Genomic DNA, 71198 nt, shown 5'->3' with positions numbered 1-71198 from the left:
GGAGTCATCCGTGGTCTCACCCATCTGTCAGCTTTGAGCTCTAATACCAGCCCACCAGGCAAGGTAAGGTGTGCCTATTTGTGTAATGGTGGCAAGACTGTGTGTGGGGTGGCCAAGTGCGCTCTTGGACTTGTATGAGGATAGTGTTATTGTTACCACAGCTGAGTATTTGAAATTTTGGGTGGTTTCTGAGTGTGACAGAATGGAAGGTAAAGACCAGTAGCTTAGCACGGTTTTTGAGTGTGGCACTAAGATTGTGTAGCCTTCGAGCCTTGGCAGTTAGGTATTCTCAGAAGCAGCACCAGAATGAGAACACTTGGCTCGGGCCTCCACTCTATGACTCCGCCTTAACTTACTCCGCCTCAGCTACATCGCTTGTGGGAGTGCAGGATCTCCTTCCTTACCAGGCTAATGTGAGAAACAGGGCTTGTCAGCAGGTCTAACGCTGCACTTAATGCCTCAGAGAAATTTCAGCGTTCTTTTCTTTTTACTCTGCTTTGTTCCTTTTAAAAATAGAATTTCTTTTAACCGTGTGCACGCGTGCTTGTCTGGGTGTGGACGTGTGGACGTAGTGCAGGTGCCCCTGGAGGCTGGAGCCAGTGGATCCTCCTGGAGCAGGACTCACAAGTGGTTGTGAGCCGCCCCACGTGGGTGCTGAGAATCAAACCCGGGCTCTCCACAAGAGCAGTATGTGCTCTTGACCACTGAGCAATCTTTCCAGCCCCTTGAAAATAATTGTTTAATTTAACCCACAAAGTAATGGGTCTCGTTATAGCATTTTTCATAGATATGTCATGCACACAGGTCATTATATCTCATCGTTATTTGTCTCCTGCTGGTCTCCCGTACTCGACACCTTTTTCTTGATGGGGTCTTAATGAATCATCTTGCATGTAGAAATACAGAAGCCTTGGATGACCGAGTTCATGCTAATGGTGTTAGACCCCCGAGATCATCGAAGTCTACAAACGTGGGACCATATTTTGTAGGTGCAAAGATGGCTAAACAATGTCAGTTATTTTCCTTACATCTCACGTGACCCTCTAGGCCAGCGTTTCTCAACCTTCCTCGTGCTGCGACCCTTTAACACAGTTCCACATTTGTGGTGATGCCCCCCCAAATCATAACATTATTCTTGTTGCTATTTCAAAACTAATTTTGATACTGCCGTGAATCACACTGTAAATATGTGTCTTCTGATGGTCTTGGGTGACCCCTGCGAATGGGTCGTTTGACCTCCCATAGGTGAAATACCATGACCAAGGGGAAGGGGTTAAAGGCTTATCTTTCCATCTCTGTCGTCCATCACTGAAGGAAGCCAAGCCAAGAACTCAAACAGCAGGAACCTGGAGGCAGGAGCTGATGCAGAGGAGTGCTGCTTAGTGACTTGCTCAGATTGATATAAAATAAAAATTATATATATATAATTTTATAATTATATATAATACAAAGTATCTATAATGAAAGCATTTACAATAAAATTATGTATAATAAAAGTATATACATATACACGTACACATCAACATCATATACATATACATATACAAGTTTTCGAGGCAAGGTCTCACTATATAGCTCTGGGTGTCCTGGAACTCACCATGTAGGTCGTGCTGGCCTCAAACTCACAGAGATCCTCCTGCCTCTGCCTGCCAAGTCCTGGGATTAAAGGTGTGTACAACTATGCTCAGCTCTAGCCTGACTTCTTAAAGAACTCAAGACTGTCAGCTCAGAGATAGCCCCACCCACAATGAGCTGGATGTGCCCTCATCAATTGCGAATTAAGAAAGTGCCCTACAGCTGAATCTTACCGAGGCATTTTCTCAATTGGGCTTCCTTCCTTTCAGATGACTCTAGCTTGTGTCGAGTTGACAGAAAACTAGCCCGGCACTAGGACTCATAACTGGTCACGGTGTTTCGAATAAGTAACTGTTAAGTGTTTGGCTCTATCACCCACTTCGAGGCTCAGAGAACAACCGGAAGAGGAAGTAGAAGAGACAGTGAGGTGGGAGGATGGACCCAGTGCTGGCTTCTAGTCAGGGTGTGGCTGCTGCACTCATCCAATCAGCAGCAGCTGGATTCCCTGCGGAAGTGCTGCACAAGGTGGATGGGGCAGGAGCTCCTGGGCCCTCCTCTCCTTGAAGAACCCTTGCCTTTCCTCAGTGGTGTAGCCGCTGGTAACTTGCTTCATGAGCTCCAGTAAACATCCCCAACCAGGGTTCATACAAGCAACCCTGATTGATTTCCGTGGGTCGCGGAAAACTAAAGAAGCAAAGCAAACAAGCAAGCAAGCAAGAGACACAAAAAATAGGAAAGGAAACCTTCTGGGAAGAAGAAAGAATATAGATGAGTTGAAAGAGGTTCGGGTGTGTGTGCGTGCGTGTGTGTGCGTGCGTGTGCGTGCGCGCGCGCGCGCGTGTGTGTGTGTGTATGAAGTTATCAAAATACACTCTATGAAAATGGTCAGAGGATTTTTTAAACACGTGACTTGTTTAAAAGGCGCTTCATACCCTCACCCAGTTTCACACTAGTTCGTGTTCTTCTAAAACTATGTGGCGATATCCTATGATCGGGAATCTTCCAGGCAAGCAGAGTATGTTTTGTTGTTGATAGATATTTCCGTACAGTATTAAGAAGGTCCTATTTGAGCTATGATTCTACATAGACACTTACTAGCCATGTGATTTAGAGCTTTTTCAAAACAGTTCCATGAGGGTTTTTTACATTTTTTTTTATTTTATATGCGTCCATGTGTGTCTGGGTACTGTATGCAGTACCTTTCCCACAGAAATGGAAGAGAGTGTCAGATCGCCCGAGACTAAAGTTCTGGGCAGTTGTGAGCTGACATGAGGATTCTGGAAACCAAACCTAAGTCCTCTGCATGAGCTGCAAGTGCTCTTGACCACTGGGCCAGCCCTCCAGCTCACGTTTCCAAAAGATGCCTTTGCCTCCTTACTTATCCCTGTGAGATGAGAGGCTCTCTCTGCACCGTACAAAGAGGAAACAAGAGTTAGAGCAAAGGAATTGGGAATGCATTTACAGTGCAGGTTTTTATCTTATTTCTACCCCGCCCCTGAGTTTTGCCATCTCACTCTGATATTTCTCAAATCCTCTATAGCACAAGAGCCCTGCTGCTGCTCAGCCTGATTCTTAGATCCGCCGAGGCCAGTTGGTTCCACTAGTTACTTCATTAACAGAGCAAACTACGGCGTGCACGGCAATCCGACCTGTGCATGCGTGATTAGCTTCCAGTAAACAGGTAAAGATAGCAGAGAAGATTTAGACATCTTTGCACCAGGACGAGGATATGAAGACAGCTTTAAAGCAGATGTCTTACATTTCCAACCACCACTGGAAGAGCATGCGCGCGGGGACAGAAGAGGACAGCCCCGAAGCCTACTCTGAGCAGCGAGATGCTCAGAAACATGTGGGGAGTTGGAAACAACGGATTGCTTACAGTCCAAACTTCTTTCCTCATACTTCAAGCGACATCGAATCACATAGAAAATAACAACAGCCTGTCAAGAAGAAGCTGGGCCATGCATGGGCATGTCACTCGAAAGACCTCGGGCTGGTTGCTGGGGCTCTGTGGGGGAAAGGTGGGAGTGCCTGTGTGTAATTGCAGCCATATTGATAGCACTGGCAACAAAGCTCAAATACGAGAGCGTCCCTGAGCCCTCTAGGGAGAAATCAGAGCCCGAAGGGCAATCTCTCTTGCCAGCACGAGCTCTGCCAGGCTCACTCAGATCATTTGGCATGGAGCCCTTTCTATCCTCTGCCAAGAGGGGACTTGGCTTTCTGGTCCAGCTCTAGAGCTGGGATGGCGCTGAAGGACAAGCAACAGGTAAATGAGGTGATAATTTGCCTAGCTGTTAGACCTCCCCTGCTCCTGACAAATCTTTGATCTGGTATGCTCATGCCTAAATACCTTCCTGCCATTTTAAATAGGACTGCCCTTCTGTTACCTGTTCACGCCTTCTCTCTTACTTAAGCACTGAGTGCCTGCGGTTATGGCCCACCGGAAAAATCAAGGGGACAGGGATGGGCAAAGTAGCTACCCACTCTTACACCAAGCCTAACGCCTAATGGCATCCCAGGAGGGCTTCAGGGCCCTCCAAGAGTTAGTGCTGGGGTTGGGGATTTAGCTCAGTGGTAGAGCACTTGCCTAGAAAGCGCAAGGCCCTGGGTTCAGTCCCCAGCTCTGGGGGGGGGGGGGGGAGAGGGGAGTCAGTGCCAAGGCCTTTGGCCTTCAGTTTTTGTCCTTGAGGCTTAGGCTCAGGACCAGGACTACTGCTGTTCTGCTGGTGAGTACTGGGCAGCACCAGATCCCAGATCCGTCTCCAGGGACAGTGACCCCTCTTTGTAGTGAACTAAAATCAGTTGCTTCTCTGGGGATTTCCTAGCGGTCACAGCTACTGCAAAATTCAAAGTGACCCCAAGCATGCGGTGGACGGAGGGACTTCTGGTTCCTTCTGAGTAACTGCAGGCCTCACGGAACTGGAGTGGAAATAGCTTTTCAGAGGGATGCTTCTGGAACTGTCTGCACTTCGGCCTCCCCTAGAATTAGAACATGGCCGTCATTTCCTCCGCAGCCTTACACTACGCCCCGCCCATCCTTGTTTATTTAACTTACTTCTTAATGCTTAGCTTCCTTGCCCATCTGGCCCAGTTGCAAAGTCCTCGTATTTATGTGAATCAATGGGGACCAACGTGAGGACCCCAATGTCATTTTCTGTTAAAAATCTGGTGAAGAAAAAAATTTATAAAATACTAATGCAATTAATTATCTTTCAGTTGATAAAAACTGTGTTTTAACATATGATGGGTTGGAGAGATGGCTCAGCGGTTAAGAGCACTGACTGCTCTTCCAGAGGTCCTGAGTTCAAATCCCAGCAACCACATGGTGGCTCACAACCATCTGTAATGAGATCTGATGCCCTCTTCTGGTGTGTCTGAGGACAGCGATGGTGTACTCACATACATTAAATAAACCTTTAAAAAAAAATAAGCAGCAAACAACAAAGTAAACTATGTTCTATGGCCCTACATAGATTAATTTTTAAAAAGCGTTACCCCCAAATCAGATCATGTCTGGGTTGTGACATCCTCTTTGGTAGTGAGGTTACACGTGGTTGTTTCCAGATGTTTGTTTTACTGCTATTTGGTGTTTGGGATGAGGCCTCACTAGACAGTACAGATGGATCTCAAGCTCATGATTCTCCTGCCTCTGCCTCTCAAGGGGCTGGGCTTGTGTGCATGCAGCCCTGGTCAGATGGACTTTTTACATTAGTTAACTTGTTTGCTTGTTCTGGTCAGAGGTCGATGTCAGAACGACTTTCCTTATTTGCTTCTCCACATCATTTTTTGAGACAGGGCCTCTCACTGAACCCAAAGCAGTGTGTTGACTATAGACTGGCTACTCCTCAGGGCCCTCCCGTGTCTGCCCCTCAGTACTGCCTCAGGCTGCTATGCCAGCTTTTATGTAGGTGCTGGGAGTCTGAATTCAAGTCCTCCCTCCTACCTACACAGTAACCGATTTATCCACAGAGCCATCTCTCCAGCCCCTCTGTTCTCAGCTTTATTTCTTCATATTTTCCAAATTTTCTAAGAACAAATGATTTCATAGTACGGGGAAGTGTTTGATTGATAATGATGACAGTAGAAAAACTAATCTTTGTGGAGATTTTTTTTTCTCTCTGTGGTGCTAGGGATCGAACCTCAGGTCTTGTGAACACTAAACAGGGTTTTACCATGGAGTCACCCCTCTGAGGCAGTTCCTAGGTGCTTGGTTTTGTAGCAGACACACAGGAGACATTATCTCCCAACCAAGGCTACGAGGTAGGGCTTTATTACTTTACTTCTGCTGTGCAAATAAAGGAGCAAGCTCTTGGGCAGCTGAGACAGGAGGATCAGGAATTTGGCTACACAGGGAGACTCTGTGTTATAAAACAAACAGAAGAACCAAAGCCCAATGTTAGATACAGAAATCAAATCAGGCAGTCCTGCTGCAGGGTTTACTAATTTAAAGACCATTATTGATAAAGCAGAAATGTTCCCGGTAATTAATAACTAATTTTTCATGCTGAGAAAGAAAATTAGTACTAAAATGGTAGCTAGTGGCTGTGTTTGGGGATGGAATTGGAGGTTGTTTGTTTTTTTTTTTTAATTTCTCCAATAACCATAGATTACCAGAATAATAAAAGAAAATAATCAAACGGGCAGTGATGTTTTGGATTAATTAAGAAAGCTAACAATCACATAAAATATTTTCGTTCTCAAAAAAATAAGGGCTAGAGATGGCTCAGTAGTAGGCCAGTTGGGAGGTCCTGGGTTCAATCTCCCCCCTTCCCCCCCCCCACGGGAATAGTAGGAGAAGGACACGGGAACTGAACACTACAAGCCTTCCTATACAGGCTGGCGGTGCCATTTTTGTTGTGTTAGGACTGGCTGTGGTGGCACACACCTTTAGTTCCAACACTTGGGAACCAGAGGCAGGCAGATCTCTAAGTTTCAGGCCAGCCATGGCTACACAGTGAGATCACGTATGTATGTATGTATGTATGTATGTATGTATGTATGTATGTAGTATGAAGCAGTGTAATGCACTTTTTCAGCACCACTGAAGGCTTCTGTATACACACAACAAGATCCCAGCACGCTTTTGAAAGCAGTGTTGTCTCCATAGATTCTGAGTGATGAAGGTGGCCTTGCCAAAGCGATGCTCTGCAAAGTTGGCTTCTCCCTCTCCTTCGTGTGTTTAAAGGAGAGGCAAGATGGCACTCTGTGAGGGTGAATGGCCCTCAGATCCTCGCTGAATCTCACTCAAACCTGCAGCAGTAATGCACATCCATCACAATCCAGATAGTTCGAGACGAATGCACGAAGAAATGCGCCGCTATCTTTTACCCTTAGAAAGTTAGATACACCCTTGGAGGGGCACCTCTCCCAGGACTATTCACTGAGTTATTCTCCTTTAAAATCTTACCCTACGCTTACGGCCACTCTCAGCTGCCCTAGTTGTACCTCAGTCTCGAGGCTCAGGGACCAACTTCCAGATAAAGGGAAGCTGCACGGGTTCTCATTTGGCTGCTAGAGTGGACGACGCATCAAGTGCCCTACGTCTGGAGCCTGCCATCTTGCCTGGGAGCCTGCACGGCAGGTTTGATTCGCAGAAAAATACTGCCATCTAGTGGTAGAAAGCAGAACTTCGACTACGTCTATTCTTGAGGTTGATCTCTCTCTGAATTACATTTGCGCTTTAATCTTCTTTCTATTTCAAAGGCTGCACTTCAACGAACCTAAGGAACTGTAACTGGATACTAATCTCATATGAGAATTTAAAAAACCTAAGTTATGAGAGAAGCCTGTCTCCTTTTGATTGCCTTAGGACCAAGACGTAGAACTCTTGGCTCCTTCAGCACCATGTCTGCCTACACAGTGCCATGATTCCTGCCATGAGGATGATGGACTGAACCTCTGAACCTGTAAGTCAGCCCGAATTAAGCGTTGTCCTTATGAGGGTTGCCTTGGTCATGGTGTCTGTTCACAGCAGTAAAACCATAACTAAGGCAGAAGTTGGTACCAGGGAGTGGGGTACTGCTGTGATAGACCTGGCCACGCTTCTGTTTGGAGAAACGTGGATTCGGAGACTTTGGAAAGCAGTGAAATGCTGTAAGTGTGTCTCTTAGGATTTTACTGCTGTGAACAGACACCATGACCAAGGCAACCCTCATAAGGACAACATTTATTGGAGCTGACTTACAGGTTCAGAGGTTCAGTCCAGTATCATCAAGGCAGGAGCATGGCAGCATCCAGGCAGGCATGGTGCAGGAGGAGCTGAGAGGTCTACATCTTGTTCCAAAGGCAAACAGGAGAAGACTGACTTCCACATAACTAGGAGGAGGGTCTCAAAGCCCACCCCCACACACTTCCTTCAACAAGGCCACACCTCCTAATAGTGCCACCCCCTGGGCCAAGCATAATGAAACCACCCATTCCACTCCATGGCCCCCACAGAATTGTTCAAATACAGGAGTCTGTGGGGGCCGCACCCGAACATAGCATAATGGAAAACAATACGTTTAGTCCAACCTCAAAAGTCTCCGTAACCTATAGAGAGCTCACAGTGTTAAAAGTCCGAAGTTCAAAGTCTGTTCTGAGGTTCAATCACTTAACTGTAATCCCCTATAAAGTCAAATCCAAAAGGCAACTCACATATTCCAACATCATTCAGGATATACGTTGCCATTCCAAAACATTATAGCGAGAAAATTCTGGACCAAACAGACAGAAAAAAAAAAAACCAAAGAGTCTGGCCAACTCCAACTCTGCACCCCCATGTCTGATTTCAAGGAAGTCCTCAGGTCTCCACCTCCTTTCATCTGTTAACTGCAACTAACTTCTTTCCTCTGGGCTGGTTCCACTACCTGTTAGCAGGTGTGTCGTGACTCTGGCATCTCAAACATCTTGGGGTCTCCAAGACAACTTCAATGTTACAGATTCTTATTCCAATGTCTGGAATCCACACATGATCTGCTGGGCTCCTCCAACGGGCTGGCGTCACTTCCCCAGCTCTGCCCTCTGCAATGCTCTGAGCTCAGGTTGATCCACTCTGCTGCTGCTGCTGTTCTTGGTGGTCATCCCATGGTACTGGCATCTCCAATACACTGGGGACTTCCACTTAACTAGGCTTCACCAATAGCCTCTCACGGACTCTCTTCACGGTGCCAAGCTTCAACATCTTCGCATGGCCCCTTCAGTCCTGGGCCATCAACTACAACTGAGGCTGCACCTTCACCAAGGGCCTTCCATGGCCTCTCACAGTGCCCAGCCTCAGCTGCTCTCCATGACCCCTTCATGCCTTCAAAACCAGTACCACCTGGGTGATGCTTACACATTACCAAGTACAGCTGCAGTGTGAGGTACAAGCTTGGTTATCTCTAGAACACAGTTTCTCTGTACTCTTCGAACAGGCTTTCCAGAAGATTTCACCTCAGTGATCTCTTCTTAATCACTGCTAACTTCTTAGCTCCAGCTGACCAACATCAATTGTCCTCGTAGTCCCTTCTATTCTTTAATCTAAAGCCAGAGTTATGTGGCTGAAGCTGCCGAGCTCTGCCGCTTGCTGGAGCTGGAACATGGCCCCCTTGTCCTATTACATTATCACCAGCTTTCTGGATTGTAGTTCATTCCAGATTAAAAATCCAAACTACTCCTTGTTCAACTGCAAACAGGAACACTAAGCTTAGCTGGGTGGGATCTTGCCCTGAGATCACTACTCCCTTAATCTCTTTATCTCCTTGAACACGGGATTCAGCTCTGTTTCACTTCCGTGCCCCTTTACTATTACTTGAACAATACATTTTATATTTTTTTTCTTTCTAAGCTTGCTATGCTCAGTCAGAATGCTCTTCATGAGACTAAACCAGAGAACTAAGTCTCTGATGTGCTTCTTTGAGACTTCCTTCGTCAATGCAGTTAATATAAATCTCTTTATCTTAGCCTCAGACAGACTCTTCAGACAGGGGCAAAAAGCAGTCACATTCTTCACCAAAATACCATGAGAACAGTCTCTAGGCCACATACTGAAATTCTTCTCCTCTGAAATCTCTTGGGCCAGCTCTACACAGCACACCTAAATCGTAATTAATAACAAATAGATTAAAACTCAAACATGAAAACTCAAACTCTGAGACTTTGGAGGAAAATGTGAAAACCACCCATCCAACTTCACAGAATGGAAGGGCACTGTGGCTGCACAGCCTAGGTCCAACCTCAGCTCCATGGCTCGCCTCACGAATTTGAACAAATTATAATCAGTTCTATGGCTTCCATGGCTGGAAATTAAAAATCATAGTCGTATAGGAGTCATGGCTAGTTTCCACCAACTTGGCACAAGCTAGGGTTGTCTTCAAAGGAGGAAACTTCAATTGAGGAAATGCCTCCATAAGATCCGGCTGGAGGACATTATCTTAATTAATGATGGGGGAGGGCCCGGACCATTGTGGTCATGGGTTGGTGGTCCTGGGTTCTATAAGAAAGCAGGCTGGGCAAGCCATGTGGAGCAAGCCAGTAAGCAGCACTCCTCCAGGTTCCTGCCCTGTGTGAGTTCCTGTCCTGACTTCCTTTGCTGATGAACAGCAATTTGGAAGTGTAAGCTGAATAAACTCTTCCCTCCTCAGCTTGATAACTAGTACCAGACTCTTAGCAAGTCCTGTAGGGTTCTGTCATTTCCTTGGTATGAGCAGTTGATCTGCGATAACAAATCCACCTGGCTACAGTGAGCAGAGGCCCTTGGGGTGGTGGACATCGTCTAAAACATTCAACAATTCTATGAACCAAGGGGAGAAAACAATGTCCAATGTTAGAGGATGCAGAGAAGAAAAACATCAGAAAAAATATGAATGACAAATTAAGAGTCCACGTTTTGGGGTTGGGGATTTAGCTCAGTGGTAGAGCGTTTGCCTAGCAAGCGCAAGGCCCTGGGTTCGGTCCCCAGCTCCGAAAAAAAAAAAGAAAAAAGAAAAGGAAAAAAAAAAGAGTCCACATGTCCTCCTATCAAAACTCAAGAGTGGCTGGGCATGGTGGCGTGTACCCTAACTCCGGCACTCAGGGTGCAGAGGCAGGGCAGTCAGATCTCTATGTATTTGAGGCCAACTGAGATTACACAGAGAGACTCTATCTCAAAAACAGATGTAAAAATCACCCATCTGTAACTAAGTTGAATGACTTTTTAGTTCAATCATTTTATCTATGTATGCATATTCTACTAACCCCTAAATCTCCAATAACTATACTAAGTATACTAAGTATACTAAGTATACTAACTATACTAACTCCTAAGTGTATAGGACTCTGCTCTTGTCTCTGCTTTCCAAAGCTGAAATGTTGTTTCGTGGGTGACCAGAAAACACCAATGGATCAGGGAGAAGGCAGGGTCTCATGGTATACATCTGGCTGACTTAGAACTCACTATGTAGACCAGGGCGGCCTTGAACTCACTGAGATCCACATGCCGGTGCCTTGTGAGTGCTGAGATTAAAGGTATGAGCCCACACACCAGGCCCACACTTGACTTTTTACACAGGCACGGGGTGTCAAACTCAGATTCTCCTGCATGTATGATAACTCTCTACCACCAGAGCTGCCTCCCTGGCCTCTAGGCTCCTTGCCTGTTCATTCATCTTTTATGAGTTTTCATGGACATTGTAGTTTTTAAAATTTAGTGCTTTACGTCCATAGTACCTTGTCTTTGTGTTTTCCTCTGAGTAACAGCAGCATGTGGGAGTGTTATTCATCTTCCATAACATATGACGCTTCTGCAGATGCATCGTGTTTTTACAAGGAGGATGTGGTTTCCTCAGCAGCAAATAGCGCTATTTCCTCTCCTTCACCTCTTGACTTTATCAGCCAGCTTCACACAGTTGCACCAGCTCCTGCTTTTGCAACTGCCATTTTGCATGCGGAAGGGTCAGGGTGTTTGGATTCAGTGGATGTTGACCCTGGATTCTACCTCCAGTGAGTCACTGAGCAAAGGTGCTGAGCTCTTTCAGCCACCTAAAGCCAGAAGGCTTGCCTGCACTTGTACAATTGCTACCTTGGACAAGTTGTAAAAATGACAGATGCATGAAATGTCCAGGGTTTGCTACTTTCTTTCTCAGACAACAAAACCTTTTTAAATTGTTACATATTGCTTATACACAGTAATGATATTCGTTATTATACTTCTGTGCATATGCATAATGTATTTTTATCTCTCCATTATATATACATGCATGTAAGTAATATATGTTGATATATGTAATACAATACATGATAATAAGTATAACAAGTTTTAGTCTCTCTGTTATACATACATGCATATAGATTACATATGTGTGCTTTGATCTCTCCCTCTTACCTCCCTCACCCCTTCCCATTCCTTTTAATCCTAATCCCCTTCCTCTTCCCAACTATGTTCCTTCTTTGTACTTTTGTGTCTGGTGTGTGTATATGTGCATATGTGTGTGTGTCTGTGTGTATATGTATGTGTATGTATATGTATGGGTGTATGTTTATGTATGTATGTGTTGTGTGTGTGTATATCTGCCCTGATGAGTAGATCTGCTTACAAGAACATAGATGTAGATTTGTTTACAAAAAATGGGCTACACTACTGAAGAAAATGTCTCTCCATCCCCCATCACCTGTTACCTGTGTATAAATCCACAGAGTAGGGCCCATGAGCCTGTGCCCTATTCCTGACAAGAGTTTTGACAATCTGGATCCTGTGGAGATCGAGTGCAGAGGGTCACACTACTCCCCTCCCTCCCTGCAGCTCTTACATTTATTCCAGCTCTTACTCTCCATACTCCCTGAGCTGCAGAGGGGGGTAGCACAGATGTCCCAGTAAGGGATGGTTTTAAAGAGTGATTCATCCTCAATACTTTGGCCAGTTATGGGGCTCCGCAATCACAGCTGACAGATGCCAAAGCTTCTCTGAGAAAAGCTGAGAGCAGTATCAACCTCTTGGCACAAACGCGGTTATTTGAAAGGCAACTGGACAGGCACATCATGTCCACTTAGTAGAACAGCAGCAGCAGCAGCTTCCACACCAGGGCCTGTGACCTCCCCAGCAACAAGTAGCCCTTTTCCCCGACAGGCCCATTTTGACTACAGCATAGTTGCCTACAGCACGCATACCTGAGGAAAACTTACATGACAATTTTTAGCAGCCTGAACGGTACACGCCGGCATCATGAAACTTAGCCACCATGGAGGGTATGTGCTATTCTTTTTTTTTAAAGATCTGTTACATTTTTATATATACATAGGTATGCGCATGTGTATGTGTATGTATACATGCATGTATGGGTGCCCTTGGAGGCAACCAATGGCAGCCGCCATTGCCTGTATTAGAAAACCAAACCTCTGACTTGAAGGCAGCTTCTCAGGAGAGATTGGGTCAGTTGGCTCTTTTCTGCCACACTTCTGCATGGCAGATGCCACTCACTAAGACAAGAAGCCGAGCCTTGTGTCTGGTTATATCACATCGGAATTCCACTTATGGCAAAAAAACTTCCAGTGTTTTGTGGATAGCACCTGTCACAAGATTCAGCATTTCTGCTAACACTTGAGAATGTCCAGTAGCATAGGCTACAAGTGCGTGGACATCCACATCACAGCAAGGAAGCAAGCAAGGCCATCAAGCTATTGGGCACCAGGGTTTGTCTGATGGAGAGAATCAAGTATCACCAGTAGGTGGCAGACTTGGTCAGACATTCACAGTCCCTCTGGGGCTGGGACCTTGGCGTGTGATTTGAGACACACACACACACACACACACACACACACACACACACACACACACACACACACACACTGAGGTTTGAAGCAGAATCTGAGAATCTGAGGGGATGGTCATGGGCCAGGTAGTTTGGTACATATCAGGGTGTGTATATTTAACTAGGTGAGACGTAAAGATAACTGAAAATGGGAGACTTTAAGTGAGGGGCACAGCCCCCACACACAAGGCTATAGTTTCTCTCTTGGGAGATGGAGTTTCATTATGACACTTTCACAGTTGTACACATTTTGATCTTCTCATTAACTGAGTTCTTGCTGTTCACCTTTGTGGTCACCTGGGCCAGGAGTTTTGTCACTCAGCAGGCTGAGGCCCCCAGAACACACCACACTTGGCTGAACTACAATCTGATGAATTTTCAGGAACTGAGTTCAGTGGCCTGCCCTGTTGTTGGCCTTCCGTAGATGAATCTGTCTATCCTGTTACACTGGTTGATGAAAGCCTGAGCAGTTTGTCTCTCAAGTCTCCTACTGCCCCCTCTTGGACAAATATTTACAAACTGAGGCTTCTGCACAGAAGGGGTTCATGAGCTAACAGCTAGCTGGCAAAGGGGTACAGGTTAGTGTTCTTTACAGGTTGGGGCATCATTAGACTCATAGTACTGTAAGAAATACCTGAGATTGGGGCTGGGGATTTAGCTCAGTGGTAGAGCTCTTACCTAGGAAGCGCAAGGCCCTGGGTTCGGTCCCCAGCTCCGGAAAAAAAGAACCAAAAAAAAAAAAAAAAAAAAAAAAAAGAAATACCTGAGATAATCAATGTGTAAAAGGGAAAGTCGGCTTTTTATTCAGTGTTGGAGGTGTTTCGTTTATAGTTGTTGGCCCTTAAGGTTTGAGGTCTGGGATAAACAATGTATCATAGTGATGTCTGGGAGAAACGATGTATCATAGTGAGGTCTGTAATGAACAATGTATCATAGTGAGGTCTGTAATGAACAATGTACCACTGTAGGGAATCTGTGGCAAAGCTAAGTGGTTCACAGCATGCGGCGAGGAACAGTGTGGGGGAGGGGAGAGACACCCATTTAGAGACCTCCACTCAGGTGAAGGTGACCTTGGCCACACCATGGGAAAGAATTTCAGGATGAGTCAGCGTGAAGCAGGACTTGGTTTGTAGAGACCTGAGAGTCAGATTTAAACCTGAATGTTCAGAAAGGCATCTTTAGGCGTCCTCCCAAAAGCTACGTATGGATTCTGTGGTTTTGAAGCTTCATTGATCTGAACAAAGTTGACAATAATTCCTATACTCAGGAGGCAGAGACAGACAGATCTCTGTGAGTTCAAGACCAGGCAGGGCTATATAGTGAGATCCTGTCTCAAAAGAAGAAAGTTGGGCCAGCAAGAAGACTTAGTGGGTAAAGGTACTTGGCGCTCTTAGCTCAATACCTAAATCCTACATGGAAGACGCAGAGAACTGACTCCACCACCCAAAAGGTGCTCTTTGCCCTCCAAGCAAGTACTGTGGCACACACACACACACACACACACACACACACGGGGGGGGGGAGATATTAACATTTAAATAAAACATATGAAATGTGATCTTTCTTCTTTGCCAACCTGGATTCAAAATCACAATGGAATCGCCTCTGAGTAGGAGTAGGTGTCAATAAAAAGACAACGAAGGAGGAAAAAGGGAGGGAGAACCATTCTGGCTAGATGAGGTCTCAGCCTCATGAATAATAGAGAAGAAAGGAGAAAGGGGAAAAAACAGCTGAGCATGTCTGCTTCTTGCCTGCAGATTCAGTGTAAGAGCTGGCTCCCACTCCAGCCACCATGACTCCCACTCCCACCATCATGGCTTCCCGATACTGGGAGTCAGAAGGAGCGAATGAAGTTTTCAAACCTGTCTAAAACGGTGATGCTCTACTATGCTTGTAGAACAGTGTGTGTTTGCTTAGCTGAGATTTGTGTGACAGACTCCATGGTAAGATAAACTTTACCCCTGACTACTTACTCCAGAAAGAGAACCCACAACAGACCAAAGTAACAAGTACACTGGTATCCAAATGTTGAACCTGAATTTTCATCAGGGTTACTGACAGGAATAGAAGTGAGGGCTACTTATAAGGCACAGGGGTGACACAAAAGGGCCTGCATCACAGAAAAGCCCAGAGCAGCACAGTGGATGTGAAAGCTGCAACCTAGGTTCTCCATAACCCACAGCAGCTCACGGTCTGGCCAGTTGCTTCCCAGTGGTTGTTCACTGCTTTTATACTGCGCGGAGGTGCCCTGGAGCATCCTCCAAGTTCCTGTTCTTCCAGATGCATGGCCTTCCCTTTACCTCCCAAGTCTCCCCTCCCTCCTGGGGCTGGTGTTGCTGTAAGGAGGAAACTACTTTCAACGGGATTATAAATCAAGAGTAAACGAGTCAGGTCTCTTTGTCTTAACTGTGATTCGCTGGTTTTCAGAGCCACTCACTAGGCTCAGAAACTCAGAGAGACTCTGCTGTCTCTGAACCTTTGTTCTAGCCGTCTGCTTAGTTGTTTGAGTTCCTAGATCCCCTGGGATACAGGACTGAGTCAGGAGAAGAAGAAGAAAGAAGAAGAAGAAGAAGAAGAAGAAGAAGAAGAAGAAGAAGAAGAAGAAGAAGAAGAAGAAGAAGAAGAAGAAGAGGAGGAGGAGGAGGAGGAGGAGGAGGAAGAGGAGGAGGAGGAGGAGGAAGAGGAGGAGGAGGAGGAGGAGGAGACAATGCTTGTCATGTGAGTCTGAGCCTGAGTAGTTCAATTCCCCGGAGCACACTTAGAGCCAGCTGTGGTGTTCATACACCTGTCATGTCAGTGCTCCTACAGAAGGATGAGGCAAAACCACAGGTGTACACAGGAGGAGGAAGGGAGGGAGGGAGGGAGGGAGGGAGGGAGGGAGGGAGGGAGGGAGGGAGGGAAGCTCAATGTAGAAGGTAAAAACCAACACCTGAGGCTGTCTGCTGACCTCCACATAGGTGCCACAGCCCCCATAAGGATTTGTTTATCCCCATTCATACACCACTCAATAAGGTGTCATTGTCCTGTTTTCCTGTGTCTGACTCACTCCACTCCTGGCCATCTTTTATGTACCCTGGCCAAAATGCTACCACTCAGAAACCTTCAGTATCCCTGGCGAAAGGTGGCCCCATCATCTCTAAGACAGGCATCTATTATTGTTGTTCCTTCCTTTACACAATCACTCCTGTTTACCTTTGTCCATCAAACCTCCTGGCACAGCATTCCTGTGGTAAGGACCTGTGGGTGGATGGGTGGGTGGATGGGTGGGTGATGGGTGGGTGGGTGATGGGTGGGTGGATGGGTGGGTGGATGGGTGGGTGAGTGGGTGATGGATGGGGTGGATGGGTGGATGGATGGGTGGATGGGTGGGTGGATGGGTGGATGGATATCCAGAGTAAGGTGCTATTTCTGTGGAATAGTGTTACCCCATATCCAAGTGATCATACATCCATTTCTCTGGTTCCACAATGTTTCACATCAGTGAGACCCTACTCCACCCACCAGATTCCTCCTATATTTAGTAAGCATCTATTAGTCACTGAAGACTGGGTGTTAGGTCACAAGATTGGAACCTTCACAAACGAAATTAGTAGCCATAGAAAGGGCTATGATGGCATGCCTAGCAGGGGATGGAGCCAGGAAGTGCCCCTCCTCATCCAGCACTTGAATAGAAGACACTTAGATTTCCCTGTCTCCAGAAGACTAAGAAATACATATGTTGTTTTAAGCCACCTAGTTTAGGACATTTTATAGCCAAATAGACTAAGCCACCACTTAATTGGCACAGGGTTTTTTGGGGTGTTGTTGTTGTTTTCATGTTTATTTATTTTCTGGCTTCTAGCATTTAAAAATGAGTTTATGAGAGAGGAGAAACTGGGACTACATCTCAGAAAGTGAAATGAATTCATGTTCTCTTTGGAACAATCACAGTCGAATGGGGTTTTTGTTCTTTTTCTTTTCACCATCTGAGGCCCTTACCATAAGTAACAATTCATCAGGCCAAAAAGAGAGGGGAAAAAATCATGGATGTAAAAGTGTTGACGAGGCGTCTCCCTATCCACAGTCAATCCATCCAGTCTCCTACTGCAGTAGAATCTCTTCCACTTGCGTCTCTGTCTCTCCTTTGCGGTCAGTCGGTCAGTCTACGGCAGCAGTATGCTTGGTTACTTCTGGAAATTTCCCGGCTTACAGCCCCATAGACACAGGTTCTCTCTTACTGGTTAATAAAACCGGTAGGCCAGCCAGCTTCCTTCTGGTTGCTAAGGAAACCACCAGGCCACTGGCCCTCTGGAAACGGAAAAGAAAAGCAAGTGAGAGACCAGGAGACCATGCATTCCACCCGGCTTGCAGATTAAAGCAGCTGTCAGGCCAGGGGGAAGGCACGGTGGCCAGGGAAGAGCCCCGAGGTCTACAGATTGGGCAGACAGGCCCTGCCGTGGGGCCGCAAGATGTAAGTAGCGACTCTGCTCTGTTTAAAACCGCCCGTCAGCTCAACGGACGGACGTTCTGCTGTATGACTAGAGCGTTCCGGGATGACTGGAGGGGCTCCATCAGGGTAACTTCCGGGAACTGCCACATCTCCTGAATATGTGACTGAAGGATGGTGATTGCCACCAAACACCCTTTGGGCTTCTAAGCAACTGGGTAGCTTTCTCTGCCTTGAAAAGGAAACACTTCTCAGGGCACTAAGCTAAGAGTGGAGTGGTCTTTTCATTTAGACCCTAAAGAGATAGGCATCTGAACTTGTTCCTATTTTTAGTCTCTCCTGCTAGTCTTTAATACCAATCAGATCCAGGTCCTGTCTCTTTCTGTAGTGAATCGCAAAGAGACTCGAGGACTCTGAAGTACATTGCCTACGATGTACTGGGGCCTTCCTTTTATCCTTCAGTGGCGTCTACAGCCCACCTACATGCCAGGGGTCAGAGTGTTTACTCCGCAGAGAACTGGAAATGAAAAACAAGCAGTAAACTTCTTAAATAAGCATTAAAAGGCAGATTGGGTTTTAAAAACGTCGATGTTTTCATGTGGGGGGGGGGATAAATAATGAACAAGATGCATGTTTTAATACAAGTCCAGTCATCCGTATGCACTCTTACATCAATTTTATTGTTTTATAAACAATGAAAAAATAAAAAAGATTTTAGCAAAAAATATGTTGGTATACATGGTGGCAGGAGGAGTGTTTCAAAAATCATTGTATGTAATATTTATGGGGAAAAGGGTCCTTATAAAATACTGAAAAGCCAGACTTCAATAATTTGCAAACTGCTTTTGTGTGTGTGTGTGTGTGTGTGTGTGTGTGTGTGTATGAAAAGAGTGAGTCTTAAGTTTTTAACCTTTTTTTTTAGAATGAACAATGAGAGGACACTTTTTTCATTAATTTTATTTTATGATATAAATAGGGCACTTTTGGAAACTGACAGCTTCTGTAAAGTGTTTATGGAAATTGGTGCTTTTCAACAACTAACTCGTACTTTCCAACTTCCTTTTCCACACCAGTTTTTCATTGCTTAAAACTGGCGGACGATCGGCGTTAAGAATCTGGTGCCCAGGGGTGGCTGTCTGTGCCTTTAAGAGACAAGAGGAGAGGAGTCAGTATGACTTGGGGAGGACACTGTCTAGCTGGCAGCCAGGCAAAACCATGGGTCAAATATTAGTGAGTAAATCATCTCAGTAGATTCCAGGTTGCTCCAGGCAGAAACTTGAAGGTTTTGCTCACTGCCAGGTTCTCCATGTCCAGAGGAATGAGAGGTACTGCACAGTTTACTTAGGGATTCCTGGGGCTCTCTCTGATGAGTTTCCCATCAGGTTCCACACCTATATTAACTGAAGCAGCACTCGGTTTCCATTAACTTCTCTTCTAACGATGAACTCGTTAACTAAGCTATACCTGTTTCTTTTTCAAAGACTGTTTCTGAAGAGTTTATGTATAACAGAAGCCACTTGATTTATCTCCTTAAGCATAAGATTTCCATAGATGGCTCGCTTAGAGCTCGCTTAGTAGTCTATCTAGCAATGGTTATAAGGTGTGGGACCTCAATGGAGTCTGCATTTCCCCTGGGTCCTCTTTTTTTTTTTTTTTTTTTTGTTCTTTTTTTTTTTTTTTTTCCGGAGCTGGGGACCGAACCCAGGGCCTTGCGCTTCCTAGGTAAGCGCTCTACCACTGAGCTAAATCCCCAGCCCCCCTCCCTGGGTCCTCTTATGGTGTGCTGGGCTGTCTGATTTAAAGTCTGAGCCATTCCTAACTAGATCTGGGATCTTTGACAGATGACTTTATGTTTCCATTTTGTTTAATATGATGGTGAGAGTGCTTTTAGGGTTATTACAAGTAGTCAATGGCCTAAAACATTCATTATCTGGAACAGTATCTGGCACAAAGATGTACCTATTCCATGTAAATGTTACTAGGTAAGGCCGGGTGTGTACCTGCAATGCCAGCCGCTCCTGTGGAAGGATCCCTTGAGCTCAGGAGCTCAAGCCCAGCCAGAGCAGCATAGTGAGACTTATTCTAAGACAAAAACCAACAATTTCATGAATAGAATACATGGAGAATTCCTGGCCTGATTTCAGTCACCATTAGCATGGCAGAGGCTTTCCCTTGGTTAAGGACACTACCCTCTACTGATGCCCCTTTTCTTCTTTGTACCCATTGGTGTTTGTTCTTCTTGTTGTGTTCGTTATCTCTGAGAATTTCTTATAATATGTTTGATCATATTAACCCTCCTCCCGGAGTTCCTCCAGATCCACCTCCTTCCCTACCCACCCAACGTTGTACCCTTTAAAAAAGGTGCGGCCCATGTATAGTACAATGTGTGTCTTCTACTGGAGTATGGTTGGCTGACCAGGAGCTAAACTGACTCTCCCCCCCTCCCCCTCCCCCCTCCCTCCCTCTCCCAGCAGTTTGCAATTGCCAAGAGCTCCTCAGCTAAGGACTTGCTGCCTACCCTCCCCCTCTCCCCGTGCTGGGATTAAGTCTGGCTTGAGCTTGCAAAGATCTTGTGCATAGAGTCACCACACTTGTGAGTCATATGTGTGACAGCCCTGATGTATCTGAGAAGCATTGTTCCTTTGCAGTCATCTGTTGCCTCTAACTCTTAGAATCTTCCTGGCCCCTCCTCTGCAACGATCTCTGAGCCTTGGGAAGAAGGTGCGTGTGATACAGGTGTGACACCAATGTTTCATTTAGGGCTGAGCCACACTCCACAGTCTTATTTTCTACAGTTTGACCAATTGTAGGTCTCTGTGTCAACTGCTATCTAATGGTATCTAACTGCTTCTCTGATGATGAAGCTTGGCAATGCCCTAATCCATGTGTGTAAGAAATCATTAGGGGTCTGTTTGGCCAATAGGCTCAAGCACTCTGTTTTCTCTATGAGACTCAGGGAGGCAGGTCTTACGCTGAAGTGTTTTACCCACCGTGAGTTGGGTTTTGTTGCAGAGCGAGAGACAAGGATCCAATTTTGTTCTTCATGGAGCTGCCCAATTCAACCATCAGCATTTATTGGAGATGCTGTCTCCTCCCTGTTGTGATTTGTTGATCTCTTGTTAAAAAACCAGTTATCTATGGGGGTGTGGACCTACCCGGGGGCCTCAGTTTCGTTCCATGGACCGAGGTGTCTGTCTGTGTGCCAGTACCATGTGGTTTCTAATTACGATAACGCTGTAGTATGACTGTAAATCCAGGCCAGTGATATCTCCAGGAATTTCTCTTCATTGCTCAGGATTGGGTATCCTAGGCCTTTTGTATTTCCATATAAAATAAAAACTTTCTCAGTTACATACTTTTTGATTTCTGTGAGGAACTTTTGTTTTGGCAGGGATCCCTACCTCTGTACACACTAAATTACTCAAGGTAAAGTTAGGAAAAATAAATGCTGTATGGTATCTGTACTTTCACAATTCCGTTAGCCATTCCACACACAGCTGCTCCCGTAGATGTGGGAACTGGACAATGAACCCATCCATTCCCAGGTTAGCTCCCTGACCATGTCAGAACTCCCCACTGCCACAATTGGTTGTAAAGCTGACTTGACTTGTTACAGGGAACTATCAAAGAGGGGAGCTTTCTACTGAGTCTGTTCTTGGATTGAAATGTTGGTACAGATTCAGCAAATGAGCCAGTTACTTCCGACTTTGAAGTGGCTTCTGGCTATGTCCTGACGGGGCATGCAGATACAGTCCCAATACCCACTGTGGTTCTGGCACTGGGGAACTCTGCAGTTGGTAAGCAGAGCTTAGTGGTAGAATGCACTGTGCACAGCAGTAATGGTGCTTAGGAACAGAACTGGTGCATTTACTTTGCTCTGCCTCCAGCCTGTGTGGGAAGATTATCATACGGCACTACACTGAGAGACATGAAACTCAGAATGGCTCTCAGGCTGGCCCAACAATAAGGTGAAGGTGATAGTCATAAAGACATTTTAAACTGAGTTTAATAATGATCCAAATTGTATGCTCGAGGCTAATTTTGTCTAGGTTCTAATTTCGGAGACATATATTTTTGCCTTCCTTTTTCCACACCAAGAACTTTGGGAGATGCTTGCGAATAGTTTACTAAATCAACCAAGAGGCAGACTGCATCAAAATGATGGCACACTCGAGGCCTGCCTTACTGCGAACTCTGAAAGTTACAGAGATATACATGATCTTTGCCCACAGAGGGGTGACTCAGAGCCTGGCACTTGGAAAACCGTGTGAGAATTCAGTGGTTCATCCCGTGTGCTGTTGTGGGATATGAAGAAGAAAGGACATCAGGAGGGTCCACGTTCACTAACTCTGCGCTACGAGCTCTGAAGTGTTAAGCAGCGAGGACATAGCCCTCCCTTTAATATCTTTGCACCCTGTTCGTCTCTCTCCTGCCCCCTGCAGGGCAGTTCTGGAACACAGCCAAAGGACAGAAAAGTGCTAAAAACTTGAAAGTTTTTTAAGATCCCACACTAAAGCATCCATTGCTGTAATGTGAGCTTTTCCTGGGGAGACAGGAACCAACGTCTACTCACCCCAGTAGGGCACTGATGACAAAGTGCCACCTCGCCCAAGGCTGGTTTGGTGAAGTACAGAACCTACTGGGTTGGCTCACAGGTTTCACGCATTTATTCTGGAGCCACATCTGAGGGACCATGGCCTGGGAACACAGAATTAGGTTATCCCAACTTCCATGTTCCATTGTGGTAATGGTCTGATGTAACTATAGTAACAGAACAGAGGCGGCCATGCGTCAAGGCAGTTTTCAACTTCCTTGGAAACACACAGCAGGTGGTGACAGCATGGTGGAAATGTATGTCACAGGCCTCAGATGCCATCTGATGCCTTCTTGGTGGTGGAAGTTAGTGGTCTGTTACCACATTCCAAAGGCTTTACCTGTTAGTCACAGGATGTTAGGTCAGATACAGAATGCGGACAAGAAATCTATGAAGGAGGCTGAGAATAGCCCAAGGTGAATTGTAATTAGGGTCTGAACCGGCAGCCTCCTCACGGCTATAGGCGTGCTCTTGTTGCGTGCAGGTGCGCCTTACGGTGAACTTGGTAAGCCTCGGTGAAAGAGTTCTTCTCATCGGCTAATCAGCCTCGTGAAAGGTTCAGGGCAGAGCGTGGCTCTTCCCAGGGGCTTCTGTTCACAGAGCATGGGCTCCAAGGAGTTACCTACAGGGGTAGCACCACTGAAAAGTCCCACGCCACATGTAGAACACCCTCAGAGCTGCATAGATAGACTCTCTGCTTCACTTAGCCTTCCACACTCTGACTCTAGGGCCTCCTGAGACTGAGACCCTGAGCGGCTCAGGCAGAACTGTACATAGCAGCCCGGCCTGACTGAACTCTCAGATGAGGTCTGATGGCCTTTCCCACACACCCTCTCAACCAAAGCACGTCGATGGACCCAAGTGTGAGGGTCTTGTGAGCAGTGGGAATTGCTTCTGATGAGGATGGAGGTGGCTGCTCTGCTCAGAGAGCGGTAGTAGATAATAGTCACGTGACAATGGTCACATGACAGCATACCCAGCCTTCCTCTCTAGCTTGGCGGTAGGAAAGGATGATGGCAGTCATGGATAAGTAGGATAGCAGAGCTGAGGCAGGTGGCCCCTCGTTTGAGAGCCTAAGGGTAGTGTCTTCACCCCTCATCCCTCCCCTGTGCTCCACTGAACCCTTGCTTTTCCTCTAACATGGTCAAGGCAGGATAATGAGTAACCTACGAGTACCTTTGGACACAAATATTTTAGTTTCAGGTCCTCCCAAAAGCTGGTCCTGCACACAGAGAGGGGGTTCTCAGCGCTGGGTACCTGCAAGGGATGGGTGAGGGATGCTTAAGGAGTTAAGAGGAGGGAACATCAGGGGAGAGCAAGGATGGGAAAGATGCTTGACAATAGCTGGTCCTCATTAATAGCTTGGCTTGCTGCCCACTCAACAAACTTCCCAGAGCCTCCTGCCTCTTAGAGAATTGAGCTCTGCCCTCCTCTTGGCTACATGTAACCAGAACATGTTATATTGAGATATTAAGAACAAGAAGATGAGTGGCTTCCGATCCCCAGTTGGACTCTCTTGCTTCCTATGCTACTGGTTCCCTTTGAGGGATTCAGGTAGGTGTATCAAGCACACGCCTAGAGGAGGGAGCAGCCTCATCTTCAGGCTTCCTCCTAAACCTTGCTCCTTTGGGGCTGTTCACCTCAGGAAAGCCAGGTACTAAACAGATGCCAGGTACGGAATAGATCTAACTAGAGCATTTGGAGGTAAGAGTCAGAAAACAGAGATGTAAACCTTAAACACACACATGCGCGCACGCACACACCCTTCCTTGGGACACATCCCTTAGTTCAATCTCTTTAGCTGCCTTCCTTAAACACAGATCTTTCCTCTGCTACAAATCTTACAGGTCTGTATTTGCCTCTTCCAGAGAAGCTCAAATGGGTGTGGACACTGAGGAAGGTGCACAGGCCAAGCCAGAGTGGTACAACAGCTGGAGGTATGAAAACTTTTTTCTTTTAAACCTCAGTTTTTAAACATTCTGATTGAGTACTGCTTACAGTGTGGACAATATATGTATGATCTTGATAAATAAATTATCTATTGGAGAAGAATTTCCAACTATTTTTACTGATGAGAGGATCTTAGACTAGTTTGGGAACTAAACTGCTTCAGCATAAAGCCTAAGTCTCTCAACTAGGTCCTGTCCAGACCTGGCCTAAGTCTCTAGCTGGCCAGCTAGGTCCTGTCCAGACCAGCTCTGCCACATGTTCTCAGCTCACCGGTCCAGGACATCTGACATGGACTCCGAACACACCAAGCACTTGAGTGTTTCTCCACACTACATGTCTCTCCTAAGCCAGCCCCCTTTCTTCCCAAACTCCAGAGCCCACCCTCCAGGGCTTCATCTGTGTCTTTAACCAGTGCTGCCAAAGGCATTGTCTTCTCATTGGCCGCCTGGCTGTTGTTTCCTCAAGTGCATTGTCCCTTGGGGAACCTCAGGATCAGTGAAAGACAGTGGTGTCTTCTTTCCTTCTAACTCCCATGATTTAGACTATGTCATTATCAGCCCTGTAGTGACCGATGCCCTCTAAATGCTGACTCAGGGTCATCTGTTGAGGAAAGACGATGTAAGCTGTAAACATTACCACCACCAACTGGCGCCATATCTGGTCTGTTTATAAGATGATGCCTGTGCACAAACACACAAACCTCTAAACGCCAATGGCTTATAGCACTTCCCTTCCATCACAGCCTGGTGACGTTTAAGGGGTGTGCTCCTCTCCATACAGTCATTCTGAGACTCAATTTTTTCCTGGTGGTTTTGACATCTTTCAGGGCTCCCAGGTCTTCCACAGAACACTCTGGCCTATCCCAGTGGTGGTAAGTCAGTCACATAGGTCCATATGCTAAAGGAAATGCAGTCATGGAGTCAAGCAGTGTGCCAAGTGGGGGGAGAGGAGCTGAGGTGCCGGCGGGAACAGGGCATTTCTGATATACCTGGGTCAGAAGGCACTGAAGTGGCTTTGTGGAGGGAGGACAAACACTCAGCGCCAGCAGACCTGAAACTTTGCAGCAAAACAATAAAAACTATGTCCACTGATGGGATCTGAGGTTTAAACCTCTGATCAGATTTTGAAGCCAGAGGTACGACTGAGACTTAGTTAGCTAAGGAACTCTCAGTAGTAACTAATATGGGAGACAAGCATCGTGAAGGCGAAGACTTCTTTTGAATTAAGTAGACTAGACACAGACATCAGCTGCTTCAGTACAAATTCCACAGAGATTCCTCCTCAATCTAGGGTTACACCCAACGTTTAGATCATAGTTATACTTGGCTCTAAAAGGACTGTCTCAGACTGGATGAGTTGTGTTTGTAAGGAGATAGTATTCATAAGGAGATACTGTGTCCGAGGGAGGAGAGCATTTGGACCATGCACCCCAAACACACTTGAAATGTCCTAGACAATGATGTTTTGAATTCTGTAAACTTAATGCAGAGGGCAAAAATATGACCAGAAAAATGTGGCAGTCTTCAAATCATTGAGGTGATTAAAAATCCAACGTGATTTTAAAATTTAATTCGGAAGTTATTTAATTTGAACTCAGAAGGGATTTTTATTCAAAAATGGTAAAGCAATTAGGGAAATGACCCCAGTAAAGAAAATGGGGAAACACAAGAGCTAGCAGTGATAAGGGCTCCGGTAAGAAGTGAACTGTCTCAGGTCTAAGCCGTAACTGTTACATTACAAAGGTAAGGGCAGAAGGTAGGCAGTCCCAGCTCCGACCCCCAAACACATTGTGAAGCCAGTATTTGGGGAGCCAGCAAAGAAGTCTATTACAAGTCCAGCACCCCAAGTGTTACTGCAAAAATATTTGAAGATTCTGAGGAGAGAATAAAGGGCCATGCAATAAAGAGGACACTAAATATATCCCACAAAATTACTATATCAGTTTGTTTTCTGTTATTGTAATGACATATCTGAGGCTGAGAGGTTTATAAAGAAAAAATAAGGTTTCTTTACCTTACAGATCGGAAGGCTAAATTTACAAATAGCACTGCACTAGCTCTCGGGAGGGCCCCGTGGCAACTTGGCCTCGTGGTGGAAGCTGAGAAAGAAAGCCAGAACTCAGAGGGGGTCAGACTTATTCCCTTTCAATGGCCCCCTCGCCGGAACCAATCAGAATCCTACAAGAACTGCATCAATATCCTTGGTGGCCTAATGATCCCTTAGTTGGCTCTGCCGGGAAAGGGTCCCCACCATCTCTAACTTCGCCACACTGCAGCCCCAGCTTCTGAGACTTGAACTCAGAGAGGAACCACGGATGAGCATGGGGCATGTTTATGTGCAGAGTCGGTGGGAGCGCATTCTCTCAGTGTTTGCTGAGATTTCAGGGGTAAGGAGGTCAGTTCACACAGGAGCTTTGAGCATACAAGGTCTGCCTGCCTTGCCTTCTCTGCTAGTGTTCTTTGCCTTCCCCTTGTGCAGTGTCCCCACCCCAGTCTGCTGCCTCCTGAGTCCCTTGTCCTACTCCTGGCCCCAGGGTTAAGTGTCTGACCCAGGAGGACAATGCATTTTTGTCTCTATCTATTGGGAAACTGGAAAAAAAAAGTGTGGTGAGGGCAGGTTTCTTTAACTTATGGTTTGTAGACTAAAAGTACAAATTCCTCTGGAGGTTGCTCAGCTAGAAGAAAACCTGTGTAGACCAAGATCATCTTGTCCCCGGGAGGTATGAGACTGTCTGAGAGTCCAGCCCACTGAGGAGGAAGAAGACTTAAGAAATAACTTGATAACCTGTCTTTCTTCAGCAGCAAGACCAAGACATGCTTAAAATGCTTCCAAAAGTCTTCAGACATTAAACCAATTACTTTTTGCTCAAGATGCTAGTGAGCTGACTGCCCGCAGCTGACGTTTGCCGAGCTGTGCTTTTACGCTCAGTCAACAGAACTGGTCAAGTTCTTGTTGGATGCAAGACACCGTGCTAGAAACAAATCACAAAACCGAACAAGAGCCCCTCCATCACTAGCTTGTCGCAGTTCCTTCAGCCACTATTCGCACGCCATAGTAAGTCTGTGCCTAACCACCCTTTGGGTTTGAAGGTGTCAAGCTTCACTGCAGAGGTAATATTTAAGAAAAGGACTATTCTTTTCTTTAAAATAAAAATCTTCTGAAGCATGCTACTCTTAACATTGTGCCTCTGCAATCCCCATAAATCTAAGAGAAGACATTTTAAATGGTAATGTTTTCCTAATGTAATTATGCTGCTTTTATAAGTCACGGTAGCTGGGTGTGGTGGTGCACAGCTTTGCTAGCACTTGGGAGGAAGAGGCAGGTGGATCTCTGCAAGTTCCAGGGCAGTCTGGTCCACCACAGCCAGGGCTGTCTCAGAAAAGCAAAACAACCAGAAAACTAAATAGATCATGGTACATATTGATTATACACAATGGGTTTGTGACACGTGCATGTACAAACACATGCACACTTGTTTTTGTTTTTGTTGGTTTTTACAACCCCCCCTTGTCCCTTCCTATTCTGAGGTGGGGCGTATTTCTAAAGTGGGGGAAAAGGGTGAAATACCCATATATTTAGAATAGAATGACAAGAATTTGGAAAAACCTCAAAGAGGACAGAGAAGACTGAGCCTGTGTGGCAGTAAGGGATGGAGACAGAAGGGAGAGCCTAGAGGTCCTGTTGGTCTGGAACCCTCTGACCTATCTTGACAGGATCCATTTTTCTCTCAGGCTCCCACCTTTTCTTGTGCCCCATGGTGGAGCATCTGTCCCTCTGCCACTACTGTGAAGCGTAGGTGACATAGCTTGTGTGTACCCGTCCAGTTTAGAGCATGGGTACAAGTTAGTGAGCATGCAGTGAAGCCGGGCGTTCAATGTCTGTGTTTAACAGACCTGCGGAAACTAATTCATGGCAAACTGAAGGGGGGAATGTTGAAATGGAATAAAATGGCGAGCAGGACATTTGTCCCAACTTGTAGACCCTTCGTGAAGCTTCCAGCAGCTGGCCTCCCTATTCTGGCTTTGGGGCTCCCTAATGTCCAGTGGGTAGGGACTGATTTCCAGTCAGGACCTTAACTATTGGAAAGAGGCTGTCAAATTTCTTTGGAAACTTCTAGTGTCCTTGTTCCAGCAAACAAACATGCTTTCCCATCCTGTCCCTCCTCCTTCCTGCATGCCCTGAACACTTTCAGCACCTGAAGACTGGGGCTGACACTTTCTCCCGGGTCGAAGCTGGTGCTATACTCTCACCACTGGTCCCTGTCACCTTCTTTTTCAGGCAGGAGTCAGAGAGAGCTAGTGACATTCACAGTATTCCTAGTGTTGGGAACACAAGGCCACTGGGACGTGAAGTCCCAGAAACCTGATAGAATCTGGGACAACTGATTGTCTAAAATTATCCTGTAGTTGATGAATTCCCTCCTGTTCCTTACAAAGTGGGGTAGTCAGTCACCTATGCCTTCCAATGCCACTTAAAACAGGCGAACTTCTTGTTCATGAAGCAAAACTGCCCCGGCCCCAAGTTTCACGAAGCTCTTCTCTCTTACAAATATACCAGCTAATAGACTTGTTAAGACTCTCGAACCAACAGGAGATGCTATAAAAACCGTATCCAGCCCTCCAGTAACTCAGTCCGTCTTTCTCCTGCATCTTTATAAGCCTCCTGTGTGCTCGTACCTAGTCTCTCTTCAGCAATGTTCATCTTCCACCGGGATGCAGCGTGGAAGGCGGCAGCACACAGCACACAGCACACAGCTTTATCCTCCCCCTGCCCTGGCTGTCGGAGCATTTTCAGCTCTGCCTCCTTCTCGTTTCTCGGTGCCTGTGGCCTCCCTCACCTTGCAATCAGTGTGTCCTTCCTGCTGGCATTTTAACCTTTGCACCTATATTGAACACCGCAGAATACCCTTTTCTTCCTTGCCCATCCTATAGGGGCCCTGCCCATAACCCTGCCCATCCCAGATGTGGGCTCTCCCGATCCCTAAGGTGTCCAGCAAACACAGATGTTTGGTTTGTCTTTAATCCTCAGGTTAGGCCACGAGAAACTTCAACTGTTTTTGCCAAACTGAAGTCCAATGGCTTCTGCTACAGTGCTTGTTTTCCCCCAGACACGAGGGCACAGCTCGTCTGTTATATGCCTAGTCAGCCAGTCTTTCCCCCAGTGACTCTGTAAGTGCTTCCCATTTCCCCGCTACAGTATACTTTTCAGTGCTTATATATTGCATAGATCGGGGGCCTCACAAGAAACTTGAGAAAATTGATTCATAAAATTTGTTGTGGGCTGGAGGCAGATACATTCAGAGAGCAGATTAAAATTTGAGGTGCTAATCCTTTCATGGTCCTGTCAGAGTTACAATTGACTCTGGTATACACAAGTGCATTTGTGGGAACAGAGGAAGCAGTGCTGTGCTGGAGGGGCGGGGAGTGGAGGGGACTTATCTAGTACGGAAGCTTACGGTTAAACGCTTCATGGCTGCTCACACTGTGCTGGTTAGCCAGCTCGAGTAGGTGGGGAGTTGACTCCTACAAGGAACGGCTTGTCTTTGGATTCCAGGAAGTCAGATACAGAGTGGGAGGAGGGCATGTGCTTGCTCGGGGCTGTACATGTGCAGGTAGGCAGTAACTGGATGTCGGCAGGGTGTGCTTACTGAAGTAAGTAACTCCAAGTCCCTGAGGGTAGGTAGGATGTGGTAGCCCCTCTGCTGACATCGCCCTAGCTCTCTTGGCATGGCAGCCTTGCTGTTAGCACACACCACTGGGAATTTTAGGCTTCAGCCGAGCAGAGTTCAGAAGTCTCGCTTCTGCTTCTCATGAAGTGCCAAGGTAAAAGTACGACCTGCCTCAATTAGAAATGCAAAGCAGGGACGTTTACAATTGCTTTTTGGGGGGCATCATTCAAACGGGGTGCGTGCTTCTAAGGAGGCAGTGGCAATAAAGCTTCCGGTTTCCTTTCAGGTGACTTGCAACGGACTGGCTCAGGAAGGAGAAATAGGAGCACACTAGTCCACACCGGGCCACAATGACAGCGCCTTCCAGCTTCTGCCTTCTGCTAGGAGCGCTAGGTATCTTTGCCCTTGACCGCTTCGCAGAGGGACAGAGCAGGACACTGATTTTCACAAAGGGAAACACCATTCGTAACTGCAGCTGCCCCGCAGACATCCGGGACTGTGACTACAGTTTGGCCAACCTGATGTGCAGCTGTAAGTCTGTCCTGCCTCTGGCCATGGAGCAAACCAGCTATCATGGCCACCTCACCATCTGGTTCACAGATATATCCACGTTGGGCCACCTGCTGAAGTTCACTCTGGTCCAAGACTTGAAGCTTTCCCTGTGTGGTTCCAACACCTTCCCCACCAAGTACCTGGCTGTCTGTGGCCTGAAGAGGCTTCACATCAATACTGAGGCCAAGCATCCCTCCGGGGAGCAGAGCATACTCATCCACAACGGGAGGGAAGGCAGTTCCTTGTACAAGGGCTGGCAAACGCGTGTGTTCATCTCACTCTTAGACGTGGCTCTTTTCAACAGAGACTCTTCTCTAAAGTCATATAGTATTGATGACATTTCTAGCCTCACCGGTGACTTTCCTGACTTTTCTTACTTTATAACTTTCCCAGTGCCAAACAACCGAAGCTACCTTGTCACCGTTATTTATTAGCATCCTGTGTCCATCCACCAGGACCTCTGAGAAAATAAATGGAGCCTCTGAGCAAGGCGTCTGGGAATGCGGTCATGAGATAGCTGTCTCTGTTCCCTCTCTGAGCCTCCATCTACAGCAAACTCACACCAGAGAGCAGCCGGTTCCACTTTCACTGTTCCACTTTCAATCTAAGAGCAACCTGACCCCTGAACTATGTCCCAAGGGCCAGCTAGAAGCTTGGTCTTTGCAGCTGGTAGCCTGTGGAGAGCTGTCAGGTTAGAAGGGGATCGGGGAGTGCATACCAGAGACTGTTTAGTGGAGCTCGGTATACTCATGGCCCCAAGGAAGAGATTTTTCTTTCAGAATGCAGTAATTCTTCCTTATGTGTGTGTGTACATTCCAAGACTCTGAGGACACCTGAATGAGCAAACAATACTAGACCCTATGCATACTGTGTTTTCCCTATAGAGACTTTTGATACAGTCTAACTTATAAGTTAAGATCACTGTGGGATTAAAACCTGTAACACACTGTAAGAAAGTTGTGCCAATATGTGCTTGCTCTTCCCGTGGCGATGGCGCTCTTTGGCATAGCCACATTTCCAGCGTTGCTACTTTTTACATGATGGCTATCATGGAATAAAATATATGTTTATTGGATCATAACATGGTCAGTCTGACAACAGAGACCAGTCACTAAGGGGCTCATGGGTGGTAGTGTATTTAGTGTTTATGAACAGGCATGGGACAGGCATGTCCCATGGGACAGGTTCGTGTCCCAGGTAGAATCAGGCAGGACCACATTCTTCACACTCCCTAGAACAACTTGAAGTTTAAAACTTCTGATTTATAAATGAAACTGCACATTGGGGACCATGGTACCCCTTCTCTTTTTCTTTTCTTTTTCATTTTGTGACATGGTCTGGAATTGTGATTCAAAAATGACAGATTTCAGAAGTCTGGGGACCTAAATTCCTCTAAACGACAGGTTTGCCCAGACTGATAGTTTCCAGATAGTTGTGAAGAGCAAATGCATTGAGAAGTTGGAATTTAAAAGTGAATTTATGGACTTGGCAAGGTTATGTGGGACTATAACACTACCTGAAGGCATTGGGGTTCCGAGAGATGGGCACAGGAGTGAAAACACACGCCCATACATTTAGCCTCAAATTTATGCACGGAGTACTGCTCTGTGGGGAAGTTCTTTTCTGGTCTTTCTTCACTTTCACAGAGTAGCCGGCAAGGCTCTCCTGGGCCTTCCCTTCCCTTTCCTCTGCTCTATTCCAGTGTCTTCATTCCCTCTGTCCCCGACTCCTATGCCTTGTTATTGCTCCCCACCCTTCTCCCCTCTTGCTCCTGATTCAGGACTTAGATTGCTGTCAGCAGACTATTAAGCCACACAGGGGGCAAGCCGGGGAATCTAACAATCTCTTCAAACTTGGTGTTCAAATTTCAAAGAGTTCATTTTAAAATGAAATTTTGGTCCTTATTCCTTTTGGAATTTTAAGATGAGAAAGTTAAAGATACTTCATAGCAGGTAGTTAACACAAAATTTTACTAGACATGTTGATAAAAGGAACCAAAGCAAGTATTTAAAAAACGATTTATTAAATTGTTCACCATTACATAAAGGAACGTTTCCCCCATAATAAAGACCAAATTTAGCATTAATGTGCAATACTTTTTAAAACCCATGTGAGGAGGAGGGAGAGACAGCTCACAGCTCAGGAGCACTTGCTGTTCCTCACCCAGCGCCCGCGTCTGTTTGCTCACAGCCATCTGGAGCTCCAACTCAGAGCTCTTTTCTGGCCTTCATGCGAACTTGTACATATGAGGCATGCACACCATACATATGAATAAAACCCCAAACTAAAATGTAAAACCCATGCCAGCCGTGACACAAATGTCTAAACTTAAAATAAAATGAAGTTGAAACATTTAATTCATGATACCATGATGGTGAGAAATAATATCATAAAATCACGGGTTAGCCACATCATATTTTTAATCTTAACATTATTGCATTTGCATAACTGACAGGGGATTTGGTCATTCAGACTAATTAACTCGGGTCCACAGTGTCAGCATCTAAATTAGGACAAAACGAAGTCCAAACTATGAATTTTAATAGAAAAGGTAACAGCCTCATTACTGATATAGTTCAGAGGTTAAAGTGAGAAAAAGACAAGGAGTTGGGTGCCAGGGGTAAGAGAAAGCAAGAAAGACTTAAGTCAAAAGATAAATTATGTTATTAACCATCATTACTGCATACATCACAAACTGAATTTTGATGGAAACCTATTGTTTTAAAAGAATGATGTTAGAGATTCTATGTGCCTGTAAATACCTTCCATCTGGTAGCTGGTGCTGGCTCGAGAGCTTTGCACACATGGCTTATGTGATTCTTAGGATAAACTGTAGTGGGCCGTCCGGCTTGGGCCAGCAGTTTGTCACCTGTGGCCAGCTGGTGAAAGTAGGTATCATTTCAAAGAGGAGGAGGAAGACATATATCTTTCTCACACCCACAAGGGGTTATTTAAAGATCGCGAAGCACACGGCATATGAATAACAACAATAAATATTGTCCTTTATTCTAAGTTCTGTAAATTCTCAAATAATGTGTTGCTATATTTTCACCAAGTTCTTGCACTAAAGGTTGGGAGGATGAGAAGATAAGGCTGACAGACAGACAGTTTGATGCTCTCATGTATGTTAGGGATTCACGTAACATCATGATGCAAATATACATAGAAATGGCCCTCGTTGGCCAAGCATATAAATACTTTCTACAGAATCGAAAAGTATTTTCAAATGCTACAGGGATTTCCTTAACTTGGGATACTATTCGCAATGTAAAGGTTATAGACACGACACATTTTATAAGTTCATATGCACTTCTCTATCATATCCAACAAAATAAAAACTAAGACCAGTATATGCAGCTCCTTGCAGTTTTAGTGACGCTAATACTGCGACTATGGTGAGTTTCAAGCTATGAAGAGAACAGAGCTGAGAAAAGACACAATATGCTGATAGTACAGCTCAACAGGAGAGAGCTTACCCAGCATACACGCGTGCCGGAAATAAATTCCCAGCACAACACACACATACATAGTGCACACCCTTCTGGATGCCATTGCCACGTACGGCTTCAAGAGCTCGAGTAACAGTGTCAGAGAATAAGATAACTGCAAGCCATGGACTCTGCTGCAAGTGATACGGTCCTCTCCCAGGACATCCAGAACTGACGAAGGAGCAGGCAAGAAGAGGCAGACAGTAGAAAGTGCTGGGTTCACTGGAGGTAGAGCAGGAGGACTGGGCAGGCAGAGGTGCTGTGGCTACTGGGGAGGACTTGGTAACTCCCAGGAACCTGGGTCAGGTATGTGGCTGGAGTGGAGAGTTGTGAGGAGTGGTTTAGGCAATCCAGGGTGTGAGGAGGTCCCCCTGGAATACTGGTGGGGCTGAGAGTAAGTGAAAGAATATTCAGGATGGTTCTAGAAGGAAACGCACCTCCACCTGTAGCTGTGATGAGGAGCTGTGTTGTTCCATCCTCTCAGCTTTTCAAATGCGGGCAATGCTTTCGGTCCACTTACAGATGAAATGGGCCCAAAGCTCTGCCCCACTCTCCCTGGGCTCATGTTATGACACTGCTGCATAGCTCTGCTGGCTTCTGGTAAAACTCAAAATGTACATATGCAAAAGAAGTACTAATTCTTTGTGTTTTATACCTTTAGGGGATGTTTATAACCTCATTGTCTTAAAATATCTGTGCTTTAAAATTCTCCCAGGGGGTGGTTACTGTGCAGATGGCAGTACGAGAACACAGACCATAGGTTGGTTCCTTTAAGAAAGGATGCACTGATAATTTTGCTTTTGCACTGGCCATTCATGCATTTTAAAGTGTACGTTGTGAATTAGGTTATATTTGATATATTTATGTCATACTGCATATAATCTATATGAAAGGGGTTCTGAGGCACACTCTTGTACAAAGAGGTGGGAGAGGTGAGATACTCAACTGGATAAAGTGCCTGTAGCTGCTTCTTTTCTGTGACGGGTCCAGTAGTTCACTCTAGGAGCTGACACTCTGGAGCTATTGTTAATTGTCCTGCAGGACGATATCCTGTCTTCATTCTGAAAACCCCTACACGTTTTATGATAATAAAGATACTTAATGTCCGTTGGCGCGTGTATTAATTTAAAATGATGAAAATCTCTCCAGATGTTTATAGCCTGGGTCAGGTCACTATTAATGGATCAATGAAGACTATTAGTTCACTGAACTAGAATAAATAGCCAAACGCCCTGCCATTGGGCCACACACTACCTAGGAGCTTCTAATTTCCTAAGTTCGGACATCAGCACATTCTACCAGTCATGTGCTACAGACAGAGGTACTTGTCTCTTCACAAGCTGCCTCCAACAGCTGTGTGTCAAGCGCATTTTTACCTGAGGAAAAGGTGTGTCTGAAACACTATTCAGCTAGTAAACTTTTAAAAGATTTTTATAATTGAAGAGATTAAAACATAACGCAGGAATGTAAAGACTCTCTTATTTCATAGACTTTGTTGGTTGGGAGGTTGGTGTGCTTGTTGTTGTTCAGGCTCTCACTCTGCAGTCCTGACTGGCCTAGAACTTACAATTTAGACCAACTGACCTGGACCTCGCAGAGATCCACCTGCATCTGCTTGGCTTCTAAGCTTTTATAATTTGGTATATTCTAACTTTTTTTTTTAAATTTTATTTATCTAATGTATATTACAGATGGTTGTGAGCCACCATGTGGTTGCTGGGATTTGAACTCAGAACCTCTGGAAGAGCAATCAGTACTCTTAACCACTGAGCCATCTCTCCAGCCCAATTTGGTATATTCTAAATAAGTTCACACAACAAAATAAAATGTTAATAATAACAACATTAAAATGGAAATCATAAGGGTTCCAGGGCACCCGAGACTATCCATCCAACTCCAGGGAGTCCCGAGGACAGAGCGGTCTCTCCCATGCTCCCATGCCTGTTCCTCCTCTCATGCTACACTGGCTAGTTCTTTGCAAGTTTCCATGGTGTAACACTCAGTGTTCTAGAGCCACAGAACTTATGGAAAAGGGATTTATTGAAAGGCTTACAGGCTGCAGTCCAGCTAATCCCACAATGACTAGTTGTAAACAAAGGGTCTAAGAATCCATGAGTTGCTTAGTCACACAAGGCTGCATGTCTCAGCTGGTCTCCTGCAAACACAGGGATCCTGAAGAAGTAGGCTTTAATGCCAGTGACATTAGTGGATGTGCTAGCCAGCGGAGGACATCAGGTAAAGAGCAAAAGCTCTTTCTTCCATGTCTTTGTCGACTTCCAGGAGAAGGTGTGTCTTCGTGCCTCAAGATCTGGATCATAGGTGTATGCTGCTCACCAGAAAAGTCTAGACCAGAAGTAGATTCACTCACTTCAAACCTAACAGAAAAGTTCTCACGGGTACCCTCCACTTCTGGATTGTAGTTTATTCCAGATGTAGTCAAGCTGACAAGCAGGCATAGCCACCACAGGTAGTAATTTCCAGATGTTCTATAGCTTCTGAGTTTACTATGGGCCCAGGTACTGCCTCTGTTTCAAGTGGGAAAGCTTGGAGAAACCTCGATGGTTCACTTCGGGTCAGTCAGGACAAAGTTACCCCTTTGGGGAAACCTCATTGGTTCACTTTGGATCAGTCCACTTCTCATCAGGACAATGTGCCCAGTCTTTCTGTTATCTGCATTATTTTTCTTTGGAGAGGAAGTTACCAGAGGTGAAGGGAAACTATCTATAATTATTTTAAGAACCTATCAACTTTGGTAGCTTGTAACAAATACATTGATATGTTTTGGTATTAAGATATTTAAGATATAGAAATGATATCAACACAAAGTAGAATATTGCCACCAGGGAACAGAATATATGCCAAATGCCTACAATGACAAATGCTACTTTAGCTCCTACAAAGACAGCAGTAAATGAAATAGTATCTCTTCTGCTCCTGCAGCTCCAGCTCCTCACACGGAGACGGAACTGAAAAATAACAACAACAAAACCCTTTCCCACACAACTCAATGCTGTCAGTGAGGTAAGATATGGAAATGTTTAATTAAATATAACTGGATCCATTTCTATTTTCTAGATTAGAATCATTAAGCCTAGTAGTGGTGGTGCACTACTCTTATCCCAGCACTTGAGCAGGCAGGTCTCTGAGTCTGAGGCTAGCCTTGTCCAGGATAGTCAGGTCTACACAGAGAACTTTTGTCTCAAAAAAACCCAAAAGAACAGCAACAACAAAACAAAACAAACAGAACCAAACAGCCAAACCAAAAAGAATAGAATTAATATTAAGATTTCCATAGTTGGGCAGCATAGTAGAACACATACACACACACACACACACACACACACACACACACACAGAGAGAGAGAGAGGGGGGGGGAGAGAGAGAGAGAGGAGAGAGGAGAGAGAGAGAGAGAGAGAGAGAGAGAGAGAGAGAGAGAGAGAGAGAGAGCGCACTGTGTAGGCATGACATTGGTAGCAGGTGAGCGAGCCTTGAGGGCATGAGCACAGGCGAGCCAGCCCTGCTTGTCTGCAGTGCCAGTGGCATGGGCAAGGGAGAGATGCCCCCCTCCTTACCCCTTTGCCAGATCTAAAGCTACGGGATTGCCAGGACACAAGGCAACAGCAGGACATCCAATGGGGACCCAGTGGGGTTCCAGGATTTGTTGTGTAGCAGAAGCCAGAGGCCTCAAATCAGACCAATGAGTCACCACAACCAACATTTACAAACAAACAAACAAAAAAAGAGACTGTGGACAACGGGGTATACTGGGGGACACACTGTGACACACTGCAGCTTCCATAGAGAGATTATTTCTTTTTCTTTTGCAGGGGAGGTTGCAAGGGCGGAAAGGGCGTAGGGCAGGTACGAGGGGGTAGGGAAAATGAGTGGGATTGTGGTGCAATTCACAAAGAACCAGTATAAAGTTAAGAAAAATATTTCCAGAACTACATAAAAGAAACAGAGGAAGAAAATGAGGGCCATCAGTTCCTGTAATATTAGATTTTACCTGCTGGGTAAAAGCACAGAAAGTGTGGAAGGACTGAGCCGGGTTGGAGCCCGAAGCACACCCAGCACCACAGCGGCATCACTGCTGACAGGACTGTCTGGTCCAGCAGCAAACATTCTGCTATGTCACAGGAACTGACAGTCCCTGCCACACACACCTGACACTGACTGACATTTGGTAAACGCTGGTCTCCATTTCAGGGGCTAAGGCTGAGTCAGCAAATCAAACGGACCTATTCTGTCAGAACTTATGAGTCAATTAACTCATGTGACATGACAATCTACCCCAAATTGGTATAGTTGCCTGCAAAAGCCACTTAAGAACTAATTGTTTTAAACCAAAGAGTTGGTTTAACAGTCCTATAGAAACAATGGATGATGAAATGGTGCAGCAGCATTGATAAATGAATCAGTAGATCACATACTCAAAACATAACAGTGCTTTTCCAAATAATTCCTTTCTGACATGCAATTCAAGCAGCTAGTAGGGCTCCAGAATTGACGTTCCCCCAGGCCTATAGTATCTTGTAGAGGGAACTTTGGCCTACTCAGGCAGCGAGATAATGCTTGTTTAACTTTGCCCTTCTACTGCCTGGATAGGCAGAATGGAAAACCTATAAACATCTTCCTTACCTTTAATGTTTGAAATGACCAGTGTTTTCCCTTCTATACATGTCCAGTTAGCAGGTTGACAATGTCTTTTTAAAACTTCAGGATGACAGTTCAATATACCTTATCCTTTCCTTTTCCCTTGAGGTCCTGGGGAACCAAACAGGCCCTTGCACATGGCAGGTGGGTGTCCTCACCCATCTACTGCTTATGGGCCTTAACTTTGCTGTCTGTTTACTGCGAATATATTTCAGGGCGCAGGGCAGGTGTCTGGAAGCTGACCAGGCACAACTGGATCTTTTGTTATGGAGAATGGGGGTTCAGTCTCACCAAGCATGCTCGGATGAGAACTCCAGCAATGCTGAGCAGTCAGAATATAAGCAGCAGGAGTAATAGGAGGAGAGTAGAAGTCACATAACACTAACTTTCCCGTTCATGGAGAAAATGGTTGGAGAGGGTGCTTTCAGCTGCACATCTGGGTCCTAGGAGGGCAGATCTCAAGTCTAACCAAAGGGAACTGGAAAGGAAAAACCCAAAGTATATGAAACAGAAAAGTGGGATCTCCTACTTCAATGTGGAATTTAAATCTCAGTGAAAATCTGAGGGTATGGTGTAGGCTAAAAGATGAAGTCATGTCTGTTGATACAAGTACAAACTGTAAACGTTCTACACAGGGTGAGCTAGGATCAACAAAATAAAAAAAGATGCTACCTGGGGCCCCAGCAATTCCAATCTAGCCTCATAGATGTGACAATTCTTCAAAGCTCTTCACAGCAGCATTGACTATTATGGTATAAGGAGATAGAGTTCCACTCTTAGGAGTTTCCATAATTTTGTAAAATAAACCAACAGTCACAGATTAATACAGATACACTAGTGTCCCATAAAATATGAGACTCAAAGGAGGAGATGAAACTTTAAGAACATGTGAGTACAGAGACGATGGGAGTTGAGGCTCTGGGAGACAGGTGGGGGCTGGGGGCAGATGGGTAAAGCAGGCAACAGTATGGTGGATAATGCTCATCTCGACACGTGGTACGTCTCTTGGGGGACATAAGTCATGTTGAAGTATCCCATAGGTGCCTGGAATCCAATTGCACGTTGGCCTCCTCTCTGGTGTTAACATTCCCTAGTTGATGAGATTCCCAGGGCTGGGGCTGGGGCAGGGGGTGGTGGTGGTGGTGGTGCTTATACAATTGTGTTTCCTTTTTTGGGAACTCTATCTTCAGGTCAAATGGAGAACTTCAGGGGAAACCTCTCTCTGTAGTTGTTGTTAAAGAGGCAAGTGAGGTGATGAAAAGGGCTTAGTTCTCCTTTAAAGTACTCAACAAGCCCAAAGCCCTATAGTTTTGAGGTTTAGGGATTTTTGTTTTTAAAGATGTATCTTAGGCTGGTCTCCAACCGGAGGATACATGACCTTCCTGCTCCACTTTCTAGTGCTGGGATTACGTCAATTAACTGGATAATTTTAATGTTTTTGTTTTATTCTTTATGTATATCGGCCCACATGCTTTGTATGTGAACTCTGTGTGTGCCTAGCCCACGAGGAAGCCAGAGAGGGTTTAGGACCTCCTAGAACTGAGTTAGTTATAGTTGTAAGCTGCCATGTGCTGAAAACCAAATCCAGGTCCTCTGCAAGAGCAGCAAAGTGCTCTTAACTGCTGTGCCATCTCTCCAGCCACTAACTGTACATTTTAAAACCGTCTCCCTTTTTACAGATGATGTGCAAACATCATGCTAGACAATACAGCCGGGCGCTACACGCATGCAGAGGCCAGAAGAGGGTGTCAGATTCCTGGAACCGAAGTTGTGAGGGTTTCTGTGGGCGTGGGTACTGGGACTCCAGCTTAGGTCCTCTGGTTCTAAACTGCAGATTCACCTCTCCGATTTTTTTTTTTTTTTGGCGGGTTTTGAAACACGTAATTAAGTTGACAAACACTTCTACCCACGCACCTTGATATGCTAAAGGGAAAGATAAGATAATCAACTTTGGTAATGAACCTCGTAACCTGTGTTAGCTCAACCCCATGCAATCGCCTTAAGACCTCCAAGGTTCAGATTTTTTTCCCTTGTGACAGTGTGAAAAGACACATTTTCCTTCCGTTTGTTTCAGAAATTCACTCTGCTTCGTAAAATAGTTCTATTATTGCTAGCTAACTTGGCTTTCTTACTAAGCCACCCCAAAACACTTTGTTCTCCTGGAAATGTCTCTTGTCTTTATTTGGTTTTCCCCAGACAGGATTTCCCTACATAGCCTTGGTCATTGGAATTCCTTATGTTCCTCATGCTGGCCCCGAATTCAGAGGTCGGTTTGCCTCGAACTCCCCCAGTGCTGCTGGGATTAAATGTGTGCGTCCTCACGCCGGCTTTTTCTCATGGAAGAGAGCCAATGCCTTTGAGAGTGTGTGCGTAGATAAAGCTGTAGGAATTGAAAGTATTAATAGAGTTACTGATCTGCAGACCTACCTGGTAGCATCACCTCGCATTAGTAATAGGAATACTAACCATAGGGATACACTTTGCCCTCCCAAGCCCAGGTTAACTGACTCGTCCTTTCGCTTCTCCCCGGCCTCTCGCCTCTGTTTACCCTGCAAGCGCTGCGTGGGAGGCTTCCACACGTAACGGCTCGGTGTAAGCTCAGCCGACGTATTGCAGCAACACGCTCAGCGACCACAGACTACACTCTTTCCTCTCATCTCGATGATCCTCTTTGTGACCTGTGGAACAACTCTGGAGTCGGAGGGTTCCGTGCCAACAGTCCCCCGCGTCGCTAGAGGGCAGTGCAAAAAGACTCCGCCCAGGTATTGGGCGCGAGGAGAGCGTATGCGCATGCGCGCTCGGCGTTGCGCCGTACCTAGCTAGAGCCGCGACGACCCGGCTGGAGCTCTCGCGACTGCGCGTGCGCGGTGGTGGTCTCCGCGCTCCCTCGTCCTCTCAGTCTGCGAGCGGCTGTGAAAGCGCGGTGACGGCGGCTGGGATGTTCCGAAAGGCCCGGCGGGTGAACGTGCGCAAGCGGAATGACTCGGAGGAGGAGGAGCGGGAGCGAGATGAAGAGCAGGAGCCGCCGCCGTTGCTACCGCCGCCGGCCTCGGGCGAAGAGCCTGGCCCTGGCGGCGGCGACAGGGCCCCCGCGGGGGAATCGCTCCTGGGCCCGGGGCCGCCGCCGCCGCCCTCCGCGCATACCCCGGGCCTGGGCGCCGAGGCTGGGGGCGGCATCCCTGGTGGCGCGGAGCCCGGCAACGGGCTGAAGCAGCGCAAGAGGCCTCGCGAGAACAAAGAGGTGCCCAGGGCCAGCCTGCTGAGCTTCCAGGACGAGGAGGAAGGTGAGCCCCCGCTCGGCCCACGCGGACTCCGAGCCCATGCTCACCCTAGTGCCGCGCCCCTTTCCCCACCTCCGGCCTTCTGTTCTGCCTGGGGTTGCATTCCCGCGCTGCCACCAGCCGGGTGTACGACCTGTGCCGTCCCTCCTCCCACTGTTAGAGCTCTCATCAGCCATCCTGAGTGGAAGAGACGGCCCGATGCTCCGTGGACCCGTCTCCTACCTTGGGAGTTGCAGACCGCATGAGTCCCTCGGTTAACTGCCTGCTCGCAGTTCTTTGCAGGCCTCTGTACCTGAGGCTTGTTGGCGCCTTGGTTTAGGCATCCTTGGTTAAGAAGGCCTTGGTTAAGAGGAGGACCGAAACCGGGGCTGGGAACAAATCTGGAGCTGCAGCCCTGGTTCCGAGTGACCTTGATCCAATACGTCCCTTGCTGTTGTCCAGTCTTGTTTCTCTGTAGAAGTAACTGGGCGGAGCAGATGTCCTCTGTAGTAGTGTTGGCTCTTGAAGCAGAGGAGGGACCAGGGTGCAGGGATTTAGATTTTACTTGTACCCCAATATCATGCTACGAAAAATGGGATAAGTTTCGAAAGTCTTGCGTCATGATTTCAAATGCTTTCATGTTTCTAGAAAGATGGGTGATTTATCTTTGGCCTCCCAGGTGCTTGATGATACATGGGCTGTTTGAAATGTTTTGTTCTTGACTTGGATTTTCAAATCAAAGATGAGTGATAAGTCACTCAAACTTAGTTTTGCAAAATGATTTACTTTAGGCACAGTTTTGAAATAACTGTTACTGTGACCAGAGTTATTCAGACGTAGCAGAACTTTGTAATCTGGGGTATATTGTTTTAGGTTTCCTGAGTTAATTATTTTAAGGAAACATCGTAAGTATTTTTTTATCCTGAGATAGATGAAATAAGCCAAAAATTAACAATTTTGAAGTTCCTTGGTTACTCATTAAATTTTTCATTTAATTTCTAGAATCGATACTATTTTTTGTTTGTTTTTGTTTTTATTTTGTTTTGTTGAAACAGAGTCTCTATATTATAGCCCATAGACCAGGCTGATCTCACATTCAGAGATCTGCCTGCCTCCACCTCCCCAGTCCTGGGGTCCCAAGCGTTTGCCGCCAAGCCGGGCAATATCAGTTTTTGAGTCTACGATAGATTGAAATACATTTCAAATTTTGTAATGACTTTTGTGTGTGAAAATCTATTGGGAGAACTCAAGCAGCATGAAGGCATGAGAAAGGAGCATTTTCTGAGTTTGTGTCTTACAAATTCGTTCTGTTTCTCTTAAGAAAATGAAGAAGTGTTCAAGGTAAAGAAATCAAGTTACAGCAAAAAGATAGTTAAATTGCTTAAGAAAGAATATAAAGAAGACCTTGAAAAATCAAAGATCAAGACAGAACTCAGCGCAGCGGCTGACAGTAAGTATTAGATAATTCTTTCAAGTGAATGACAAATATGTCTTTCCCACAGTGCGAATCGTGAACACCTGCTAACCGGTGTCCACACTGAGGTCCAGTACTGTCTATAATGGGTTGTTGCTCCTGAGTTCTTGCTGATATAGAGACTGTTGTGTGGAGAGGGAGCAGAGATTCCCGCTTCAGACACGGAGACAGATTTTTCTGTTTAAAAGTTTTGTACTGTTATTTCACAGAGACAGACGTTTGAGTTCTGGTAGTATTATAAATAACTCTTAAAGAATTTGTAGGAAGTTAATGTTGATAATACCAGTATTCAGCAGCCTTATTTGATACTAAGAGACTGGGGACATTGTCCTCTCAAAACTCAAGTTTAAATCTTTCTCTCACCTCACTTTTTCTCTTTTGCTGGAGGCAAACATTCTAGCAATAAACCAGTCCCAAGGTTTAAATGTTTCAAGCAGTTACTGTACATGGATAATGTTTGTATTCATTATAATTTAAGTTACTCTTATACCCATGTTTCAGAGAGACCTTTATTTCAAAGGCTTAAAGAGAGTATTTCTCAGATTCTCAGCTACAGGCATAACTTGAATAAGAATGCTATTATATATCAAATTACAAGTAAGCAATGGATACTGTTTTGTAAGTATTCAACAGAAGTGTTAGCAGAAAGTCCAGAATGTAGGTCAAAGTTTAACTACACATTTTCAGAAAAGGGGGAACAGCTTTGTAGTAAAGTGGGATGTGAAGCTGGATAGTCGATGATTAGAATTCCCCAAATAGAAAGTGTGGGAATACCACCAAGGAGCAAGTACTTTTGACTAGCTCTGTGTGACGTGAATAGTTCAGTGTTTGAAAGTAAAGAAGTTGTTGACATGTGACGGATTTATAAAATGCAGTCAGGAGTTGCTGTCTGTAGTGGCTTGCCAAGACACGACATAATAAATAGCTTTTGAAACTATAACCTGTTGACAGGTGTCCTGAATTGCTATCAGGAGAGATTGGAGTCCTAAAACAGCTGAAACACGGTAGCCAACTTTGATCCACAGTGCCTTAGAAGGCTGAATAAGGTTGACACTTTCCCTGGCCCTGGGAAGTTGTGGATGTGTTAAAGGTGATAACTGTTGGCACTCGGGAGGCCGAGGAGGGTGGGTCTTGTGAGATTGAGGCCAACCTAGTCTCTAGTCGAGTTCCAGGACAGCCAAGGCATGGGGAGGCGGGGTCAGAGGGGGTAGAAGGTGTGGGAGGGGGGGTTTGCAGAAACCAGCTTATTTGAGAACCATACCTAAGAAAAATTGAAACACTTCATGTGTGCTTTGCTGTTAGAAACAGCAGACAAATTGAAGCTTTGTGCAGGGTAAATGAGAAGTGTGCGTTATGTTGTGGTAGGGAGGGCCGTGGGATGAAGAGTATTTTAGAGAACAGAGCTATTTCTGCATCTTGGGAACTGCTCCGCTCCTTGAGTTGTTGAGAACTGTGTACAGTGCCTCAGAGGGGTGCAGAGTGGAAATTAAGAAAGGCCTGGGAGTGTGCTTACCACTCATTGCGGGGTTCAGATTGAAGTCAGGAAGTTCTTAAGGCCATTTTTTGTGAACTTCCTGTGTCCTACCATTACTGGGTTCTGTACTCATGAGGGAATTCAGTGTTTTCTCCAGAAGTAGAACTTCTGTTGGTAGGTACCACAGGTTGTCCTTGCTGTTCTTGAAGCAACAGTCCTGGAAGTGTTGTTAACACATCATCCAGTACTCTGTACCTCTGAGTACTTTGGGAGGCAAAAATGACTTAACTTAAAAGCAGCATTGATGAAATTCTGACTTTGTGGTATTCCTAAATTAAACTGAAGGGCTTGGTGGAGCCTTGTCAAGGCAGGCTCTAATATGTGCCAGGCTGGCCTCAACCCACACACGCAGGGGTAGCCTTGAGTTTGATCATCTTGCTTCTGCCTCCTTATAGCTGTGGGCCCCCATGCCCAGTTCATGTGCACCTGGGGATCAAACGTAGGGCTTCATGTACTCTAATAACTGAGTTACGTTCTTCTAGAGCGTAACATATGCCTAAGTTTGTGCAGCACTCAACGTGCATACATTTGAGGCGCAGTACTGAAAGAAAAAAATACATATATACACACATACATGTGTAATAACTTTTAAGTGAGAATATACTGGGGTTGTTTACTCCTATATACCCATGAAGATGCCTGTGTTTTACAAATGAAGGAAAACCCCTCAGGAATATAGCAAATGTTGACAATATAAAGGAACTAGAATATTTCTGCACTATTGGTGAGGAAGGTGAAGAGCAAATACTGTTTGATTTGATTTGATAATCGTTGATATTTAGAACAGTCAGAATGAATAGCTAGGGTCGTTGCTAGGACCTGGGCAGAGGCAGAGATGAGTATGTGAATAGACCAGAAGACTCAGGACTGACGCTTGTGACAGACACAATTCGAGAAGAAACAAAGGCAAGCTCCTGAGGGATTGTGTACGCCTATTCATAGCACTCACAGCAGCTAACACATGGAACAGCATGTCCATCTGCAGGTGAGCAGCTTGGTGTGGCGTGTGCATACATGCAGTACAATACAATACTGAAGCTTGGGAGGAAGCTGACACAGGCCATAATTGAGAAAATCTGGGGACATTAGACCAAAGCAGCTAGGTAATTGCCAACAAATGCAGTATGGTTCCAGTCACAGAAGACTAAATAGGCCAAAGGCCACAGCTGGCCCAAGGGCTTCAGGGGCCTGGGCAGAAGGAGGAGGAGGGTGGGCACAAGATATTACTGCTGACAAATGTAAATTTGTGAGTAAATGAGCGGTGCTGATGGCCACACAGTATGTGAGTGGATTTAACACCGAATGGAAACTCCAAAGAGACTGTGCATGCACATGTCACGAGGGGAGGTCAGAGGACAGTTTGCAGGAACCACTTCTTGCCTTCTACCATATGGGTAGTGGGCATGAAGCTCAGGCCAACAGGCTCGTAAGACACTTCTCTCTGCTGAGCCCTCTTCATATGGTACATTTCAAGTTTATTTTACCGCCGTAATAAACTTCGAATAGTGACCTGAGAGGATTAAAATATCTATAGAATCCTTCATCCTCTGAGCACATCAGATCTGTTTTCAGTCTGAAAGGCCACTGGACGTAGAGTGGGGCTGGCTAATTTGTTCAGTGGATAAAAGTGCTCATTGCCAAGCCTGACCATTTTAGTTCCGCTCCCACAAATCCATAACGAGAAGGTGAGAATTGACTCTTGAAGGTTGTCCTTTGACCTCTATATATATGCTGTGAGACCATGTGATGACACATGTAAATAAGTATGAAAATAATTTTCAAGTAAAAAGGTACTTCATGTAGCCATGTGACTGAACTGATTTTTAAAGCCTCAGGCTTCAGTGTGCACTTAGGGGGATGTTGGTGACAGGCACTTGCAAGCAACGGAAGGTCACACTGTAACGAACAGCACCCTGACAAATCAGAACGAGGGTGGTCTGAGTTTTCTTAGCCCAGGGCTGCTGTGTGTGGCATGGTCTGAGGAGGTGACCCCCTGAGGAGACAGACTGTCTTTCTCTTTTTTTTTTTTTTTTTTTCTTTTCTTTTTTTCGGAGCTGGGGACCGAGCCAGGGCCTCGCGCTTGCTAGGCATGTCTTTCACTTTAGAAGGAAGTTTTGCTCTTCTCTTTCAATTGTCCTCGTTGCACCCCCAACGAGCATTATCCACGTGAGTGGGCCAAGGTCAGACACTTAGGATTTTCTTTTTTTTTTTTTTTCTTTCTCTTTCTTTTTTTTGCCTAGAACAAGTAATAGCAGAGATAAAGTTAACAAGGACAGTTTATCACAAAGTACTCATAGTGGAAATATATTCTTAGGTCAGCCTTCAACTCAGACTGGAACTAATAGTTTGAAAATTCTATGCATTAGAATGTGGCCATTTCTGAGCTTCCAGTCAATATTCCCAATGTCTTTATAATAATTTATCTTTATTATAAATAATTTGTCTTTATTATAATTTATAATTTGTCTCTGTCTCACTTCTAGGCTTGCAGATCTATCAGATTTTCTATGTTTCATGCTCCGTACTTCAATGTTGAGTTGTGACAGGGTCAGGATTGTACAGTGTAGATGTAATTGTTGGGATCTCTTCACCCTGATGATAGGTGAAAGGTTATATTTGTACAGTCATTCAACCACCAAATATTTAGCTCTCAACAGAAAACTGTCTTAAATGCATGCAGTGTTTAGTCAAGCACCAATGTAAAGTGGAAAGTGAAATAAAAATTTGCGACTAGGCAGTGCAGACTTGTCTCACCAGTAAATAAAAGTGTGTGAGCAGGCCGTGCAGGGGTGGCTCACTTTCTAGCACCTACATGGGGTGACTTAAAACAGCCTGTAACTTCAGCTCTGGGGGATTCATGGCATCTGGCCTCCAAGGACCCCTGTGCACATGTGCACGCACCTACACGCCACATAGTCCTGCACACCTGCTCAGAATCACTTAGATTTTGATAAATTTACTAAATTTTTTACAAAGTTAACTAAAATGTCATTTTATCCCTGTTTTCTCTCTATTAACCTCACCCAGTACTACCTACTGTGCTATTTCATATTTAGGTTTGAGGTTTTTAAGTACTAGAAATAATGTCAGTTTTAGTGGATTGAGCTCAAGATTTAATAAAAAGTAACTTGATAGTTTATGACTTTCTATTTTAAACATATTTTAATTGGTCTTTTCAAAATTGCAGGTGACCAGCCTCTGGACAAAATGTGTCATGCTAAGGACACAAATCCAGAAGATGGTGTTGTCATTAGCGAGCACGGTGAAGACGAGATGGACATGGAGAGCGAGAAGGAGGAGGAGAAGCCCAAGGCTGGGGGTGCCTTCTCCAATGCTCTGTCTTCCCTGAACGTGCTCCGCCCAGGTGTGTGCTTACAGGGATCACCTAGCCTGGCCTAGGGGAACCACCACAGAAGTGCTGTTTGTAATTAGTACATCTTTGTAAGGCGAGCTTCTGTGCTTCCAGATGTACAAATACAAGAACCAAAAGCTTCTCAGTTTTCCAGTTTCTTATTGCTTAAAAAATACCTTAAAAATTGTGTGTGTGTGTGTGTGTGTGTGTGTGTGTGTGTGTGTGTGTGTGTGTTTGTGGGTATGTTCATGTAAATGCAGGTTCCTGAGGAGGCAGAAGAGTGTGTTGGTTTCCCTGGAGCTGGAGCTACAGGTGGTTGTGAGCCAGCCTCCTGATGTGGGTGACAGGACTGTCTTTGAAGAACAACCGTTTCTCCAGCCCTCCTTAATCGAAACAAATGGGCTTCAAGGAGCCAGCATAGTCCTGAAGGTTTCTCTATCTCAGGCTGTATCTCCCTCAGCCCTCTACCAGATTAAAGACTTTTAACTCTTTATACAACAGCTACAAAACCACAACTAATTGCTATACTTTTATTTTCTTACTTCCTTCTCCTATTTCTTGTAGGAAATAGTTTGTGAATCTATATACCAGTTGTGAATCTATATACTAGCTAAGCAGTTTGAAAATCAGTGCTTTTAAGTGGGCAAATTTAAACTGTGAATGAATACACTGATGTTTGTGAACAGTTTAAAGATGTCTCTGCTGGGCTGGGGAGTTGTGACTCAACCCGTTGACAGCTCGGTAGTTGGATTGCATGTAGAGTTTAGGAAGAGGCCAGTGCCATTGTCAAGCACCATGCTCACAAGACTGTCTTGGATTATTCTCTTCTTCCTGTTTTGAAGAAAGTACACTTCATAACCCAGGTACTTAAGTTTTTTATAATTCTGACAATTTGTTTCCAGGAGAAATTCCAGATGCAGCTTTTATCCATGCTGCAAGAAAAAAGCGCCAACTGGCCCGGGAACTGGGAGACTTCACTCCTCATGACAGTGAGCCTGGTAAAGGCCGCCTTGTCCGAGAGGATGAGAATGATGCCAGCGATGATGAGGATGATGATGAGAAACGCCGGATCGTTTTTTCTGTGAAGGAAAAGTCACAAAGACAAAAGATCGCTGAGGAGATAGGTAACTTGATGGACTTGACAGCAAGCGCACTGCATTGCAGTAAATTGATCCTACACTGTAGCAGCTTTGCCTACACGGCTGTTCTTCCCCAGCTCTTACTTCTTCAGTACTTCTGGGTGCGAGTACTAAGGACTTCCTGTGCATCAATTTGCACAGCTCTCTAAGGGCTCTGAAGCCATGCGTTTCGTGCTTCCCATTATAGAGTTGATGGTAAGCTTAAAAGAAACTAAGAAACTGGGGCTGGGGATTTAGCTCAGTGGTAGAGCGCTTACCTAGGAAGCGCAAGGCCCTGGGTTCGGTCCCCAGCTCCGAAAAAAAGAACCAAAAAAAAAAAAAAGAAACTAAGAAACCAAAGATTGCAAGAGAAACATTAAATACTATTTTAGCATTAAAGATGGTTGCCATTATTAAAACAGGAAAAGTCAGGAGAATGAACCAGACCAAGCGGACATGTTAGCACAGGGCCTCCTCCTCCCTGCTGTTGGATGCTGATCTCTCTTGTTATGGCCTCAGGTATTGAGGGGAGTGACGATGATGCCTTAGTAACTGGAGAGCAAGACGAAGAGCTCAGCCGCTGGGAGCAGGAACAGATTAGAAAGGGAATTAACATCCCTCAGGTAAGAAGACACTTCAAGAGTGAAAACAAGCAGACTGGATTTGTTGTTGTTGTTAAAGTGGAGAGGACCACAGTGAGTCTCTCCTCTCGGTCAGGTGTCACAGTTGGAATTGGCGTGTGGTCCTATATTCATCGGGTTGTAGAAGAAACTATGTCAAAGTTTGCTTTTTATAGTCAGACTGGTGGACCAATGTCCAGTTTCTCCAGCTAGTTCTCAGCAGCAGGGTGGGGAATCCCCTTTTAAGGTACAGAGGAGTGAGAAGGTGGAGGTTGGGCCCAGCACTCACTTAGCAAGTTTTCCAGGTGATTCTGTCACATGCTGAAGCTTGAGAAGGCTACCTTGAACCACATGTTTGTGTTTTTGTTGTTGATGTTTTAATTTTGAAGATGGGTTTCCTGGGTATGCAAACAAAGAGTTTGATAAAACCCCCTACCAAGATAGTTCCAGTGACGTGTTCTGTAGCAGCATGGAGAAAGAGCATAATGTGAGCATTTTTATATGTAGTGTTGGTAGTGTCGGTAGCAGACTGACTGTAACGAACTTTGGAGTGGCTGAAAGAGTCCTGGTTGTAAACCAAGTCACTTTTCCTGATAACACCTTACCTGGATCCTAAACTTTTTTCCATTTCTAAACTCTGAGAGACTATTTTTCTGAAAATCATTAGAAATAAAATGAGTGATTTTACCAGGACCCAAGAATTATACAACCCTATGTTTATTTGATTTTTGAAGAGTATTGCAGTTATTATCTTAATTCCTTTCTGGGAACTGGATATAATTTTTGCTGTTTGTGTTCATAACTAAAGGCATTTATTTTTTAAATTAGTTTTCTTATACATTCACTTTTTTTTCAGGTTCAAGCAAGTCAGCCCACTGAAGTGAATATGTACTACCAGAACACTTACCAGACAATGCCTTATGGTGCATCCTATGGCGTACCTTATAGTTATACAGCCTATGGATCATCAGATGCCAAGTCTCAAAAATCAGATAACACAGTCCCTTTCAAAACTCCCAGTAACGAGGCGGCTCCCATTACTATTGATTTGGTAAAGAAACAGCTTAAAGACAGGTAGGGCAGATCAACTTCTTAAAGACCTGTCTGCTAGCTTTCTGGTCCCTCAGGCAACCTGTAGTCTGGGTAGCAGATGCAGAATGCCGGCAAAGAAGACTCACTGGCCTATCTTCACAAGCTAATCAGAAGATGACTTCATGCTCTGCTCTGCTACCTTCAGGAGTACTTCTGTGGAAGCCTCAGCGTTATTAAAATGCTGCTCCCTGAGCTTGTCGAAGACAGTGCTGAGTTTTCACCTCTTGGACTCTGAAAGTGTAGCCAAGAGATGGGGGGAGACCCAAAGCAGAAGATTTTGGTTAGCCCACCAAATAACTATTGGAAGTCTAAACTGCCTTTTTAAATTTATTTTTTATTTTTATAAGAAAAGCAGTACAGACAAAAAGATGCATTCCAAGTATTTTCATGTTCTAATACTGGAACTAAAATGCATATAATATTGCAAGAGTCCTGACAGCATTGAATTCTAGATGTAAATGTGCTATATTTATCCTTTTGTGTTCTGAAGGTTGGACTCCATGAAAGAATTGCACAAAACCAATCGACAGCAGCATGAAAAACACCTGCAAAGCCGAGTGGACTCCACCAGGGCCATTGAGAGACTAGAAGGGTCTTCTGGGGGCATTGGTGAACGGTATAAATTTTTGCAAGAAATGCGAGGGTATGTCCAAGACTTGCTTGAGTGTTTCAGTGAAAAGGTAAGAATGCAAAAATAATAATCTCTTTGAATAAGGCAAAAATAGGGAGACCTAGACGGCCTTTCATAGAGCATCTTATAGTTCCCAGAAAAGAATGCACCCAGCTTTAGAAGTGCTGAAGTCATGCTCCATTTTCTTTACATCATAGTTGAGGGCAACACAGTGAGTGCTTCAAACAAATAGAGACTGTCTCAGAGTGCATGTTTTCACACTGACAAGTCCTGTCTCAGTACCATGTTAGTTGCTGGTCTGCACTGGATTGATAGAATAAAAGGGATTCACCTAATAGTGTTTTGTTTTTATGATTCAGGTCTAATTTCACTTCTACACTATTTTTTAGTAGTTCTAAACATTTATAAGTAGTGCACTATATGACAGGTTTTTGCTAGTTAGTTCTGCTTTTTATGGTGGTATTTCTGTTAGTTTTTGTCTAAGCCAACGCTTCATTCATTTCAGAAGCCATTCATTATGTTTTTATTCATTGAACATTTCTCATTTCTGAATTCACTGCTCTAGTATGACAATTGACAAAATCTTTTGAGTATATTTAAAAACGAGTTGCATATGCTAACTTCTCAAGTAACTTCCTGTTTGTTCTAAGATAATTCTCCATACATATCATGCACAGATATATAACATAATAATTTAACATTAGAAGGTGGGAGAAAGAGCGGCAAGATGGCTGAATAGGTAAAGGTGCTTGCTGTTGAAGCACCCTGTGAAGTGGGAGGAGAGAGTGGGCCCTCCTTCCACCTAGGTGTCCTCTCACCTCCACACACAGGCAGAGGCATGAGCACCCCATACATCATGCTTACACACCATCATAGGTAAAACTTAAGGAAAAGTAGATATCTAGCTTGATGGGCTGGTTTATAAGCATTAGTTGGTGTATTTCACCTCAGCTTTAAAAAATATTAAAAGTATGGTCCTTACATTTTTTTTTCCAGAATCTTGGCTAGGAAGGCAATTTTTCTTTATTATTAACTAGGTGGTTGTTGTTGTTTCTTTTGTTTCAGTAGAATCTATAGAAAGTATGGTTGGATGTTGGCTTCAATACAATAAAGCCAAAGGTTAAGGAAAGTGCAGTTAGACTTGTCTTCCTGATGGGTCTTGGTTCAGTTGTGTGTGGTCAGATGGGACCATTCGTCATAGCCTCCCCAGCACTTTGCATGGTGTGAAGTATTGTCCAGTGCCCGATGCACCTGCAGTTGTCATATCGGTTAGTTGCTTGGGGCCAGGAAGGAAACATGAGTTTAGATGTTTCAGCAAGACTGGAAGTAGGGCCTACGTGTCAGAGCACCAGAATAAGGTCCTTTCCTTAAACAGTGCTGTATGTGTGGGCATGGGCTCTGGGACCTGCTTCTGTAAGTGTCTTGGCTTTGGCTTTATAGAACTTACAAACGTAAGCAGTCAGGGTTGCAAGTGTGATGCTAAAGTGGATAGCACTGCTAGCTATGCTACCCTAGATTAAGAAGAGTTAGGACACAGTGTCTGCTTCTGTTACTGGTTCATTACTGTGCTTCCTCTTCTGCATACCGTGTTCCTGAAGAAGTCTACTTCAGATAGTTCTAGTTGGCTATAGAGTCACTTAGATATGTTGTACCAGATCTGAACCCTTACATATTGAATATATTTTCAGGAAAAGGAGCAGATAGTCCTGTATTTCAGAGATGTGTACTTCATTCTTACACCTTCACATGCATAGAGTCAGTTGTGTGTGCTTCTGATGAAAATGTCATGAGTTGTCACCCTTATGATGTTTAAGATAACAATTTTAAATTAGGGATAATTGGATAGGTATGAATGTTATGTTTAGTTATGCTGAAATACTCTTTCAGAGTAAGTTAAATATTCTCCTCTTTGTGAAGTTAGAGTGCTTTTTAAACTGAAGTTGTCTGTTGGTCATTTTAACTTGCACAGCTTAGTTTCCCTGTCAGTCATCTCTTTTTTTCATTTACATTTGCTCCTAAATAAGTTTAGTGATAGCTTGTAGTTTTTAAAGGCTAAAGAAACTGTCATGGCAGACTCTTTAGATAAATCCATGTTGTGAACTTTGAAAGAGATAAAAAATTGAAACTTAAGCTTTAGTTCCCAGAGTTGTCTTCTGAGTTTTAAAAAAAGGCACTCCAAGTTCCTAAATGAGATAATTCTTTACAGTACCAGGACAGGCTCGAGCCTGTAGGGAATGCTTTATCTATGACTAAGGACACATTTCAGTACCTTCGAATTTACTCTTGCAGGATTTCAAGAAGAACATTACTAGTTATAGATGTGCAGTCCAAGCCACAGTGATAACAGCAGCAATTGGGAAATAAACATTTCAGATTAGGTAGTGACTTTGGACTACAGAATAATCATTGCCGACTGGGGACATGCTTGCCCATGGTCTGGCATATTAAAGAACAGAGGACCTCCTGCAGCCTGACCTTTCTGTGAACATTTGCCACACTGGCAGTGGAGTTCTGCAAGAATGAAAGCTTTTCTTACAGGCATCTGTGTATCTTACCTGGCTTTTTATTTCCCAGCTACGGACTGTCTGGTCTAGGAAAATGCTGTAACACTTGGTGCCAGTTTTCTAAACGCTGATTAGTGTCTTTTCCCAATTACCAACCGCCAGGAAACATGAATTTCTGGTTTCCTTGGGTTACATATAGTGGTCCTCTGTGTTTTGTGGAAGTTTCATAGCATTTGGTTGTTTAGTAAGGTATTTATAAAGAAAGATGTTCTGGTTTTTGAAATTTTAGATGCCATGTTCTGAAGTCTTTGTATTCATTTTGTACTAAGTAAACTAGATAAGTATATTAAGTTAGAAAATTTTGTTGACCTTGAAAGCTTGTAATTTATTTGAAGATTTTATTATAAAATAAAAACTCAAACATTTGCTAGGAAGAGAAATTTCAGTTTGATTTCAGACTGGCTAGCAATAGCTAGACGTTTTATTTACCTTTTTAGTTTAATTGTAAGATGTACAATAACGTTGCAGAATAGTGTAATACTATTGTAGGGTATGTTGTATGAGTGAGTGGCTGAACAACTTTTTTTTTTTTTTTTTTTGGGGGGGGGTTCTTTTTTTCGGAGCTGGGGACCAAACCCAGGGCCTTGCACTTCCTAGGCAAGCGCTCTACCACTGAGCTAAATCCCCAACCCCGGCTGAACAACTTAAAATAGACTAGTTAATAGCTCAACAGTCTTTTAAACCAGGAAGTTTACTAAATGTGGTGTGTGTCTGGAATTGCATCAGTCAGGAGGAAGAGTCAGGAAGCCAGCTAGGGCTCATATCGCCCTAGATCAGGTGAAACTACATAGACTTCATCTTCAAAACAGAAAGAGAAACCTATAAAATTTGCCATGTGGATCATGTTGCTGGATAATTAAAATATAAATTTGTAAGATATATAAATACTCACATTTTTCTAACCATAAAGCCTGATCTCTCTACCTGTTGTTCTTATTAACACAGAAGCCTTACATTTATTAAGTTAACTTTTGCTCCGATAACCAGGCACTGGACATTTTGCTTTGTACGTGGGTTGAAAAAGTATTGCTTCCTGACTTAGAGTGACTTGCTGTTCTGCTCTTGTTGGGGACGCCTGCTTATTTTGTCCATAGAGAGAGTACTTTTTCAGAAAAGCGGAAATAGCATGGAACCCTCAAATGCGGACATGGCTGAGGAGTTTGGTGTTACGGAGTGTGTTGTATTTTTACAGGTGCCGCTGATTAATGAACTTGAATCAGCAATACATCAGCTGTACAAACAGCGAGCTTCCCGCCTTGTCCAAAGACGACAAGATGATATTAAAGATGAATCTTCGGAGTTTTCAAGCCATTCAAGTCAGTCCATCTTGAAGGTTTTTATTTTTCATTAAACAACCTTGTTTACTTAGTGCAGCCTAATTGAAAATTACAGACCTTTTTCTTTTAAAAATTTTCCTTGTTCATAAGTTAGGTAGATCTAAAAATTGTAATGCATGTACTTGGGTTATGTTTAAGAAAGTATGACCTAACCAAGGAGCCAAATACTGTACTAATATTCTATCCGTCTCCTCTTCCCTGGATGTGCTTTTCAGTCAGCCCTTAGAACACACAAACACATGGTCAGCATTATCCTAAAGCCACTATCTCTCTGGCCCTAATTGACAGCCCACCCCCACCCCAATTGCATTCTGCTCATGACACTGATAAATACTGTTTTGATCACAGCAAGAGATACTGAATTTAGGGATTTGGAAGTTTCGGGGAAAGGAGCAGGGAGGAGGTTGTGTTGTGTGACACGTGATAGCTTCAAAATCAGAGGAGTTGTTGCCACCCTGGGTAAAGCAAATGCTTTTGTATTTCTTTTAAAAGTGCTTTGTTTCTAGTTCGCTGTATATTACATGTTGTATATATACAGTTCTGGAAATTTTGTGAAAATTGTAGAAATTGAATTGCATTGTTACTTATGACATGAATTAAGGGAAAAAAAAAAAACACCAAAATTAATGGAAACCTTTTCAATTCCTGTAGTTGAGATTCTTCAGCCAGATGCCTTAGAAACCCTTTTAATCATCTCCCTCATTGCATTCCATATCCTTGGGTGGTTTGGTGGGAATTTTCTTAGTGAAGGTTCCTCGTGCTTTCTTTTGTCCTTTCTTTGTCCCTGTGCTAGCAGTCTCCATATGTATCATACTCCATATGTATCTGACGTGCTCATTTAAAATGCAGATCTTCTGGTCCCATACCTGGAGATTCTTCCTAGGGCCTTCCTACCCAGAAATCTGCATGTTAAACAACTGCTCCTAGTGATTGATAAAGGAGCGTTGTGCTGTTCTTAGAACAGTGCATAGCCTGTCTTCCCCGTCAGCTACTGGATCCATGGCAAGCATTCTCCTGATGTCTGATGGGGTGTGAGAGAGGCATAAAGAGAAAATACTGCGGCACTCAGATCTGACCCCTGCAGATTCAGCTGTAAGCCATATGAATGGCTTTGGCCTGGTTTTGCTGTAAAAGTTTTAAGTTACATCATTGACTTCGGGCACGCACCTAAATGACTAATGCATGCCTCCCAGATCCCTTTAGATTCAGAGAGCCAGATATCGGGGGCAGATTACAGGTAACCATTGTACATTTAAACGTACGTTGTACGTTTCCTTTTAAGTTTAGTGCTGTGAGCTCTGTAGCACATTGACTGTCCTCACTGTTTACAATTTATTCTTCATAGTGTGGGGCTGGGTAGTTACCTGGGATTTGAAGTGATAGTTACATGATGCATGTTAATTAGACTGAAAAATGGGAAGCATTGACAGAAAAGTGAAAAACCCAGTGTTTTTGAGGGATATAGTTGACAAAAATGTTAAGAAAATTATATGAGATATGAAGGAATCAATTCAGTGTTCCTTTTAAAAGAACGGTGTCAGGCTTATCTGTTTAGAGTGTAAGCTCTTATCTGCAGTTATTTTTGTATAGTTGTAGCAGGAATGAAGGAAACCACATTTTGTTTTTGTTTTTGTTTTTTTTGTTGTGGTTTTTTTTTTTTTAAATTTTTCATCAAGCGTGTAAGCAGTGGAGTATCAATTTAATGCCAGCTATTTAAGGGAAAAATAAGGACTCATGAGCTCTGGAGTAGTTTGGACAGAACAGAATTTAGGGCTTGTTTTTTTGTTGCTTATTTCAGTAGCAAAAATCTACATGAAAAAAATCTTCATGAGCTTCAAGTGGCACCATTTGTTGTGTACATGCATGCCGCCTGCCAGTGTTTGTTTTGCTTTTCAATAACTAGTCTGTATTTTCCAAAATGTTTTAAGTAGAAATGGGGGACTTGTAGAAGACAGTTTTCTCTTCACCCCATAGTCTAAGCAAGTCTGTAGAGCCACTGACACCTGGGACCTCTAAAAGAGCTGTCTTTTTATCAGTGATATATGGAAGCGCCTCTTAGTTGTCTTAGATGCAAAGACAGCTCCATATTTACTTCTCCTTTTAAAAAAGTTTTGTTATTGTTTTTAAAATAATGTGGATTTGAGTGTGTCTGGGTGTGGGTATGTGTAGCTAGTGCAGGTGCCCTTGGAGGGCAGAGATATAGAACCCCATAGCTGGAGTTAACAGGCAATTGTGAACACCCCAATGTGGGTACTGGGACCCAAACTTTGGTCTTCTGTAAGAGTAGTGTGAACTTTTAACTGCTAGGCCATCTCTCTTGCCCCAATCTTATGTCTTTTACATGAACAAGCACTTAACAATCACCAGAAAGGCCAATACTAGTAATAGACCAGAGAGACAGAGATGGGGGACCTCAGAGCTAATTAGAGCTTCAGGGAGATAGTTTATGAGGTTTCCCCCTTTTAGATGTGCTGGGGACTGGATCCAGGACTTCTTACCCGGGGCCCAGCACTGCCAGCTGATCTGTAGGCTTAGCCTAGGTAAGTCCCAGGGTGGGGAGTTGTGACAGAAGTAGCAAGAACCACATCTTTGAAACTAAAACTGTGGTGCTGGAACACAAACAGGAGGGAGTTGGAAACTAAAGGTAGAGCGTGACCACGGAGGGGATATTCAGAGGAGAACTGAACTGTTATCATAGAAGTTAAAAGGTGCAAGGGATGACGCATGATGTGAAAGGTTTCCTACTCAGCAAACATCAGGTTTCCCTATGCACAGTATCGCCTGCCCTAAGAGTAGTGTTAAATAAACTTAAACTTCATAGGCTAGGAGAGCATAAGTTAAAGCCTTGGCTCCAGAGCTGCTTCCCACAGGTTTCTCTGCTGTCCTCATCCATCCTGCAGCCTCCTTCATGAAACACTGTTTTTCCTTTGCATGGGGAATATAGATTCTTCACTTGTTTGTTGATTGCAATAGAATCAGCTGGTCCTGTTATTCAGACAGACAATAAGCCCTGCAGTAGTCGTGTGCTCTAGAAGTCGCTGTTTTAATTCTCGTACTTTCTCATGGAGACTCAATAATTCCATGATTTGCTCTGTACTAAACCTGTCTGGGTCACCAGTCATTGCAGAGCCTCGCTGTTGGAGTTAGCAAGCAGTCTGTTAACGGCTTGTTCTGTGCACATTCTTTCCTCAAGACAGTGAAGGAAGACTGCTGATTTTAACTGTTTGTTGTCTTACAGATAAAGCTCTGATGGCACCAAATCTTGATTCCTTTGGACGTGATCGGGCACTTTATCAAGAACATGCGAAACGTCGGATTGCAGAGCGGGAAGCCAGGAGGTGATTCTGAAAATACTTGATGTGTCTTATTAGGGAAGCAGGAATCCCTTATCTAAATCCACCAATCAATCTGTTATCTAGGACTCGCCGTCGGCAAGCCAGAGAGCAAACCGGCCAGATGGCAGATCACCTTGAAGGCCTGTCCAGCGATGATGAAGAGACGTCTACAGACATTACCAATTTCAATCTGGAGAGAGGTCAGACTTTTATCTGCAAATGAGACTCGTCAAACTGATCTCTGCGTGGGGTGCTTTTTAAAAACTCTACTTTTTTCTAAAATGTATATTTACTTATTTGTGGGTGTGTCTGCGTTCCACTGTGGGCTTGGGGAGGCCAGGGCAGCTACAGAGAGTTGGTTCTCTCCTTCACCATGGAGTCGCCAGGGATTGAGATCAGGCTGTCAGGCTCGCAGCAAGAGAAGAAGAGCTCTTGGTCTTGTGTCTTTAATCATGAAATGGTCAGACTTTCGTGTCTTCTGCAATAAGTGAGGTGCTGTTTGTTTGACGGACTTACAGTCTTCAAAAATAAGAGTTAACACTTTGGAGATTTAATTAATACTTGTATAATGATTTTAGTCTTCAGAACTAGAATTTTGAAGGAACAGAACCATGCATTGGCCCTGTGGTCTACTCTACTGAAGCAATCTGGTCTGAAAGTTAAGGCTGTAGCAAGTTAGCTCTCAGTCTGGAAAGAGCCTCCTGGAGAGTAGTGTGTAATTCCAACCAAGAGTAGCAGTTGGTGCAAGTCTGTGCTAGGCCTTTCTAGAATGCTCCCTAAGTAAGTTTTCTTCCTTCCGTTCGTTGGCTGTGCTCATTTGGGATTATATTGAGAATAGTCTATTAAAGAACCTTATTTCAGCTGTGACTTCCCCCGTCACCCACTCCACTCCACCCCATTAAATTTAAGTTCCACTGAGCTATAGTCTCAGCCTTTTAAAAATACATTTTAAGACAGTTTGTCTCAATTACCCAGACTGCCCTTGAACTTGTGATCCTCTGGTCTCTGCTTTCCTGTGATGCCAGACCCAATTTCTCTGACTTCTGGATTTTTGAAACAGGGTCTCATAGCCCAGGCTAGCTTCAGCTCTTTTTGTGCCCAAGTTGACTTTCAACTTGTTCCTACTCAAGGATGTGCTTGAGCTCCTGGCCTTCTTGCCTCCACTTCCTAAATACTAGGATTCCAGGCATAACTTCCAGCTTTTTATATTGAGCATTTTGGACATGTGGGAAATTGGAAGGCGTGATGCCCAACACTGGTCCATGGTCCAGACTGGAGATGCTGATATTTTCCGCTTCTCTTTGTCTTTGTGTGTACATGTATTTCTCTCTAGACATCGTGACACTTTACCCATAAAGACCTGGAAATTCAATGTCTGCATGTGGGTTCTGAGGATTGCTCCCAGAGAGTTAGGTGTGGGAGCGAGCACCATTCTTGCTGAGCCATTTCACCAGTGAAATAGTAAATTGCTGTGTCCTGTGAACATAGTAGTATTCTGCTGCTGGGGTTCTGCTGCTTTTAACTTTGTCCGTTTGTTTGGAAATGTTTTCTAGACCGAATTTTGAAAGAGTCCAGCAAAGTTTTTGAAGATGTCCTTGAGAGTTTCTGTTCAATTGACTGCATTAAAGCACAGTTTGAAGCGTGGCGTTCAAAATACTACATGTCCTATAAGGATGCGTACATTGGTCTTTGTTTGCCAAAACTGTTCAACCCTCTCATCAGACTTCAGCTCCTCACCTGGACTCCTCTTGAGGTGGGTGGCTCTTCCCAGTGTTCCAAAGCAAATGGAGGATTTGGGTGCTTTATTCCTTAAAAGCTAGAGAGGGAGATACAGCATAAACTGTATCTGATACCAATCTGTTTTAAACAAGGTTTTTTTAAAAAATTACTCCTCCAAAAGTTGTAAATGCTTGAGTAACGTTTGTAATGTGTTTTAGGCAAAATGCCGTGACTTTGAAAATATGCTGTGGTTTGAATCTCTGCTGTTCTATGGTTGTGAAGAGCGAGAACAAGAGAAGGATGATGTTGACGTAGCTCTGCTGCCCACCATTGTGGAGAAGGTCATTCTTCCCAAGCTGACAGGTAGGGATAGGAGGACCTCAGCACGCTGGGCTTCCTAGATGTGCTTAGTGTTCTTAGACCAGTGGCCATTTTATCTCCGATGTAGCATAGCCAAGGTTGGGTCTCACCTGGTCCAAGGATGTCAAGAGGATGGAGGAGGATTAGCTCGAGGCTTGAAGGCCTCTTCGCAAGGGACCTACACTTGGGAGCAATAAGTGATCAATAGGTTGGTTTCAGAGATTCAAGATTGCTTGATGCCAAACCGAATAGATATTTTGGGAGAGTCCTATACATCTCTTTTGCTCGTTTTCTTGAAGATTAGAATTTACTGATATAGAAACCTATTTTAAACTAAAAAAGTAAAAATGAAATTTAAATAGCAATTTTGGTTGTCTAAATAAGATCTGGGATGAAGGGAACCTGCTCCCTATCTCTTTTCACTGAGTACATAGACTGTCTTACTGCCTCTCCCCGTTTCCCCTCAGAATCCTCAGTTAACTGGACAAAGATGAGGAGGCACAGCGCTGCCCACGGCAAGGCAAGCACTGGTGCCGATTGAGGGCCGCTTGGGCTTCACGAAACCCTGGTCTTTTTATTGTAAAAGACAAATTCCGAAGTTTATGTTACAAAGCACAAAATCAATACTGGTATTTATAACAAAGAACTATCTGACATTATAAGTAAGCTTCAGGGCTGGAGAGATGGCTCTGAGGTTAAGAGCACTGGTGGCTCTTCCAGAGGACCCGAGTTGGATTCCTAGCAACCACGTGTGGCTCACAGCCATCTGTAATGGGATCTGATGTCCTCTTCTGGCCTGCAGGTGTACACGCAGGCAAAACACTGTATACGTAATTGATCAATCTTTTAAAAAATGTAAGCTGCCATTTTTCTACTTTTTTTTTTTTTTGAGCTGGGGACTGAACCCAGGGCCTTGTGCTTTCTAGGCTAGCGCTCTACCACTGAGCTAAATCCCCAGCCCCATTTTTCTACATTTTTAATATCTTGTCTTTTGTTTCTTAATAGTGATAGCTGAGAACATGTGGGATCCCTTTTCCACAACGCAGACGTCGAGAATGGTCGGAATCACTCTGAAGTTAATAAATGGCTATCCTTCAGTAGTCAATGCAGAGAATAAGAACACACAGGTACTTCAGCTCCTATGCTTGGCAAGGTTTTCCTTTTCCTTCTTTTGAAAATGAGCCAGAGTTTAAGAGAATGAATGGTTATTCTGAAACAACCAGGTCTCTGATTCTCCTAGTTAGGTGATCTGGGCTGTAAAAGCCTGCAGTGTGTACAGCTAGGCTGCTCGTTTTCAGTTGTACAGACTTCTATGGGAGACAGATACCATTATTAGTCTACTCAGTAGCACAGCCCACTTCCAAAAAAGTAAAAATCACTGGATGAGTTCATAGTTGATAATTGGGATGTGAATAGCATATTTAAAAATGTCCAGATACTCTTATAGTTAGCCCCAGTGTAAAATCACTGCTTTCATTGAGCTGAGTGGGAAAGTCTTTTATCATTGTTGAATTTCAACTAACCTTATTTTGAAGTAAAATGTGTTGATTTTTAAATCTTCATATAATAGATTTGGAATTTTTAAATTGGTAAATGACTATGATTACTAATTGTTTAAAGATTATCTGGTAGAATTTTTAAAAAATTAACATAATTCAGATGTAATTTTTTTAACTCTGTAGGTTTACCTTAAAGCACTTTTATTGAGGATGAGAAGAACTTTGGATGATGATGTATTTATGCCTCTGTATCCCAAAAAGTAAGTAAGCAGACAAACATTAAGTGTAATAGTCTGTATTTGCTTTCAGGGTCTAACCTGGAAAAGTAGAGGTGGCTCGACATAAAAGCTGTGCCTGTGTGATATAAAATGACCCAGAGCGACCGGAGGGGAGACATTGTGTTGGTCAGAGTAGAGCAAGTGATGCTTCGTTCTTTCTCAGTATCTCAAAGTGGAGTTTGTCCTTTAATTCCTTGGGTGTGCTTGCTTTCGTAGGACTTCAGACTCACTCCTTCCTCTCTTTCTCTCTTCCCGCTTTTTGCACCTCCCTTTCCTTTCTTCTCTCTGACTTCTCTTCTATCCCTCTCCCCTTCTCTTTTCTTTCCCCCTTTCCCTGTCCCCTACTCCCTCCCTCTCTATATCCCAGCCCGTATGTCGCTTCTGAGGAAGATGCTGAGCAAGCACTGCCCAGGGCCTCCCCAGCCGTACCTGACCCTGTTTCCTGTGGACATTCTTGTGGGTAGAGATGAAGTGGCATTTACTTATAAAATACTTGATTGTGCTTTCTTTCTCTTGTAGTGTTTTAGAAAATAAAAATTCTGGGCCTTACTTATTTTTTCAACGACAGTTTTGGTCTTCTGTCAAGGTATGTAATTATAGACTATCTAAAAATATATCATTTTTGGACTTCATGTAGTATACTTTGAGACAGTTTTTGTTTTTTATTAACGCTCAGGCTTATATCTCTGAGACATACACACACCTTCTTCTTCCAAATATTATTTCAAACTTTTGTTTCAGTTTGATATTTTCATGGAAAGTTTGAAAGTAAGGTTCATGCAGTCTCATAAACTGCTCAGGTATATGTCACAGCGTAGTGAACACACAAAGCACTGTGTTTAGCAGCTGCAGCACCAGCTTCTCCCGAGTCCGTGCTACAGCATGGCTGGGACAGCAGCCTTGTATGAGGGTCACAGCACAGCACAGTTTGCAGGTATACAGTCCACAGAGGATAAAGGGCCCTGGGGAGCCCCGGCGGGCAGCTCTAGTGTTGCACTAGGAGATCCTCTCCTCCCCAGGGAGTGATCCTGAGAGTGTAGCCGAAGGGAGTTAAGTAGACTCCAGGTAAAGGAGAGCATCGGCCTTTGGTGAAGGTGAAGACGAGTTCAGGGGGCCAGGATTAGGGAAGTCATGGGGAAGCTTGTCTTTACCCTAAAGGCCATAGGAAGCTATCAGGTTCTGTCTGTGCATCTCTCCTTTGCCGTAATTTACACATATTCACTCCAGTCCTGTGCCTTTTATAAAGTGTATTCATCACCACTATCAAGACGAAAGACAGAGTCGTTCCAAAATTCCCCTTTGTAGTTTAGCCCACTTGTGAAGACCTCCCAACCTGTGTGTGTTCCAGTTATGTTAGAGGAGTTATACAGAAGGCTGGCCCTTCTCCTTGGGGGTGTTCGACATTCACTTGCATTTGCTGTTAGCAGTAGTTTGCTGCTTTTTCTGCTGAGGGAGGCATAAGAGTTCAGTTTTCCTTTGTTTAATTCATTTCCTAATTATGAGGACTTGAAATGGTTTTCAGTTGGAGTAATGAGGAGAGAGATGCCTTGAGGACCTTCTCAGTCTGTGTTCTCATTTCACCCCACTGAGTGAAACCAGGAGAGACCATTTGTTGTGTCTGTTCCCCACAACACATGAGGGAGGCTCTGTTCCTCCCGCGCTTTCCACTTGCTGCGTTGATAGTGGTGTTGAGCCCTGTTTGTGCACTCACCCCACCTCGATTTTTCTCAGGACTTTGTTCATGTTTTAAATTGACCATTTTCTCCTTGTGCTTAAAGAGTTCAAAATTCAGGAGAAAAAATAATGGAGATGAGTTTTAAACTTTTGTCTGGTTTGTTTGTTAGTTTTTCATTTATTTCAAGGGTAAAGGTTTTCGTGGGTTTTGTCATTGCTAAATTGAGGTCCCATGTAGCCCAGGCCCACTTCAGGCTTGTACGAAGCCAGGGATGGTCTTGAACTCCTGTCTTCCTCCTCATTGAAGGAGTTGAAGCTGCAGCAGTCATGATGGTGCTGCACACTGGGCACTGGACCCAACTGGTTGTGCCTGAGCAGAATTCTCAGCACTGCACGTTGGATTTGTCTGCTTCTGCTAGGGTTCTTTGTGCTCTAGAAGTCATACTTAGAAATGTTTTCCTAATGGAGAACCATGAAGGTTTTCTCCTGTACCTAGAAGTTTCATAGTTTTAGGTTTTACATTTAGCTGTGTCATCTGTTTATATTTCAACTTTAGGGGCTAAAAAGATGGCTCTGGAGTTAAGAGCACTGAGGATCTGGGCATCCATGTGGAGCTTCATAGCTGCCTGTAATCTCTGTTCTAGGGGATCCAGTCTGGCCTCCTCGGGCACCACACACACGTGGTGCACAGACATGCATGCAGAATATCCATATACACAAAATGAAATTAAATAAAAATGCACTTCTATTTTAGATGTGAGGCATGGATTAAATCCTTCTTTATTTCAGCAATATTTGTTGTCAAGACAGCCTTTCTGCTTTGAATTGCTTTACCCTAATTGAAAGTTACTTGAGTGTAGATATGAGAGTCATGGGTTATTTTTGGCATGGAAAGGATATAGACTAATTGCCACTTTGAAGATGACTTTATGTCTGTGTAGAACTAATGGGTTGAAGTAGATTAGGATGGTGATAATGAAAATTGGAACTTTCTTTTGCTCTTTGTTGTGCCACACCCATTATATTGAGACCTTAGAATGACTCTGTCAAGTAGACACTATCACTGTTGTTCCCTGTATAGGTCAGGGAGGCACAGTCTGACCTGCAGTGTCATTCCATTGGTAATACAAGACAGGAATCTAGTTCAGGCCAGTCTGCCTTTGAATAGCTCTTAACATAGTTTGTCAAGAAAATTAATTCTGCATACCCTCAAGCCTCTTTGTTGATTTTTCTCTTAAAGGGGACTAGCTTTGTGTCCTTAAGAAAACTGAGTGGATACTCAGGTCCTGTCTAGGCTTCTTTCTGTTTGGAACTCTGCTCCAGGAAAGGCACTGCACTATTCATCTGGCAGTCACTGCAGGAACTGTGGAGTGGGGGAAAGGACAGCTTGGGTGGAGGTGGAGTCAGAGGACTCCACAAAGATGAAGACAGACCTCTGTGTGCTTCTGGCCTGAGCAATTGGCTACAGAGTGCTGCCTGCTGTTTACTCAGCTGAGAAAGAGTGGGGAACTAGACACTGTTATGGTTGGATCATGACAGTGTCTTTCATTTTATATACGTTGAGCAGGAGTGGCTTTTATTATAGGAGATATTCAGATAGTTCAGAAGTGTTTACTAATACAAAGCATCCATCGTATTTCATTTGGTGTTTTACTATATAGCTATTTTACTTTGTACTAATAATAATTGCTTGATATTGCCTGTCAATATTTTTTTCTTTTTAGCTATTGGGAAATTTTCTTCAGTGGTACGGCATTTTCTCAAACAAAACTCTTCAGGAGTTATCAATAGACGGCTTGTTAAACAGATACATCCTCATGGCTTTTCAGAACTCAGAATACGGAGATGACAGCATCAGAAAAGCCCAAAATGTGAGTTGGGAAACATGTATGTAGATCAGGGCGACTTCAGCTTCTTTGTCTGAAGACTAGGGGAGTTTTATAAAACTCCTTTGACAGTTGGACCTGCTGTAGTTATTAAACTGCCCAGGTAGTCCTAAACATTACATTTTTTTAACCCAAGAAATAGACAGTTGATCTTAACCAAGAGTCCAAGAAATAATGTGTGAAAGTGTATATCTGTCTATATTTGTGATTCTTGTTTTTCTAGATATCAGTGAAATTTTTATTTTAGGAGTAGTTTTCTTCAGGATAGCTATTTTTTTTCCCTCTTTCTTGAATAAGTTAAATGGAGTAAATGGGGGTACCTCATGCCTTTAATCCCAGCACTCAGAAGGCAGAGGCAGGATCTCTGAGTTCAAGGCCAGCCTGGTTTATATAAAATTCCAGGACAGCCAGGGCTACACAGAGAAACCCTGTCTTGAAAAACAAACAAAAATAATTTTAATATTGTTGGGTTTTCTACTTAGAGTTTGATAGTTTTAAATATCTATTTGTAGTAATCATTAATAGCCATAACAATTACTAAATTAAATTAATATAAATCTGCTAGTAACAGGGTTTTTTCTTTTCTTTTCTTTTTTTTTTTTTTTTTTTTTTTTTTTTTGGTTCTTTTTTTTGGAGCTGGGGACTGAACCCAGGGCCTTGCGCTTCCTAGGCAAGCGCTCTACCACTGAGCTAAATCCCCAACCCCGGTTTTTTCTTTTTTGGTGAGGTTTTTTTGTTTGTTTGTTTATTTGTTTGTTAGGGTTTTGGTTTTTCAGAGACAGGATTTACTTTGTATTTTGGCTATCCTGGACTCACTATGTAGACTAGGCTGGCCTTAAACTCACAGAAATCTGACTGCCTTGGCCACATAAAGTGCTCTAGTCACCTCACCCAGCATGGGGTTTTTTTTGTTTGTTTTATTGTTGTTGTTAAACTTTAGAACCTCATCAAACTAAATCTCTCACACATAGCCTCACTGTCTCAAGTATATGTGTATACATTTTCTACAATCCTGGCTATCCCTCCTCAGGACCAGACCAGAGCCATTAGTATCTGGGCTTCACACTGTCGCTCGACTGTTCCCTAATCCTTAGTGAGCCATCCCAGTGTGCATTTTCAGTCATGTAAAATATTGTTCACTCGCAGAAAAAACACCATTTTATACCTGCTGTGTCCCTGGGATAAGCCATTCCTTTAGTAACCCCTTGTTCTTTTAATGGTGAGCCTTTTTTTACCTGTTTGGAAAATGACTGACCAAAGTAGATTCTCTTTTTGGGGGGAACCAGTCTCCTACTTTTTAAGCTTCTGCACTAAGGCCAGAAGGTTACAGTCCCCTGTTGGCTGCGTTAAGGCTCGTGCTGTGTGCTGGATCTCTTGTATAGATATTCTCTTACTTTGAGCTACCTGGGTTTTTACAAGCCAGCATGCGTCATGCCAGTCACTAAAGTATTCGGGAAGGAAAAGACATAGTACCATAGTCATACAGGTACTTTTACAAGAGGAACTTGGTTTGCTTAAGTCACATTAGATAGCTGAAACCAGTTATCAATTTTATGTCTATTTAAATACTTGGCAAATTAACTTGTTTTGAGTGTGTGGTCCATTATAAGAAATCAGACATATTGGTATAGTTAATAGAAGTCAGGTGTCTTTAAGAAAGATAACTTGTATAGTATTAAGTCAAAGCCATCGCATAGCCTGAGTTATTGACATTTCATCGTCTTAACTACTTGATTTACATCTTCTGCACAGGTAATCAACTGTTTCCCTAAACAGTGGTTTGTGAATCTGAAAGGAGAAAGAACTATTTCTCAGTTAGAAAATTTTTGTCGATATCTTGTACATTTAGCAGATACAATTTACAGGAACAGTATTGGGTGCTCTGATGTGGAAAAAAGAAATGCAAGGTAATTTGTTTTTTTCTTTTATTATAATTAATGAAATGGTAGTCTAGAGTTTCTTTAGTTCTCAGCCATACTAAGTAATTAAGTGGAGTCATCTTGTTGGTTTCTTTATTGTTTAAACAGTTTCTTTATATTTGTATATTCGCTTTCATTATACATTTATTCAGTGTTACAAACCTACCAAAATGCATACTTTATTTGTACTCCCTCCCTGTCCCCATACATTAAATTTGGGAAGCTTTTAGAGAAAGACTTAAAGTAAGTCTTAGAGCAGTGAATAGTTGCATTTTGTCTCGTGAGGAATTAAGTAGATTCACATGGTTACGATGCAGTGATCCTTGGCCTTTGAGGTGTCATTGTGTAGGTGTAAGACCTAGAAAGAGTGGCCACTGAAAGTCTCGTGTTAAAGCTGAGGCTCTATTTTAATAGAGGCTTCACTCTGTACCTTGACCCATGTTATGGACTAAACCATTTCATGATGTAGTTTTAGAGAGCAACTTATGTCTGGTTTTCATCAAAGTTTTCTAGGAAGGAGATGGCCACAGCTCATGAGGAGGCAGAGTCAGGAGACCCTCAAAAGGTGAAGGACTGCCTGGGCTTCCAAATGAGCTCAGGGGCAGTCTGAGTGCTCTGTAAGCCTTGGTTCACACAGCAGCAGGACAAGTGGAGCTTGATAGACATGCCTTCTGTTTCTCTGTCCTGCATAACCCTGGAGTGGGGCTCCTGTTGTCCCTTAGTCAGTCTCCTGGAGTGGGACTCGGGTGTGTATTTTACTCATCCTTTCCAGAATTCTGATGTTCATATCTCAGGGTTTCTTCAAAGTAAGGCTGAGTGCTTATGGCAGGGATGAGAAAAAGCAGAAATAGGCTTTATTGGATGAATTTTAATGCAGTTGAAGTCTGGCTCTTCATAGGTTGATGATGAAGTAAAATAGAATTTTCTGTTAAGTTGTGCTCCAAAAGGACTTTGACTATATGGTGGGAAGAAAGTAGAGAAAGAGCTCCAAAGGGGCTTGGGATGATATTGGATTTCATTGTAGATATTGATCAAAATCATTTATCGGAATGAAGTTTTCTTGTTTCCGTGTTTAAATGAATTTCCGACCTCTAGCCCAGTCATTTAAATGTGAGGCTTGTTTAATAGGGATAAATAACAGATTACATTTTTTCCTCATACATTTTCTTGTTTTGAGAGTGACAAACAGATCTCTCAGGATGCATGTATGGCAGTCAGGATGGCTTCCAGGATTTGGTTCTCTCCTTCCACCGTGTGCGATCTGGAGATTGACTTTGCATTAGGTTTGGTGGCAAGCATCTTTACGAGTGAACCATCTTGTCAGCCCTGCAGATGTTTTAAGGCATGCTGTAGCTTTCATGTCTTGTTCTCCATATTTAAAAATATATGCTTGGAAAGGTTATTTTGCAGATTCTCTTGTTAGTTGTAAAATCAAGAACAAATTTTATCTCAATATAATATTGCGAATTTTGTTATCTCTTTCAGGGAAAATATAAAACAGATAGTGAAACTCCTTGCAAGTGTTCGGGCTTTGGATCATGCTGTATCTGTTGCAAGTGACCACAATGTGAAAGAAGTCAAGTCTCTGATTGAAGGAAAATAGATCTGAGACCAAAACGTGTTTGCTTTGCTGCCATTCCCAGTGTGTAAATTTTGTATATATGTAAAGTTTCTTAAACTGTACTATACTGATTCTTGTTTTAATACAAAAACATTATATTAATACTGTGTCCTTAAATGTGATTTCTTCAGAATGAAAGGAATTCAGATTATTTCTAGCAGTCTATGGGTGTTTTCCTTACTGCCTGTCATATTTTGTTTATGGAAGTATTTTGTATGGTCATTAAATTAACTTTGTTTGAGTGTCCTCTATGAATGATGTGTTTAGTGTAAATTGTGTAATTATGCGTGTGTGTGTGTGTGTGTTGCATATATTTATACCACCCAGGATTTTCATGCTGGGAATCTGCGGTGTTTTCTAACAGCCGACCGTTACCCAGTAGCCGTTGTCTTAGGGAAGCACCGCACTGCTGCAGCAGAAGGGCAGCAGGTGCGGGTCTTCACTTCCACTTGGCTAGTGTCACTGTCACTGTAGCTGTGCTGCCTTAAACTGAAAACTGAAAGATGACTTTGTGATCGAGTGAGTGTGGAACTTCTGTGAGTCAGCCTGGGTGGCAACTGTGGGTTTGCTGTGAGCTCTAGGCAATATATGCAATAGTTTGGGGCAGGATGTCAGTTTAGTCTTTGACAGTAAGCCCACAGACTAACTGCACAGCTTAGCCTGACTGTCCTTGTTATTTCCCTCCCTGCCCGGCCTATAGGTACATGCATTTCTATAGTCTATCTATCCTGTTTTGAATCCCACATATGTGAGTTCTATATGCAATAAAGAACATGCCTTGCTGATTAGACACGCCCAGGCAGTTTACTATCTATGGTATTCTGTAATGTTTATAATACACTGTAAATACTCAGAGAAACTTGTTTTAAGGTTAATGCTTTCTGATTCTGTGATTTTCAGAAGAGGAACTTTTTGGAAATTCAGGACTATTGTTTGATAAATATATATGTAATTAAGCTTTAGCCAAGCATTAAATTAATTTTTAAATACATCTTTTGTTGTATTTTGCTGGTGTCTAAGTTCAGAAAATGCGTACAGTGGTTCATATGGTGAGGTTTTAACAGGCCAGTGTGCTCTTAGATAGGAGAGCGTCATGCTCTCCTTTCTCCCCATCAATTTTGTATGTATCGCAGGAGTATGTCTTATCTCTATGTATTCATTCTGGATGAGGGTTTTCTTGTTACTAATCTTTGTTGTCTCGTAAATAGAATTAAACATCAGAGCACTCATTCTCATGAATGAAAACAAAAACAAATATGTATTTAGGCCTTAGA

General features: G+C 43.9%; 2 protein-coding genes and 2 long non-coding RNA genes across 13 annotated transcripts; 2 read left to right on the top strand and 2 right to left on the bottom strand.

The window, feature by feature from the left end:
* The first annotated feature begins 17597 nt into the window (after positions 1-17597).
* On the top strand, positions 17598-35104 carry Epcip (exosomal polycystin 1 interacting protein). Of its 6 annotated transcripts, none has more exons than XM_087576744.1 (3): positions 17598-17769; positions 24208-24276; positions 30244-35104. In XM_087576744.1, the coding sequence occupies exon 3, from the start codon at positions 30308-30310 to the stop codon at positions 30941-30943; it is 636 nt and encodes a 211-aa protein (XP_087432870.1). In that variant the 5' UTR covers positions 17598-17769; positions 24208-24276; positions 30244-30307; the 3' UTR covers positions 30944-35104.
* LOC148002523 (uncharacterized) lies at positions 18685-22638 on the bottom strand. Of its 4 annotated transcripts, none has more exons than XR_015633280.1 (4): positions 22319-22488; positions 20736-21057; positions 19746-19827; positions 18685-18887 (listed from the first exon to the last, which is right to left on the bottom strand). It is a non-coding gene; the product is annotated as an uncharacterized LOC148002523 (long non-coding RNA). The 4 variants fall into 4 exon arrangements; XR_015633281.1 differs by having other exon boundaries at positions 20736-20840; positions 22319-22474; XR_015633278.1 differs by lacking the exon at positions 20736-21057 and having other exon boundaries at positions 22319-22638.
* A 5697-nt stretch (positions 35105-40801) lies between the features above and the next one.
* LOC148002522 (uncharacterized) lies at positions 40802-41263 on the bottom strand. The gene is made up of 2 exons (XR_015633283.1): positions 41118-41263; positions 40802-41031 (listed from the first exon to the last, which is right to left on the bottom strand). It is a non-coding gene; the product is annotated as an uncharacterized LOC148002522 (long non-coding RNA).
* A 231-nt stretch (positions 41264-41494) lies between these two features.
* On the top strand, positions 41495-70915 carry Paxbp1 (PAX3 and PAX7 binding protein 1). Of its 2 annotated transcripts, none has more exon segments than NM_001426992.1 (18): positions 41495-41935; positions 43233-43361; positions 48107-48283; positions 49174-49395; positions 49909-50012; positions 50866-51083; positions 51592-51781; positions 55489-55612; positions 58872-58971; positions 59053-59168; positions 60522-60721; positions 60906-61050; positions 62053-62174; positions 62730-62806; positions 63344-63410; positions 66223-66369; positions 68137-68291; positions 69789-70915. In NM_001426992.1, coding segments are annotated over 18 exon segments (2757 nt in total). In that variant the 5' UTR covers positions 41495-41589; the 3' UTR covers positions 69907-70915.
* The last annotated feature ends 283 nt before the right edge of the window (positions 70916-71198 follow it).

Source organism: Rattus norvegicus, chromosome 11, assembly GCF_021556685.1.
Source record: "Rattus norvegicus strain SHRSP/BbbUtx chromosome 11, alternate assembly SHRSP_T2T, whole genome shotgun sequence".
Taxonomy (NCBI): Eukaryota; Metazoa; Chordata; class Mammalia; order Rodentia; family Muridae; genus Rattus; species Rattus norvegicus.
The sequence above is the reverse complement of the archived record's forward strand: the minus strand, read 5'-3'. Positions and strand labels throughout refer to the sequence as shown.

Coding starts and splice junctions, on each gene's coding strand:
- Epcip (XM_087576744.1), top strand. CDS start 30,308: ATGACAGCGCCTTCCAGCTTCTGCCTTCTGCTAGGAGCGCTAGGTATC.